The sequence below is a fragment of the Hordeum vulgare genome, chromosome 5H (genome assembly GCF_904849725.1).
Source record: "Hordeum vulgare subsp. vulgare chromosome 5H, MorexV3_pseudomolecules_assembly, whole genome shotgun sequence".
Lineage (NCBI taxonomy): Eukaryota > Viridiplantae > Streptophyta > Magnoliopsida > Poales > Poaceae > Hordeum > Hordeum vulgare.
The window spans coordinates 455,194,597-455,266,685 of NC_058522.1; the positions used below are offsets into that span (position 1 = coordinate 455,194,597).

Genomic DNA, 72,089 nt, shown 5'->3' on the forward strand with positions numbered 1-72,089 from the left:
AGGAACTTCGGCAGAACCAATCTAGAGCGTTGGCGGAGCTATTCTGCGAGGGAAACTTCCCTCCTGGAGGGGGAAATTGAAGCCATCGCCATCACCAACGATACTCTCATCAAGAGGGCGTCAATCTCCATCAACATCTTCATCGGCACCATCTCCTCTCCAAACCCTAGTTCATCTCTTGTATCCGATCTTTGTCTCAAAACCTCAGATTGGTACCTATGGGTTGCTAGTAGTGTTGATTACTCCTTATAGTTGATGCTAGTTGGTTTACTGGGTGGAATATCATCTGTTTAGATCCTTAATGATTATTAATACTCCAATGATTATGAACATGAATATTCTTTGTGAGTAATTACGTTTGTTCCTGGGGACGTGGGATAAGACTTGCTACAAGTAATCATGTGAATTTGGTATTCGTTCGATATTTTGATGAGATGTATGTGTCTCTCCTCTAGTGGTGTCATGTGAAAGTCGACTACATGACACTTCACCATTATTTTGGACTAGGGGAAGGCATTGGGAAGTAATAAGTAGCTGATGGGTTGCTAGAGTGACACAAGCTTAAACCCTAGTTTATGTTGCTTCGTAAGGGGCTGACTTTGATCCATATATTTCATGCTATGGTTAGATTTATCTTAATTCTTCTTTCATAGTTGCGGATGCTTGCGGGAGAGGTTAATCATAAGTGGGAGGTTTTTTGTAGCGACCCGACTCAAAACGAGTCAAGCCTCTGTGTTTCTGTGCCATCCCTGGATCAGTATGCTGGCACACACAGTACATCAATGTATATATCAAAGTGCAATCACATGTAAATAGCGTAAAACCGATATATACCTTAAATATTTCAACGGAAGCAGTCAAGGGAGTGGAGTCCCAATAAACACCAACGGCAAGTTGAGTGTAGACCGTAACCCTGAATCGTACTCTTACTCGTCGAAGAAAAAGATCTGCAACATAAGACGTTGCAGCCATGTAGGTCAGCATATTGAATATGCCGGCAAGTCACATATGAGAGGGGGTAAAATATCATCTATACTATATGCATATATGGCAGGTGGTGTTGTAAGTTTTAGCGTAAAGCAAATTTTCTCCTACAACAAGAGAGGGGCTAAAAGCAAAATATTACTACGATGTTGGTTGTTAATGAGATGGTTCCGCCAACCAGTTCTCATACCCAAGTTATCAGTATTACCCTCATCAAATATATGTAATGGTGTTGAGAATTCCAGATAACTTCAGTTCCTTTGGCTCAAGTTGTCCATGACCGTGGACACGGCTAATCGATTAGGTTTGAGTACTCTGCAGAGTTTTGCACACGTTCCCCACAAGATTTGATCGCCTCCGTGGATGTCCTCGCACTTCAGGGGGTTTGAAGACCGGATGATCAAAACATGGTCTTTCAACGGGTCCCTCTGAATCCCTGTCGGTGCCCATCCAATCCTACCGTTCTTCTACATCTGCTAGCACCGCCTGTCCAGAGTCGCCGCGTTGTCCAACCAAGCCAGAGCCCATAATGACTTGTGGCTGTGCAGGTAAGCCTTGGGTCTTGAAAATATCCGTCCGTCTCTTTGAGCCTGGGTGAATCTTTCCGCAAGATGTCATGGCCTCTCCAGCATCCCGGGTCATCCACTCGGTTCTCCACGGAGCCGATCAACCGTCCTTCACCCAGAGTTGCATTGCGTCCGAGGTCTTGAAAATCTTGTCTTAACCGGTCTTGATGATTTAATCAACCTCGCATCACTCGTGTTATGCACTCAACCGAATCCCGTCTACTCAAGCATAGCAATATGAAATTTGTCGTCCCGGGCCTAGTAACGGGGTTGTTGGGTGCCTACCACTTGATACTACAATATGTAACCATAATTTCCAAGTACCTAGTCAGCATGCAATTGGGCATAGGATGGTAGAACTACGATGCATAAAACATAGGTGATACATGATCAAATGACTTGCCTGGTGATGTTGACGAAGAAGAATTTTCGTTCTCGGGAAATACGTGATAGAATTATTCGTCACTCTCCCGTGAAATCTACATAATCAAACATAGTATTCACATAAGCACTCACACTAGCAATCATTATAGAAATCAATTAACAAACAGCAATAAAAGTTGATGCAATCAAAAATCAATAAGAGAGAGCGGATAAAAATCCAAAGGAAACTTCAAAGAAGCTAGGAAGCCTTCTACTACATCAAACACTATATAGTTTTTGTTCTAACTGAAAATAAAGCACTAAAATAGAAAAAATAACAGAAAACAAAATATAAAATAACTAAGATAACAGAAGTAAAATTTACAAAACAATATTATTTTATAAGTATTTTCAAAATAGGAAATCAAACTAGCAATGCAATCAATTCGCAAGTTAGTATAGAACTAGAATTGATTCCATGCAAACAAATAAGAATAAATAAAATAAAATTTTGTTTTTTTTGAAAAGTTATTGGTAAATATCAAAAACATAATATAACTTGTCACAATTACAAAAAAAAACAAATTAAGAACAATTAATACAAAAGAAATAGCAAGAAAACGAAAAAGGCTAAAACAGAATCTGTTTTGCTTAAAACCCTAAGTAAAAATATTTAAAAAAAATGAAACTTAAACTACTGAAAAATATGATGAATAGGAAGCAGCAGCAAAAGAATCAAATTAAAAGCTATTTTTAAACTCCCGGAATAAGCAAAACAAGCTTTAATTCAAATCTGATCTAACTCAATTTTTATAAATCCAAACATAGAAAACTTATATATCTGCAGAAACTGCATAGAATTTGTGATCCAACGCAAAAAGAATCACCTAATTCGGAGTTACACACTAATAGATATGAATTTTCTAAGATTGCAATTTTCTGAAAAAAACTGCAATAAGGGATTTCGGGAATCTCACCATGGGTGACACAGAGGAAGAACTCCGGCGAGGTAGCTGCTCCGGCGAGGTGGGGAGGTCGCTGGCGGGGAGGGGGAACGGCGGAGGGGGTCCTAGAGGCGAGGAAGGGGGCGTCAGGGGCTCCTGGGCGTTCTTCTATTCGGCTCCTTGCAGGAACAACAATGGTGGGGGCGTCGTGGCTACGGGCAGGGAGAGGGCGAGCTGATGGGGAAAATGGAATGAGGAGAGGAGGGGAGTATTTATAGGGGCTTGGGGTGCTCGGAGAAGGAAGGAGCAAGGAGATCGGGAAGGTGGAGATTCCTCTCACCATGGCTATGGAAGTTTCGTGTGGACGTGAGGAAGGAGATAGAGGAAGAAGAAGATCCTGTTGGGCCAGTTTTTGGAAAGGTCTTAATGGGCCACCGTTTATTTCCATTTAAACACGATTTATTTCCTTTTTCAAAACTAGGAAACTAAAACGATATAAGGGAAATCAAATCAATTCGGAATATAGAGTTTCTATATACTAAAATTATCAGAAAAATAAAATCTAAATGATGGGCATTTTTCCACGGCAAAAATAAAAACTTCAGAAAAAATTATTTTCACAAAATTGCCTAAAAGATTTATTTTCTTTTGCAAATAATTTTCGAATGACCCTCTAAGTTTTAGGGTTCAAATAATTTTCAAAATGCCCGTGTGTTTGAGGGTCATGTTCCTCCTCTCTTTTTCTCTTGTTTGACAAAGTATTGTTCCTGGCATTCCGTGAGTGAAGAAGAAAACAAAATGCAAATGAAAAATCGAAAGGAAATTCAAGTGCCACCTTGGTTCAAATTCTTTGTAGTTGAAGAAGTCATGCTATCTCCTCTCGCTGGTTTTGAAAAGATGAATTTGAACTCACAGGAAACGGGGAACTCATTTTATTCCCTCTCATTCAAAAGTTTTTGAAAAGTTTCAAATTTCACTCAAGTTTCAATCACTCAAACAAACAAACAATCAATCTAATAATTTTATTAACATTCCAAAATTTGGGATGTTACAAACCTACCACACTTAAAATGAATCTCGTCCTCGAGATTCGAAGAGGCTAGAAAGAAAGGTTAGGGTTTGGGGGTCTTCTAACAAATCCAATCTCCTGCAAAGTGGGATGCTACCACACTTAAATTGAGAGCTACTGGTCCCTCAGAATTTTAGAAATCCTCTCGGGTTTTGGCATCTGACTCCTCACAGTCTTCATACTAACACCTCAGGTGATGCTCTTCCATTATACTCATAACGTTCTCATCAAAATCGAGGGTTCTTCTGTTGATACAAGCTTCTTCCGTTACTGGGTCTTCTTAACTGACAGACTCGTGATTAATACTAAATAACCTATCGATGATCCTCATGGTGGTCTACCATTTGTGGTTACCCTGCAGAGAGAGGGGTCTTGTCTTCATCCTCACCATAAAATTTCCTACGCGTGACAACAAATTCCATGTACATGGGGCTTTCCTCATACCATTCTAAGGCTTAAACAAAAGCTTCAAAGAACGTCGTCTCTCACTATGGGTAAGTCTCTTAGATTTACCATTCCGAATAGCAAGAGAATGACAATAGTAAGTCGTCATGGTGGCCAAGCCATGTCGCACTGAAATCATTACCTTGTATAAGGCTTAGTGAATCTCGTATTCTAACACTTGGACATCCTCACAAGTGTTGCAGAGTTTCTCTTGTCCAGGAATGAAGTTCGGATAAACCATTGGTTCTGCAAGCTGAACAAAACATCTATCGTTTCTTCACCACTCTCAAGTTGTCGTATGCTCCTAAGAAAACGTTTGCTGATACAAGTTTCCTTCTCCAAAAAGATAGTACTTGATCCTTGTTAGTCCCGGGGTCTGTGGGTTTCAGGCATACTTGGGGTAAATGTGACACGCCGCTGGGTAGTGGGTGGTTCCTTCACACAAGAAACAAGTCACCTGACTAGTTGGGCATTCCTCTACTGGGTGATTTTCTTCACAATGAGTGCATCCATCCTTGTGTTCTTCTTGGGTGTGTCCTATTTCTCCATAGATCTTGCATGCACAAGTCCTCTCCTTCGGATTATCATAGCACTTCTGAATAAGTCGGGTTCTTAACAGAGTGTTCTTGAATTCGTCCCAACTTTCTGCCCCACTAAATCCTTGTATGGCATGGTGCATTTTCCACCAGATTGCAGCACTTTATGTAAAGTACTGAAGCGCGTGTTCCACATCATACTTCCTTGAGATCAAGTTGCTCCCGAAGTGGTTCTCCATGTTTTGAATCCATATATCAGCCTCCAACTGGGTCATTGGTCCAGAGACTACAAGTCCAGCTTCATACTCTATCTGGTAGGGTTGAGGTTTTGGGGATGAGACGGGTAAGAGAGAGGGATATACACACAATACAAACAATATTTTTGGAGAATAGCTTTTAGTTGTGGCCGTCGGAAAACACACACCAATGATGGCTCACAAATCATCGTGACTAACGTGGGTATATAATTGGGGTTTGGACTTCTAATAAACATTGGAACATTTCGGGGTCTTCGAGTTCTTCGGGTCTTGAGAGTCTTCACTTGGTGTAGCTTCAACTGCATGATGAAATCCTCTTTACTTTCAAGTGGGAGTCGGTTGATCCTTCACGTGGTCAAAGGGGAAAGGGCGATGTCTAACTATTTGAGGTGAGAGAGAACGTTTGATGAAATCAGAAGAGATGAGAAGTAAAAGGTGTTCTTGAAAAATAGAAATTTTGAGAGATCCTTTCCTAAGAAATTTCCAGTTTCTAGGGTCGCGTCCTACAGTCAACATGTGCTCTGATACCATTTCTGTAGCGACCCGACTCAAAACGAGTCAAGCCTCTGTGTTTCTGTGCCACCCTTGGATCAGTATGCTGGCGCACACAGTACATCAATGTATATATCAAAGTGCAATCACATGTAAATAGCGTAAAACTGATATATACCTTAAATATTTCAGCGGAAGCAGTCAAGGGAGTGGAGTCCCAATAAACACCAACGGCAAGTTGAGTGTAGACCGTAACCCTGAATCGTACTTTTACTCGTCGAAGAAAAAGATCTGCAACATAAGACGTTGCAGCCGTGTAGGTCAGCATATTGAATATGCCGGCAAGTCACATATGAGAGGGGGTAAAATATCATCTATACTATATGCATATATGGCAGGTGGTGTTGTAAGTTTTAGCGTAAAGCAAATTTTCTCCTACAACAAGAGAGGGGCTAAAAGCAAAATATTACTACGATGTTGGTTGTTAATGAGATGGTTCCGCCAACCAGTTCTCATACCCAAGTTATCAATATTACCCTCATCAAATATATGTAATGGTGTTGAGAATTCCAGATAACTTCAGTTCCTTTGGCTCAAGTTGTCCATGACCGTGGACACGGCTAATCGATTAGGTTTGAGTACTCTGCAGAGTTTTGCACACGTTCCCCACAAGATTTGATCGCCTCCGTGTATGTCCTCGCACTTCAGGGGGTTTGAAGACCGGATGATCAAAACATGGTCTTTCAACGGGTCCCTCTGAATCCCTGTCGGTGCCCATCCAATCCTATCGTTCTTCTACATCTGCCAGCACCGCCTGTCCAGAGTCGCCGCGTTATCCAACCAAGCCAGAGCCCATAATGACTTGTGGCTGTGCAGGTAAGCCTTGGGTCTTGAAAATATCCGTCCGTCTCTTTGAGCCTGGGTGAAGCTTTCCGCAAGATGTCATGGCCTCTCCAGCATCCCGGGTCATCCACTGGGTTCTCCAGGGAGCCGATCAACCGTCCTTCACCCAGAGTTGCATTGCGTCCGAGGTATTGAAAATCTTGTCTTAACCGGTCTTGATTATTTAATCAACCTCGCATCACTCGTGTTATGCACTCAACCGAATCCCGTCTACTCAAGCATAGCAATATGAAATTTGTCGTCTCGGGCCTAGTAACGGGGTTGTTGGGTGCCTACCACGTGATACTACAATATATAACCATAATTTCCAAGTACCTAGTCAGCATGCAATTGGGCATAGGATGGTACAACTACGATGCATAAAACATAGGTGATACATGATCAAATGACTTGCCTGGTGATGTTGACGAAGAAGAATTTTCGTTCTCGGCAAATACGTGATAGAATTATTCGTCACTCTCCGGTGAAATCTACATAATCAAACATAGTATTCACATAAGCACTCTCACTAGCAATCATTCTAGCAATCAATTAACAAACAGCAATAAAAGTTGATGCAATCAAAAATCAATAAGAGAGAGCGGATAAAAATCCAAAGGAAACTTCAAAGAAGCTAGGAAGCCTTCTACTACATCAAACACTATATAGTTTTTGTTCTAACTGAAAATAAAACCTAAAATAGAAAAAATAACATAAAACTAAATATAAAATAACTAAGATAACAGAGGTAAAATTTACAAAACAATATTATTTTATAAGTATTTTCAAAATAGAAATCAAACTAGCAATGCAATCAATTCGCAAGTTAGTATAGAACTAGAATTGATTCCATGCAAACAAATAAGAATAAATAAAATAAAATTTTGTTTTTTTTGAAAAGTTTCTGGTAAATATCAAAAACATAATATAACTTGTCACAATTACAAAAAAAACAAATTAAGAACAATTAATACAAAAGAAATAGCAAGAAAACGAAAAAGGCTAAAACAGAATCTGTTTTGCTTAAAACCCTAAGTAAAAATATTTTAAAAAAAATGAAACTTAAACTACTGAAAAATATGATCAATAGAAAGCAGCAGCAAAAGAATCAAATTAAAAGCTATTTTTAAACTCCCGGAATAAGCAAAACAAGCTTTAATTCAAATCTGATCTAACTCAATTTTTATAAATCCAAACATAGAAAACTTCCTGTTGGGCCATGGGGAGGGCGTCGTGGCTACGGGCAGGGAGAGGGCGAGCTGATGGGGAAAATGGAACGAGGAGAGGAGGGGAGTATTTATAGGGGCTCGGGGTGCTCGGAGAAGGAAGGAGCAAGGAGATCGGGAAGATGGAGATTCCTCTCACCATGGCTATGGAAGTTTCCTGTGCACGTGAGGAAGGAGATAGAGGAAGAAGAAGATCCTGTTGGGCCAGTTTTTGGAAAGGTCTTAATGGGCCACCGTTTATTTCCATTTAAACACGATTTCTTTCCTTTTTCAAAACTAGGAAACTAAAACGATATAAGGGAAATCAAATCAATTCGGAATATAGAGTTTCTATATACTAAAATTATCAGAAAATTAAAATCTAAATGATGGGCATTTTTCCACGGCAAAAATAAAAACTTCAGAAAAAATTATTTTCACAAAATTGCCTAAAAGATTTATTTTCTTTTGCAAATAATTTTCAAATGACCCTCTAAGTTTTAGGGTTCAAATAACTTTCAAAATGCCCGTGTGTTTGAGGGTCATGTTCCTCCTCTCTTTTTCTCTTGTTTGACAAAGTATTGTTCCCGCTATTCCGTGAGTGAAGAAGAAAACAAAATGCAAATGAAAAATCGAAAGGAAATTCAAGTGCCACCTTGGTTCAAATTATTTGTAGTTGAAGAAGTCATGCTATCTCCTCTCGCTGGTTTTGAAAAGATGAATTTGAACTCACAGGAAACGGGGAACTCATTTTATTCCCTCTCATTCAAAAGTTTTTGAAAAGTTTCAAATTTCACTCAAGTTTCAATCACTCAAACAAACAAACAATCAATCTAATAATTTTATTAACATTCCAAAATTTGGGATGTTACATTTTTCCAATTAAGGGCAGCACCCAAGCAACAGTCCACCCACATATCAAATTATCAAATTAACGAACGTGAATCATATGAGCATGATGAAAACTAGCTTCACAAAAATTCCTATGTGTCTTCGGGAGCGCTTTTGTTTATATAAGAGTTTTTCCAGGATTGTCCTTTGCTACAAAAAGGATTGGGACACCTTGCTGCACCTTGGTTACAATTGTTACCTGCTACCCGTTACAAATTACCTTATCACAAAACTATATGTTACCGATAATTTCAGTGCTTGCACAGAATACCTTACGGAAAACCGCTTGTCATTTCCTTCTGCTCCTCATTGGGTTCAACACCCTTACTTATCAAAAGGACTACGATAGATCCCCTATACTTATGGGTCATCAAGACTCTTTTCTGGCGCCGTTTCGGGGGAGTGAAGCGCCTTTAGTGAGTGGAACTTGGTAAGGAAAAACTTATATATTGTGCTGAAATTTACTGTCACTTGTCACTATGGAAAATAATCCTTTGAGGGCCTTGTTTGGGGTATCTTCACGCCGACCGGGAGAACAAATAGATGCTCCTCAACCTGCTGCACCTACTGAAAATATTTATTATGAAATTCCTTCAGGTATGATAGAAAAACAGCTAGCGAATCCTTATGGAGGAGATGGAACACTACATCCTGATTTGCATCTAATCTATGTGGATGTAGTTTGTGGATTATTTAAGCTTGCAGGTCTGCTCGAGGATGATGTCAAGAAGAAGGTATTTCCTTTATCTTTGAAGAATAATGCATTGACGTGGTATAGGCTATGTGATGATATTGGATCAAGGAACTACAACCGATTGAAATTGGAATTTCATCAGAAGTTTTATCCTATGCATCTGGTTCATCGTGATTGGAATTATATTTATAATTTTTGGCCTCGTTAAGGAGAAATAATCGCTCAAGATTAGGGGAGGCTTAAGTCAACGTTATATTCATGCCCCAATCATGAGCTCCCGAGAGAAATTATTATTCAAAAAATTTATGCTCGGCTCTCTCGTAATGATCAATCCATTCTCGATACTTCTTGTGCGGATTCCTTTATGAAGAAAGATATTGAATTCAAGTGGGACTTATTGGAAAGAATTAAACGCAACTCTGAATATTGAGAACTCGACGAAGGTAATGAGTCAGGTATAAACCATAAGTTTGATTGTATTAAAACCTTTATAGACACCGATGCTTTTCGTGATTTTAGCACTAAATATGGACTTGACTCTGAGGTAGTAGCTTCATTTTGTGAATCTTTTTCTACTCATGTTGATCTCCCCAAGGAGAAGTGGTTTAAATATCATCCTCCCATTGAAGTTAAAGTGGTTTACCCGATTAAAGTTGAAGAAGAAACTATTATTTATAATGATGATCCTGTTATTCCTACTGCTTATATTGAGAAACCATTGTTTCCTATTAGAATAAAGAAACATGCTAAAGCTTCAACTATGGTTCGTAAGAGTTGTACTAGAACACCTATACCTCCTGAACAAATTAAAGTTGAACCTAATATTGCCATGGTTAAAGATCTATTGGTTGATAATATTGATGGGCATGTCATATATTTATGTGATGAAGCCGCTAGAATATCGTGAAAATCTATCAACTTGCAATTCTTCTCCTTGTGTTGATGTTACGGTAAATGGAAATGGAGATGAGTGAACAAGAAGGAATGGATCTCCAATGGTTCTTCTTCGTTGGATCTCTTCTACCTCTATTCTAGATGTTGTGGTGGTAGTTGTGTCTCTCTAATTTCCTCTCCCTCTTCACAAAAGTTGTTCAGGTAGATGAGGTGAAATTGACGACATCTGTTAAGAAAGGTCATGTTGTGTTCTGAACACTCGTAAAATTTCGCTCAAAAATGAAATTGCTTCATTTCACTTTTCTGATGAGACATTGATTGGTTTCCTTTAATAAATATATATTTCCGCACATCAACATGAAAAACAAGTTCTCTTCTTTCTCGAAGGATCAACATTAGAAAGACGCGAGAAATATCCGAAACACAGTGAAAACCACATCAGAACCCTCTTTAAAAGTGACAAAATACTAAGCCATCAATGCGTGGTTCGCCATGTCATGAATGTGACAAACAACAACATTATTGCAAAGGTTAAACTTGTATAGTTAGGTTGGTTGTGAGAAACTAAACAATATGAGGCTACAATAAATGCTAAGAATGGGCTAATAGGATGGTTTCAAGAATTGTCAACGCTATCCATCTTGCAAATCAAACGGAAATTGCTGAAAGGAAACATCATTGATATATTGCACGAGAGAATCCATGGGAGGCAATTCTTATTGCTATCTACACATAGAAACAAATAGAAGGGTCATGCTCAGCCAATCTAACTAACTAAAATTCATACATGGGAGCATCATGCAATGCAAATTTCATAAGTAACAGAATAAAATATTATTAATAGATGCATGTTCTCGGCTTTTCCATTCTAAATAAAAAAATCAGGAGATGCCACTTTGTGTCCGAGGTACCAAGTCCCGACTTCTAAGAAGCAACGAAGCAATATTGACCCTTGCTTGACAAACCTCGAGCACTTATCCAATTGGAGTGCAAACTGACAAATTCAAAGCCATAAGCTCAGAATAAGAAAACAAGGGGTAGCTAAAAATCGATAGCGGCTAGATATACCAAGTGCACGGTGGCGGAGATGACTTCACCAGCACGCAAACACATTGGATGAGTATATCTGTACTTGTTTCTAAGTGCAAATTGGCGGTGAGAGGCGAGAATCGAGGTACGTGTGTTCCCAACCTTGATGGATTCTCCATATCTTGACTCGATATAAGGATATGGATGAGCGAGAAGTTCAAATGAGGAAGTTGTAGAGCAATAAAGGGGATCATAAGGATTGAAAAATGGTGATGAATGGTTTTAGATCTTGGTGAAAGGGAGAAGAAGGGAAAAGTTCTCTCACTTGTTCATATATCGAGTTGAAATTTCTTTGGATCCTTGTATGCACTTGTGTCTTTGTTAAAAAACTATAAGGCTACTTGGAATTCTAAAAAACGGTTATGCGGGGCCATGAGGAAGTCATGCAGGATGTGGGGACATGAGGAATTATAGTAGAAATCTTTTGAGATAAAAAGAGTAGTTTACAGCGTGAAACAAAATGCGGATGAGGGCTAGTCTTCTACTGATTGTGTAGGACGGGAAATGTAACGCATGATGCAAGTCATGGCGCATTTGCATGGTCATACTTCATGATGTGGCAAAAATGCTAAATTGAGAGGCTTAATGTTGAGAGAATTGGAGTAATGGGGATGAAATATGTAGGTATATAGGATGATGTCTTAATTTTTTAGCTCAAAATTATGGTTTAAGCAAGGGCTTTTTGGAGTGATTTTGTCACCCCCCCCCTCTAAAAAAAATCAGTGGCCCTCTTTATGGTTTGTGTTGTATCTTGTACGAAAGGTTCACTTGGAATAACTATACAACGTGTCAGCTTTCGGGTGTTTAAATTGCGTTCTTCCGAGGTGTCTAGTGGTGGTTGTGTGTTTTTACAAATAAAATTACTTTAACTGTGGAAATCCAATTCGACTCCTAGGTGCATGTGCTCCTACATGCAGAAAATGATTTTTGAGATGTCTGAAAAATACCAAGAAAAAATTGATGTATTCATAGAGACATCCAAATGATATTGCAATTTTTAAGTAAAAATGTTAAGCATCTTAGCTTGCACAAAAAAAACAAATTGAACATTAAATTTCACTTTCAAATGTTACACCCAAGTTTGTTTTTTCACCGACGAAACATTGCTAATCCATTTGGCATGAAAATTATCAAGTATGTTTGCGACACTAATAAACACATCTACAAAAAATAGTATTTAAAAACACTATTTTTTACAGTTCACACGGGAGCAAATGCATCCGGAAGCCAAAACATCCTCCCCAGTTAGTTCTTTCTTTGGTGATGCCGCGGAGCTAGGGATATTTGTGTCCTCGCATACTTGATTGTTCGTGTTAGACCATATTTGTTCGTTTATGGTTTTGGTAATTGATGACAATCCCTATGGACTAATGGTTTCCTTTATGGTTGCTTTAAGTTATATTCGAAGGATTTGTCCATAGGCACTTCTTGAAGTCCATCTGTTGATTTCAAGGATTTTAAATGATGACCAAGGTGGTATTCAAGGTATTATCCAAAGAATGGTCATAAAGGAACAAGGTTGATCAAGACTAAGACAAATAGTAAATCAAGATTATCAACACACAAAGCATGCAAGATGTACCGAGAAGGATCAAGTGATCCCATTGTATGGTAAGCATTGTCCATAACGCTTTTGTGTAATAACCCATGGTCTTTGTGAGCGTTCTATGTGGGGTTAGTTGTGTTTCCATGGGTTTGCGTGAAGAGGAAGATCTCATTCAACCTATGAAGGATGATATCAAGTGATGATCGTCATCAAGATTGCGGTGTGCAAGTTCAAGTGGAGCATCACGAAGATATCATGCTTGAAGCTTGTCGTCCATTGTGGTGCCAATGGATTTGTGAAGATGTGCTGAAGAGTGGCTCACCCATAGTGAGTATGGGGGAGCAATCAAGAAAGGTCGTCCATCTTGAGGAAGCCAAGATCATCATCATCTAGCTCAAGGTATAGGTTTGCCCTTGATAGGTTTTTCTATTTTAGGATATATTGTCGTACTATCAAGGGGGGCTCTCAAGTGAGTAGCTTGATGGTATCGTTCCTTGAGAGCTCAAACCATGTGTATCCTTGCATCATATTTCTTGGTTCTTTTTTGGTGTTTCTCTTTGAGAGAGGGCTTATGGTCATCTTCATGACAAGCTCGGGTTCATCGAAAACGGAGTCCATATGCATCTTCTATGATGTTTCCGATGTTGAAAGTTTTTGCCGGTTCTTCATTCATAGAGGTCCCACATATCTATATCATTAGCATTTTCATAACTGCATGTTCTTAAGATTTTTTGTGTGGGCCGGAGTTTGGATATATCTTGTCATTCTGAATCCAACAAGCTTGAGTTTGCTCAATTCGGAGCTCGTATGTGAAAGTTATGGCAGTCCTGGAAGGTTTTCTTTTTCGAGCGGACGTACCGCTCCGGGGGTACTGCCGCCCTCCTCTACCGCTCACACTTCCGCTTAAATATTTTATCTGGCTTCTTCGGTCACTTTGTCCATGTTGAGCGGAAGTACCACTCTGTGATGGGCGGTAGTACCACTGCAAGCGGAAGTACCGCTCTCTACAAGACGATAGTACCGCCCAAGCGGTAGTACCGCCCAGGTGCACGATACTACCACTTAGCTATGTCGTTAGGAAGAATAATGGCCAGATTTCCTCCCACTATAAAATGGGGGCTTCTTCCCCAATGGTTTTTTTATCCATTGAGCTCATGTTCTTCCCCCATTGTTGACCTTCTTCAAGCTTGCTAACTCTCAATGCATCGAAGATTCTTGCTAGTTCTTGAGGGAAAAGAAAGAGGACATCTAGATCCACATTTCCACCAATCACTTTCTCCTCTATGTGAGGGGAAGCCTTGGATCTTGATCTTGGAGTTCTTTGTGAGCTCCTTGTTCTTCCTCTCATATTCCTCCATAGCTTTTGTTGTTGTGGAGGGATTTGAGTGTGAGGGACTTGACCACTTTGTGTGTTCTTGCCATTGCATTAGTTTCATCGGTTTGAGTTCTCCACGGTGATACGTGAAAGTGAAGCTTGAGAAGCTTATTACCCTTGGGTACTTGGTACCCCTAGAAATTGTTCTTCGTGGATGCTTTGGTGTCCTGGAAGCTTAGTGGTGCCTCGGAGCTCAATCATTATGGTGTAAAGCTCCAGGAAAGCGTCGGGGTCTCCAATTAAGTTGTGGAGATTGCCCCAAGCATTTGAGGTCACCTCGCAGGCATATGCCATTGTAGTGAAGCTTCGTGGTTTCGTTGGGTGCCTCCAATAAAGTTGTGGAGATTTCCCCAACCTTGTTTGTACAGGTTCGGTGACCGCCCTCAAGGGTCCCTTCGTGGAATCACGTCATCTTGCATTGTGCGAGGGCGTGAGGACATTATGGTGGCCTTAGTGGCATCTTGGGGAGCATTGTGCCTACACACCTCTCCAAACAGAGAATAGCATCCGCAAGGGTGTGAACTTCGGGATACATCGTCGTCTCCGCATGTCTTGGTTATCTCTTACCCGATCCCTTTACTTATGCACTTTACTTTGTGATAGCCATATTGTTTCTTGTTATATATCTTGCTATCACATAGTTGTTTATTCTTTCTTAGCATATGTTGTTGTCGCACATAGATGAGCCTAGTTGTTTTAGGTTTTGTGCTTGACAAATTAAACGTTAGTTTTATTCCGCGTTTGTCCAAGCCTAAACCGTAATTATTTTAAAGCGCATATTCACCCCCCCCTCTAGGCGAAATCCATGTCCTTTCAGTTTGGATGTGATGAGTTTATGTTATCATGCCATGTTGTTTTTGTTGATTTGATTCAACACAAAGTTAGAAACACCATGATGAAGTTCTTGCGGTTCGACGACATGCACTTCCACAAAATAATCTCCCGCTTATGACCCACAAATATAGGGGATCACCGTAGTCCTTTCGATAAGTAAGAGTGTCGAACCCAACGAGGAGCAGAAGGATCTAACAAGTGGTTTTTAGCAAGGAAATATCTGCAAGCACTGAAATTATCGGTAACAAGTTATTGTGTGGTGAGATGATTCGTAGCAAGCAACAAGTAACAAAACTAGCAACGGTGCAGCAAAGTGGCCCAATCCCTTTTGTAGCAAGGGACAAGCCTGGACAAAGTCTTATAGGAGGAAAACGCTACCGAGGACACACGGTAATTTCTGTCATGCTAGTTTCATCATGTTCATATGATTCGCGTTCGTTACTTTGATAGTTTGATATGTGGGTGGACCAGCGCTTGGGTACTTCCCTTACTTGGACAAGCATCCCACTTATGATTAACCCCTCTCGCAAGCATCCGCAACTACGAAAGAAGAATTAAGACAAAGTCCAACCATAGCATTAAACTAGTGGATCCAAATCAGCCCCTTACGAAGCAACGCATAAACTAGGGTTTAAGCTTCTGTCACTCTAGCAACCCATCATCTACTTACTACTTCCCAATGCCTTCCTCTAGGCCCAAATAATGGTGAAGTGTTATGTAGTCGACGTTCACATAACACCACTAGAGCAAAAACAACATACAACACATCAAAATATCAAACGAATACCAAATTCACATGATTACTATTAGCATGACTTATCCCATGTCCTCAGGAACAAAAGTAACTACTCACAAAGCATAATCATATTCATGACCAGAGAGGTAATGATTAGCATCAAGGATCTGAACATAAACTCTTCCACCAAGTAATCCAACTAGCATCAACTACAAAGAGTAATCAACACTACTAGCAACCTTACAAGTACCAATCGGAGTCGCGAGACGGAGATTGGTTACAAGTGATGAACTAGGGTTTGGAGATGAGATGGTGCTGATGAAGATGTTAATGGTGATGAGTCCCCTCCGATGAGAGGAGTGTTGGTGATGACGATGGCGACGATTTCCCCCTCCGGGAGGGAAGTTTCCCCGGCAGGATCGTCCTGCCGGAGCTCTAGATTGGTTCTGCTCCAATTCCGCCTCGTGGCGGCGGCGAAACCACGAAAAAGCTCCTCCCTGATTTTTTTTCTGGACGAAACCCTTCAAATAGCAGAAGAGGGGGGCAAGTGGGCCAGCAGGTTGCCCACAAGCCCTCATGGCGCGGCCTGGGTGGGTGGTCGCGCCGTGCAGGCTTGTGGCCAACCCCTGGCACCCCTCTGGCACTTCTTCGGCCCAGTATTTTTTATAAATCCGAAAAAAAAACCTTGTTGATTTTTATGGCGTTTGGAGTTGCGCAGAATAGGTATCTCAACTTTGCTCCACTTTCAGGCCAGAATTCCAGTTGCCGGCATTCTCCCTCTTCATGTAAACCTTGCAAAATAAGAGAGAAAAGGCATAAGAATTGTATCATGAAGTGAAATAACATCCCAAGAAGCGATAAGTATCAACATGAAAACATGATGCAAAATGGAGGTATCAACTCCCCCAAGCTTAGACCTCTCTTGTCCTCAAGCGAAAGCCTAGCTCAATAAATATGTCCACATGTTTAGAGAGAGAGGTGTCGACAAAACAAGATACGAATATGCATGCATCATGATCAAGATCAGAACAGCAATACCAACATATAATCTCTCATGCTAAAGTGATAATTACTTCACAAAGTAAGACATGGATCAAGAACCTTACCGAGAAGTAACAACCGATAGCCTTTAGTCATTGAAGCAATTGCAATTTATCACAACATCAGAAAGAGTCAAATAAGATCTTGTAAAGCAAATCCACATTCTCAATCATTCTTCCGTTCTCTACAATTGCTACAACTCACTTGGTACTCATGGGATCAAAGTTTCAGCTGGACACAGAGAAAGATAGGGGCTTATAGTTTTGCCTCCCAACTGCTTACCTCAAGGGTAATGTCAACAATAATAATTCATGAATAATTACCTCCAAGTTAACATATGAATATAGATCTTTCCCTAGGATGTGACGTTAGCCAAGACAAAGGCGGAATAGGGAATTGGTGAAGATCACCATGACTCTTTCAAGGGCAAAAAGTAAAGGTACAAGATAGGCCCTTCGCAGAGGGAAGCAGAGGTTGTCATGCGCTTTTGAGGTTTGGATGCGTGTCCCCTTAGTGCGGAGGAACGTCACTTTATATTGCCTCATGTGATAAAGAACTTTATTATGCAGTCTGTCGCTTTTATGTCTTCCTCATCACAGGTTCGTATAAAGCTTATTTTTCACACACTAATAGATCATACATATTAGAGAGCAATTTTTATTGCTTGCACCGATGAAAACTTACTTGAGGGATCTTATTCAATCCATAGGTAGGTATGGTGGACACTCATGGCAAAACTGGGTTGAAGGTTTATGGATGCACAAGTAGTATCTCTACTTAGTGCGGGAGTTTTGGCTAATGTGGGGTGGAATCAATCGTCACATGCTAAGGGATCTCTAATCATATAACATTGTTCGGAGCCAAGCAAACACAATTCATTATGTTGTCTTCCTTGTCCAACATCTACTTCTAGGCATGTAATAGTTTAGTGAGTGTTCACAATCATAGATGGTGTCAGAGATGATATATTTATATGTGAACCTCTCCTTCTTTATCACTTCCTATTAATTGCAACCATGACCAAGGTCTACATTTGCCTACCCTCAACAAGTTTCAATCCTCATTCTTTTTATATGTGAAGCCATCACTTCCCATAAGATCATTACATGATCTTTCATGCTTTTGTTCTATTCTCACTCTATTGATCAAGGCAAGAGGCAAAGCCCTTCAACTAAGACACTCTTTATTATATGGCTCACGAGCTCGAATACATCGGGGTTGACACAAAGCAAAACTCAAGACTAAAACACTAAGACTTTTAATCTACTAGAGAAAGAGAAAATTGAAAAGGAAAACTAAAACAAAGGTAAAGGCAAAAGATGTGATGGTGATACGATACCGGGGAACTCCCCCATGCTTGGCACAAGCCAAGGGGATTGCCCATACCAATGCTCAGTTGTCGTCCTTTGGTGGTGATGGTGGTGGAGATGTTGAAGAGGTCTTGATCTTGTTTAATTTCCACTTGAGCATAAAATTATGTTCCCTCAAATCATCATTTTCCTCTTCAAGCTACAACACCCTTTTGCATAATTCCTGCTTACTCTCCTGCAAGAAAAGAGAAGGGATAAACAAAGCCCTAGGCTTGTTCCTTGAGTCAGGGAGGCTCGACTTCTTGAACTCCACATGCGTGTGTCCAGGTTGAGGTAGAGGAGCCTCCTTTTCATCGGAACTTGTTTGTTCCTTCCCCTTGGGATCATAGTCTTCTTCCTCATCAGTGGTCCATCCATATGGATCAAAGTCCCCATAGACCTTGGGGTTAGCAAGGTAATCAGACACATAGCTCTCCCCCTCCGAATCCTGAGAAGACATCTTGACCTAGATCTGCGGCAGAAAACAGGCTCGAAACGAAAAACAGAGGAAATCTGCATGATGCAGGGGTCAGACCAAACGGGAGTATATATAATGATTTTTTCAGACTAGAAGGAGTACGCCGAATGAAAACGGAGTCCGGGAGGCGCACAAGGTGGACACAAGCCCTCACGGCGCGGCCAACAGGTGGGCCCGCGCCGTGCAGGCTTGTCGCCTCCTCGCGCACTTTCCGGACTACTTCCAATTTTTGTATTTTTTCAGATATTCCAAAACGGAGAAAAATTTCTACTAGAAAAGTTTTGGACTCTATTTTCTTACCGAATCACATACCTTTTCGTTTTCGGAGTCTGAAACAGGCTGATAAATATCCCTTAGGTATTCTTCCGAAGTTATGGTATTGATAATATTGCTTTCAACATTTATGGGAGTACCTGAGATATAATGCTTGATTCTCTGCCCATTTACCACTCTTGGACAATTACCTTCCGTGTTGTTGATCTTGATAGCACCGAAACGATATACTTCCTCAACAACATAGGGACCTTCCCATTTAGAGAGAAGTTTGCCTGCAAATAATCTTAAACGAGAGTTATATAGCAAGACATAATCACCTACATTGAACTCACGCTTTTGTATCCTCTTATCATGCCACCTCTTAACCTTCTCTTTGAACAGCTTGGCATTCTCATATGCCTGAGTTCTCCACTCATCAAGCGAGCTAATATCAAATAACCTCTTCTCACCGGCAAGTTTGAAATCAAAGTTGAGCTCTTTAATTGCCCAATAAGCTTTATGCTCTAGCTCAAGATGTAAATGACATGCTTTACCGTACACCGTTTTGTACGGAGACATGCCCATGGGATTCTTATAGGCAGTTCTATAAGCCCACAGTGCATCATCGAGCTTCTTAGACCAATTCTTTCTAGACCTGTTGACAGTATTTTGCAGAATCAGTTTAATCTCTCTATTACTTAGCTCTACTTGACCACTAGACTGAGGGTGATAGGGAGACACAATTCTATGGTTGACATCATACTTAGCAAGCGTTTTACGGAAAGCACCATGAATGAAGTGTGAACCACCGTCGGTCATTAGATATCTAGGGACTCCAAATCTAGGGAAGATAACTTCTTTCAGCATCCTGATAGAGGTGTTGTGATCAGCACTACTAGTGGGGATAGCTTCTACCCACTTAGTGACGTAATCAACAGCAACTAGGATATGAGTATACCCGTTGGATTTTGGAAAAGGTCCCACCTAATCAAAGCCCCAGACATCAAATGGTTCAATGACAAGTGAATAGTTCATAGGCATTTCCTGACGTTTACCGATATTACCTACTCTTTGACATTCGTCACAAGACAAGACAAACTTACGGGCATCCTTGAAGAGAGTGGGCCAATAGAAACCTGATTGCAATACCTTGTGTGCAGTTCTATCTCCCGCATGGTGTCCTCCGTAGGACTCGGAGTGACACTTTTGTAGGATATGTCCCTGTTCATGTTCAGGTACACAACGTCTAATAACACAATCTACTCCTTCCTTATAAAGGTGAGGATCATCCCAAAAGTAATGTCTCAAGTCAAAGAAGAACTTCTTCTTTTGCTGGTATGTGAAACTAGGTGGTATATATTTGGCACCGATATAGTTTGCATAATCGGCATACCACGGTGCACTACGTGAAGCATTGATGACATTCAATTTCTCATCGGGAAAGCTATCAGCAATAGGTTGTGGGTCATCAAGAACGTTCTTCAACCTAGACAAGTTATCTGCTACGGGGTTATCAGCACCCTTTCTATCGACAACGTGCAAATCAAATTCTTGTAGCAAGAGAACCCATCTGATAAGTCTAGGTTTAGTGTCCTTCTTCTCCATGAGGTACTTCACGGCAGCGTGATCAGTGTGAATAGTGACTTTGGAATCAACTATGTAAGACCTGAACTTTTCACATGCAAACACGACTGCTAAAAATTCCTTCTCCGTAGTGGCATAGTTTCTTTGGGCACTGTCTAGAGTTTTACTAGCGTAGTGAATAACATTCAACTTCGTATCGACTCTTTGCCCTAGAACAGCACCAACAGCATAATGACTAGCATCACACATGATTTCAAATGGCAAGTTCCAATCAGGTGGTTGAACAAGGTGCAGTTATCAAAGCCCTCTTAAGTATTTCGAAGGCTTCCTCACAATCATCGTCAAAGACAAAAGGAATATCCTTTTGCAAGAGATTGGTAAGAGGCCTAGAAATCTTAGAGAAGTCTTTGATGAACCTTCTATAGAAACCAGCATGACCAAGGAAACTTCTTATACCTTTGATATCTGTGGGGTATGGCATTTTCTCGATTGCATCAACCTTAGCCTTATCGACTTCAATACCTATTTCAGAAATTTTATGTCCTAAGACAATGCCTTCATTAACCATAAAGTGGCACTTCTCCCAATTCAAGACAAGATTGGTGTCTTTACATCTCTCCAAGACTCGATCAAGGTTGCTGAGGCAATCATCAAAGGAAGACCCGTAAACGGAGAAGTCATCCATGAAAACCTCGACAATCTTTTCACAAAAGTCAGAGAATATAGCCATCATACATCTTTGAAAGGTGGCAGGTGCATTACATAAGCCAAAAGGCATACGTCTATAAGCAAAGGTACCGAAAGGGCAGGTGAAAGTGGTTTTCTCCTGATCAGATTGTGCAACTGGTATTTGGGAGAAACCAGAATATCCGTCTAGAAAGAAGAAGTGTGTGTGTTTGGACAGCCTTTCTAGCATTTGGTCGATAAAAGGCAAAGGGTAATGATCTTTCCTAGTGGCTTTATTCAATTTCCTAAAATCGATCACCATCCTATAGCTAGTAATAATCCTCTGTGGGATCAATTCATCCTTATCATTAGGGACAACGGTAATGCCTCCCTTCTTAGGGACACAATGCGCCGGACTCACCCAATCGCTATGAGCAACATGATAGATAATACCCGCTTCGAGGAGCTTTAGTATTTCTTTTCTTACTACCTCTTTCACCTTAGGATTCAATCTCCTCTGATGATCAGCAACTGGTTTAGAATCGGGATCAGTTTTAATCTTGTGCTGGCATAGGGTAGGACTAATGCCCTTAAGATCATCAAGAGTATATCCAATAGCAGCACGGTGCTTCCTCAGAGTTTTTAGTAACTTCTTTTCTTCATGCTCTGAGAGGCTATCACTAATTATAACAGGATATATCTCTTTTTCATCAAGATAGGCATACTTAAGAGTATCAGGCAACTGTTTAAGCTCGAACACAGGATCACACTTTGGTGGGGGTGGATCCCCAAGCAGTTCAACAGGCAAATTATTCTTAAGGATAGGATATTGTTCTAAGACAACTCTATCTATCTCATCCCTTTCATCCATATGCATATCATTTTCATGCTCAAGCAAGTATTTCTCTAAGGGATCAATAGGAGGCACGACAATAGAGGCTAAGGCAATAGTTTCATCCCTACTAGGCAACTACTTTTCATGAGGTTGTCTACCAAACTTAGAGAAACTGAAATCATGTGACACACCTTCAAAGCCAACAGTCACAGTTTGCTTCTCACAATCAATATGAGCATTGACAGTATTGAGAAAAGGTCTACCAAATATGATGGGACAAAAGCTATCTTGTGCGGTAGCAAGAACGAGGAAATCAGCAGGATACTTCATTTTACCACACAAGACTTCAACATCCCTAACAATTCCCACACGGCAGATAGTATCTCTATTGGCAAGCTGAATAGTGAAATGAATGGGCTCTATCTCAACAGGTGCAATCTCATCTTTGATTTCATCGTATAAGGATTGAGGTATTGCACTAACACTAACACCCACGTCACATAAACCATGATAACAATGATATCCTATCTTAACAGAAACCACAGGCATGCCAACAACAGGCCTATGTTTGTCTCTAACGTGAGGTTTAGCAATTCTAGCAGCATCTTCACATAAGTGAATATTATGTCCCTCAACATCGTCAGACAGAAGATCTTTGATAATAGCAATGCTAGGTTCAACTCTAATTTGCTCCGGGGGTGTAGGTGTTCTAATATAGCCTCTACGTATCACAGTTGAAGCTTCAGAATGATCCTTTATCCTAACAGGGAAAGGTGGTTTCTCAATGTAAGCACTGGGAACAACAGGATCATTATAGGCAATGACTTTCTCTTCAACTGGAGTGGGTTTAACTACATTGACTTCTAAAGGAGGATGATATTTAAACCACTTCTCTTTGGGGAGATCAATATGAGCAGCAAATGATTCACACAATGAAGCTACTATCTCAGAGTCAAGTCCATACTTAGCGCTAAAATCACTAAAGGTATTTGTCTCAACAAAGGATTTAACGCAATCAAACGTGAAATTCATACCTGACTCCTTACCTTCTTCAAGCTCCCAATCTTCAGAGTTGCGTTTAATTCTCTCCAATAAATTCCATTTGAACTCAATATCTCTCTTCATAAAAGAACCGGTACAAGAAGTGTCAAGTATGGTGCGATCATCATGAGAAAGCCGAGCATAGAAGTTCTGAATGATAATTTCCCTCGAGAGCTCATGATTGGGGCCTGAATATAGCATTCATTTAAGCCTCCCCCAAGCTAGAGCAATGCTTTCTGTGTCACGAGGCCAAAAATTATAAATATAATTCCAATCATGATGTACTAAATGCATAGGATGAAACTTTTGATGAAATTCCAATTTCAACCGATTGTAGTCCCATGATCCAGTATCATCACATAGCCTATACCATGTCAATGCCTTATCCTCCAAAGATAAAGGAAAGACCCTCTTCTTGACCTCATCCTCGGGCAAACCTGCAAGCTTAAATAAACCACAAACTTCATCTACATAGATTAGATGCAAGTCTGGATGTGATGTTCCATCACCTGTAAAAGGATTAGCCAACAGTTTCTCAAGCGTACCCGAAGGAAATTCAATGCAAATATTTTCAGTATGTGCAGTAGGTTGAAGAGCAACTATTTGTGCTTCCGTTCATGGTGAAGATACCCCGAACAAGCCCTTCAAAGGATTAGTATCCATAGTGACAAGTGACAATAAATTTCAGCACACTATATGAATGTTTCCTTACCAAGTTCCACTTACCAAAGGCGCTCCACTTCCCAGCAACGGCACCAGAAAAGAGTCTTGATGACCCACAAGTATAGGGTATCAATCGTAGTCCTTTCGATAATTAAGAGTGTCGAACCCAACTAGGAGCAGAAGGATCTGACAAGTGGTTTTCAGCAAGGAAATATGTGCAAGCACTGAAATTATCGGTAACAAGTGATTGTGTGGTGAGATGATTCGTACCAATCAACAAGTAACAAATGTAGCAACGGTGCATCAAAGTGGCCCAATCCCTTTTGTAGCAAGGGACAAGCCTGGACAAAGTCTTATAGGACGAAAAACGCTCCCGAGGACACACGGGAATTTCTGTCATGCTAGTTTCATCATGTTCATATGATTCGCGTTCGTTACTTGGATAGTTTGATATGTGGGTGGACCAGCGCTTGGCTACTGCCCTTACTTGGACAAGCATCACACTTATGATTAACCCCTCTTGCAAGCATCCGCAACTACGAAAGAAGAATTAAGACAAAGTCTAACCATAGCATTAAACTAGTGGATCCAAATCAGCCCCTTACGAAGCAACGCATAAACTAGGGTTTAAGCTTCTGTCCCTCTAGCAACCCATCATCTACTTACTACTTCCCAATGCCTTCCTCTAGGCCCAAATAATGGTGAAGTGTTATATAGTCGACGTTCACATAACACCACTAGAGGAAAAACAACATACAACACATCAAAATATCGAACGAATACCAAATTCACATGACTACTATTAGCATGACTTATCCCATGTCCTCAGGAACAAAAGTAACTACTCACAAAGCATAATCATATTCATGACCAGAGAGGTAATGAGTAGCATCAAGGATCTGAACATAAACTCTTCCACCAAGTAATCCAACTAGCATCAACTACAAAGAGTAATCAACACTACTAGCAACCTTACAAGTACCAATCGGAGTCGCGAGACGGAGATTGGTTACAAGTGATGAACTAGGGTTTGGAGATGAGATGGTGCTGATGAAGATGTTGATGGTGATGAGTCCCCTCCGATGAGAGGAGTGTTGGTGATGACGATGGTGACGATTTCCCCCTCCGGGAGGGAAGTTTCCCCGGCAGGTTCGTCGTGCCGGAGCTCTAGATTGGTTCTGGTCAAGTTCCGCCTCGTGGCGGTGGCGAAACCACGGAAAAGCTCCTCCCTGATTTTTTCTGGACGAAACCCTTCATATAGCAGAAGAGGGGGCAAGTGGGCCAGCAGGTTGCCCACAAGCCCTCATGGCGCGGCCTGGGGGTGGCCGCGTCGTGCAGGCTTGTGGCCAACCCCTGGCGCCCCTCTGGCACTTCTTCGGCCCAGTATTTTTTATAAATCCGAAAAAAAATCCTCGTTGATTTTTGCGGTGTTTGGAGTTGTGCGGAATATGTATCTCAACTTTGCTCCACTTTCAGGCCAGAATTCCAGTTGCCGGCATTCTCCCTCTTCATGTAAACCTTGCAAAATAAGAGAGAAAAGGCATAAGAATTGTACCGTGAAGTGAAATAACAGCCCGAGAAGCGATAAATATCAACATGAAAACATGATGCAAAATGGACGTATCACCCGCCCAAGTCTATTCATCGCCCACATCTTTTCCGTATTTTTGGATGGACTACTTAATATACTTTATATCCTTATTGGTAATTAAGTTTATGGAGGTCAACGAATGCCAAAATTTAGCTTAAGAGTATCTGTCTTGTAAATGTTGATATCATAAGTAAAACGTCTTTAAGAGATACATTGTGATTATCAGGCATAATTTATATATATGTTTTTTGGAACCTTGAATCCAAAGGAGCGTATCAATATTTTTATTTTCCTTCCGCACTTACAAACGGAACCGAGTAGTTATAAAGACATATGGTATTCAAGTAATCTTATTTCTTCGCTATAAGTGGATCCCATGTCATATCGGTACCATGTCAACAACTGAGCCACATATGGTGTCACGTCAATGATGGGATTGTCCTTATACTTGCACATTCATGTCAAGTTTTAGAGCATCTCTAGCAAACCCCGTATAATGCCCCGACCCGCAAAATAACTTCCAAAATACTGGTCGGGGCAAAAAATGTTGTGAGAATACGCGTAAGGTCCGTAAAAAAAATTGCGGGGTGCGGCAAAAGTTCGCCCTCAACCTTCATATTCACAGGGTGGAAGGCCGACCCGAGCTCGCCCCTTATCAGGAACGAGATTTGGCGTGAGGGAAATTTCCACGTCGTTCCCCGTGCTCCCCCCTCCCCAGCAGTCGTTGCCCCACCCACTGCATGCTCCAAACCTTCTTCCCCTCCATTCTTCGCCGCCATGGAAGCCTTCCAGCCGTCGGATCTCATAACCATGGAGGTCGCCCCTGCTCTGAAGGATCTCGTCGCCGGCCATGTTGCCCCCGCTCCCGTTGTCGCCAACGCGCGAGCCCGCATGCGGCAAGGCAACATTGTCAAGCAGGACAGCATTTTGGCTGGCCCAGCCAGAAGGGAAGTCCCGTCGGGCGCCGCCGCCGCTGCATGATCTTCCCGACCGTCGACGGGGAAGATGAACAAGGTTTCGGGCGTGAAGCAGAAGAAGGTTCCTACGAAGAAACCTCCGACCACTCCATACGCCCCGACGAGACGTTCCCCGATGATGCCTTCCTACGACGTTGCTTCCACCATAGGCGAGGTGTTCAATGAGAGGGCCCGAAGGTATGCACCTTCTCTCACTTATTTTTGCTTCGATTATTCGCCCATCATGATGTGCTTTCACTCGATGTAGCCGTCTTTCCAACAATGTCGCTGCCGAGTTCGTGCACTTGTTGGCCACCAACGCAGTCGACATCGATCAAGCCCCGATCGGTGGTTTCGATTACAATGAATTAGAGGGTGGTGTCGATGACCACGATGGTAAAGAATAGATGGAGGAGATAGATAAGGGGACGTATCAGCAATCGCAAGGAAAAAAGCATGAGATCAAAGAACTACACGGTCTTGGAAGATCAAATGTTGATCAAGGCTTGGAGTTCGGTGTCTATGGATCCTTGCACGGGTGTGTCTCAAACTGCCACGACGTATTGGCAAAGAATTGAAGATCAATACTTCCATTTGATGGCCAAGTATCCCAACAGGACAGCACAGACCTTTTGGTCACTCCAAGGTCGTTGGGACGTCATCAAGCCGACTTGTAGCCGTTGGGAAGCTTGCTTGGAACAAGTTTACAATGCTCCTCCAAGTGGTTCCATTAGTTTGCATAATGTAAATTGGTTCCATCAGTTTGACTTTTTTTTTATTATGTAGGAAAAAATTTCCCGACAATGGTACAAAGACATGGATGCTTCTGAAGGCACATTTTTAAACTAGAGCATTGTTGGGAATTGCTCAAAAACTGCGACAAGTGGGCGTTGATTGACAGAGAATCCCCACCAAAGAGAGGTTCACTTACGGACATGGATGAAGATGAAGATGAAGATGGCCCAAGAAACTTTAACAAGCCCGATGGTGACAAAAAGACAAAGGAGAAGATTTAAAGGGAACGTGAAGCATCGACCTTGCGGAACAAGATAGATTCCATGCTGCAATCAAATGAGGTATTGCTAGCGAAGTCTTTGGATGCAAAGATAGAGATGGCCGAGAAAAGGCACGAGAGAAGCAAGAGAGATGGAAATTGTTGAAGGAAGTTGAGGAGAGAAAAGCACGTGCCGCTGAGAACAAAACCATGGCCAACCTTCTTGCCGAAGAGAATAGGATCATGACTTTGAACCGCAATGACATGGACGACATCAGCAAAGAATGGCATGATATGACAAGGAGAGAAATCATGAAGAGGAGGATGCTTGCGTGTTATGGTGGCGATGGTTTATCCTCTGGAATCGGAACTGATGATTTCGCTGCCGGAGTAGGGACAGGTGCCGAAGTAGGAACAAGTGCAGGCGATGGATTTGGGGGAGTCGATGGATTGGAGGGCGACGATGAACTCGATGGTGCAGACTGAAGAACGACCAGGATGCATGAAGTCCTTTTGCGTTTATCTTTCAAACTATGCTCTCATTTCGCGCGCGAACTATGCTTTATTATTTGAATTCAAACTCATTTGCCGGAATCGTTGTCAAATTCCAACTATGTTTTATTGTGTGGTTTTCCTGTTTGCGGGTCGCCGCGGTGGCGCCCGAACATACCCCGCATTAAAGACCCGTATAACAACGTCTTCTGTGAATATGCTTTTATACGAGTCCGTTTTGTGGAGTGTGTCTCTCTCCGCACCCGCGCCGGTCCGCAAAACCCGTTTTTCACAACGGTAAACGGTTTTTGCGGTTCGACATTATAAGGGGTTGTGCTAGAGATGCTCTTAGAATCAGTTTGGCGTAGATTTCAAGTTCGCGCGCATGTGTAACAAGTTCAAACATCATCGGTGTATTTACCGCTTCCCTAATTTCTCAAAGGAAGAAAAGCTAAAAATAGCAAAATCATAGTAGTAATTATAAAGAGCTCCTGCCACGAAAGAAAATTACAATGCAGTACTCAAACTACAAAAATGTAGACTTATAATAAGGACGGAAATGCAATACACTACTCACACTACAAAAATGTGGACTTATCTCTACTATTAAAGGGGGATCTACCGTCGTGATGGTTCGACCACAACAGATCCCCCTCGCTAACACTGCCATCGCTAGCAGTTCCACCGATTTTTTTTCATCCCTCCATAAACCAAGCGATTAACCAGGCGATTAAATACAGAAAACATCCGGTTCACTAAAATTCCCACCACAAGTTCCATCGCAGCCTTCCCTCGCACGATTAAGAAAACACACGACCCACTCCTGGCCCACGTCCCGCGTCCCTCTCCTAGTCTCCCCACCTCTCGCCCCGATCCATCCACCCTCCCGATCTCGCGAGAAAGATCTCCGTCGCCGCCACCACACGCGGATGAACTGCCCACACCCAAGGTGCCCGCCGTCGAGGCGTGGGAACGAGGCGGCCAGCGGGTAGGTGGCCGCCAGGGCCAGAACCATCGGGAAGGAGAGCGATCGCAAGCACCGGTACCGGCCATCCTCCTCGGCGATCTCGCCTCATCCGCCGATCGGTACACCAACTCTGATGACGATTTGATGTGTTTTGATTTGATCCACCTCCGAGCGACGGATCTGATTTCTTGTTTCTGTCGTGCAACCTTCGGTAGAGGTGGTGGTGTCCCTGCCATGGGCAAGCAGAAGGCGGCTATGGCCGGCGACCCCAAGAACACCCGCCGCGCCCTGGGCAACATCGGCAACGTTGAGGCCAACAACCCCCCCCCCCTCGCCGACATCGCCAACGTCGTCAACATCCGCGCGGCCGAAGGGTAAGGAGGAGAAACACACTACCCGAGAGGGTGTTCGACGGAATGCCGGCCAGGGACATCGTCACCTCGAACTCCATGGTCGACGGCTACGTGTCCAACGGCCTCGGGGCGCTCGCGCTTGTCTGCTTCAGGGAGATGCACGAGGCATTGGAGATGCAGCATCACGGTGTCGGGATCATCGCCGCGCTTGCAACTTGCTGCTTGGAGTCGGCTCTAATGCAAGGGCGGGAGATCCACGCCTACGTGATCACGCACGGGATGGAGCATGACATCAAGGTTGGCACTTCTATCCTTGACATGTACTGCAAGTGTGGCGACATTGCTTCTGCCGAGGGCGTGTTTGCGACGATGTCGTCGAGGACCATGGTGGCATGGAATTGCATGATAGGTGGGTATGCGCTCAATGAACGTCCTGAGGAGGCATTTGACTGCTTCGTGCAAATGAAGGCAGAGGGCCACCAGGTGGAAGTGGTCACTGCTATCAATTTGCTCGCTGCCTGTGCTCAAACTGAGAGCTCACTGTATGGAAGGAGTGCTCATGGTTCCATAACTAGAAGACAGTTTCTTCCTCACGTGGTGCTTGTGACTGCTCTTCTCGAGATGTACAACAAAGTTGGCAAAGTGAAATCATCGGAGAAGGTATTTGGACAGATGACGACCAAAACTCTGGTATCATGGAACAATAGACAGATGACGACCAAAACTCTGGTATCATGGAACAATATGATCGCTGCCTACATTTACAAGGAGATGTATATGGAAGCGATCACATTGTTCCTCGACTTACTGAATCAGCCGCTTTACCCTGATTATTTCACCATGTCGGCAGTAGTACCAGCGTTTGTTTTCCTGGGGTTGCTGAGACAATGCAGGCAAATGCACAACTATATTATCAGGCTAGGTTACGGGGAGAGCACTCTCATCATGAACGCAGTTATGCATATGTATGCTAGGTGTGGTCATGTTCTGTCCTCAAGGGAGATATTTGACAAAATGGCAGCTAAGGATGTGATCTCTTGGAACACAATGATAATGGGTTATGCGATTCATGGTCAGGGGAGAAGTGCACTAGAGATGTTCTCCGAGATGAAACGTAATGGTCTGCAACCAAATGGGAGTACCTTTGTCTCCGTGTTGACTGCTTGAAGTGTCTCAAGCTTGACAGATGAAGGCTGGACACAGTTCAATTCAATGCAATGTGACTATGGTATGATCCCACAGATTGAGCACTACAGATGCATGACAGATCTTCTCGATCGGGCAGGTGATCTTAAATAGGTTATGCAATTTATTGAAAAAATGCCAATAGATCCAACATTCAGGGTTTGGGGCTCCCTACTGACCGCAAGCAGGAACAACAATGATATAGACATAGCGGAATATGCAGCAGAGAGGATATTCCAACTAGAACACGACCAATTGGAACATGACAACACAGGTTGCTATGTTCTTATTTCTTCCATGTACGCCGATGCTGAGAGATGGAAGGATGTCGAGAGAATAAAATCACTGATGGAAGAGAAGGGGCTCCGAAGGACAGATCCAAGAAGCATAATTGAGCTTCATGGTATCTCCTGCCGATTTGCAACGGGGGCATGACACGCCCTCACAACAAGATGATACAAGGAGTGTCCGACTTTCTATCAGGAAAGATTGGAGAAATGAGGGTCCCGACGAATCGATCCGATCCAACCTCTCTGGAGTCGAGGAGAACAACAGATCCTAACAAGCATAGTGTGAGGATGGCTGTCGTTTTTGGTCTGATATCAACCGAGGCCACAACCCCAATACTTGTCAAGAAGAACGTCCGCATGCACTAAAGTTGATATCGAAATATTTAGGACGGAGGATTGTTGTCGGGGACACAAATATCTATCACCAATTCTCGGATGGCTCTTGCTGCAACGGTGACTACTCGTGAACAGAATGGTTCTGGTTGATGCCAAGCTCGAAAGCATTTCGGCAAGAGCAAGCGAGCATCACGACGCATATATGGTTTCATGACAATCTGCAGCTGTATGTCACAGATTCAGACCTCACACAGCTTCTGAATTCTGATGCTCCATTTTTGGTCTAAAAAAAGCTTCCCGATGCTAGTACCAGTAGTCTGGTACAAACTTCAGGGAACAAACATGAGGGATCAACTCTCGTGTAGTGGTCGCATCGACTCGAAGAAAAGGGCTTGACTTGCTGCTGGTAATGGATATCACACATGTACTGGAAGAAGCATCATCTTTCGACTTTTGTAACTGACAATGACACAGTGTACAACGCCAGTTCTTTTCAACTGAAGCCCAGTACCCGTTCCAGTATGATCCCCCTTCTTCCCGTGGATCTTCCGCTAATGGTTCCTTCTTAGAAACAGGAAGCCGCAGCCCCATGAGCCCGTGAACCGCCCCGTCATGAGGAACTTCGGAGCCCAACTCCTCAAGAACGCCCAGGAGAAGGTCAAGAACCCGGCGGCGAGACGTGCGCTGCGGAGGGCTCATGTCAAGCCCGTCACTCCTCCACCACAGCACGTGATCGAGATCAGCTCCGATACCGACGTGACCAAGTCGGAGGCCGGCAGCATCAGCTCCGTCCGCAAGTACTCGAGGAAGAAGGTGGTCACCACCCTCAGGCACGTGCTCTCGGCACGCTCCAAGGCACGCGCATCACCCGTCGACAGCCAACCATTTGCTTCCTAGACCTGTGCATGCAAAGAGTCTGGTTTGATTCTGAGATTCTGATCCACCATTACGATGCCAGTTTGCACCTGGAATCACAGAAGGACCACTGAACCAGTGATCCAGGAGTCCAGGACATCAACAAGTTGACGGCGATGGAGCTATTAGTTTAGACAATTTATTTTTTGCACACAGCTAAGATTTCCGGTAGTACTTAAAGAATCTAAATCCATGTTCATATTAGATTGGAGGCAGCAAAATTGGTTTCAACGCTTGTGTTGTTGTACAGTGAAAAAAGAAAGGGATGATCACTACCAGAATAAGGCTCGTTGCCGACGGCCTGGTTGGGTACGCCGACGTTCGTGACCCTGAAGGTGCTATGCAACGGTGGCCGTCGATATACCCCTAAGACGATGCCATATGGCCCTACGCCATTGCAGACGGCCTGGTCGGGTACACCAACGTTCGCGACCCCGAAGGTGCTATGCGACGGTGGTCGTCGATATACCCCTACGCCGATGCCATATGGCCCTACGCCGAAGCCCTCAATGCCAATAATCTTCTACGGTTATCGGTTGGTAAGCTTGTGATTCCCCGCAGTTGGTTCTCTGCTATCTTTTAAACCTTAATGGTCTGAACTTCATTCCGATGCCTTTTTCTGCTTCTTCTAATTTTGTATGGCTAGCTATGGTTTCCAAGTATGCGCAAACGTAAATTATTCCAGACATTGTTGCAGCGTCTTGCATGAGCTTTTGATGCAACTTACCATTTTCTGTATCACGTACACATTTTTTGTTAACTAATATCACATGATTAGAAATTCTTATTATGATCTCTTTGTGAACTTATTTGAAAATGATAAATCAATAAAGCATTTTTATGTTTACCTTGCTAGAGTTACTTGGCTGCATTTATTTTTTGCTTCGCTCGTGCCATTTTTCATTTTTATTGTTCATGTTATCAATGAATTTCATACCACGTGTATTCCTCTTAGCTCTATGGTTGAAAGATTAACTTGGTTTTCCTACAAGTTGCATGAGCAACTATCGAACCATGAATAGAAATATTTACATAAGCTATTTTAGAATAGGATAAGAAGAGCCTTAAGGGTCTAAAAAGTAAAATACTAACCTGCACGCAATCATAAAATGTACGGAACTTTGAATATTTCTTTTCTGAACTTTGAATGGAAGTTCAACCCTAGAAATAGCACACGGCAATATTTTTTTGCATTGAAGCTTACCTTCTTAACATGTCTATATCAAAAACAGACGTGGGTGTGTGGGTGCATCATTTTTCTAGGAAACTACCATGCGACTTGGGTTAGCCTGAACGATATTTCGCGGGCGATTATTATGCTAGACTTTGACAGGAAGAAACAAGTGATCAGTGTGTGGGTGCATGCTTTTCTTTATATGAATGGTTTTGTGTTTCTGATATGAATATGTTGGTTTGCCATGTCAACATGCTTAAACTATATATTTATTTTCATTCCCAGCCTAAACAGATAATGTTTCCCTGTGGTGTAGTTGTGTAGGGAATCATCAGGCTTCCATCACGACGGTTTTGTGGGATGGCAATCACGCTTGTTTTTGGACTGTTATTAGATTCATGAATACTATGAACACTTTGGCTTGACCTCTTTGCCACCATCAGAAGCGCACTTAGTCCAGGACACCTTGTTGCAAAAATGTTATTATAGGATATAACAAATATCCACTAATGTGAGTTGTTGCTGAGGGGAGATGATACTCTGATATGCATGTGTATGAATTAACGAAGCTCCTCCTTTGACACGATGGAGAGCTTTCCATGTGTAGAACAATTGTGGAAGCATATTGGGGACCTTTAAAACACAAATGTCTGGCTGGTCTTCAGATGCAAGTGTAGATGTGATCTTTAGATGAATCAAGAGTGAATATGGTAGTAGAAGATAATATTCTATGAACCAGTCGGTCGAGTGGGCCTAATTTACATGGTTAAGAATGAATGCAAACATTCATTTTTTGTTAACTAATATCACATGATTAGAAATTCTTATTATGATGTCTTTGTGAACTTATTTGAAAATGATAAATCAATAAAGCATTTTTATGTTTACCTTGCTAGAGTTATCTGGATGCATTTCTTTTTTTCTTCACTCGTGCCATTTTTCATTTTTATTGTTCATGTTATTAATAAATTTCATACCAGGTGTATTCCTCTTAGCTCTATGGTTGAAAGATTAACTTGATTTTCCTACAAGTTGGATGAGCAACTATCGAACCATGAATAGAAATATTTACATAAGCTATTTTAGAATGGGATAAGAAGAGTCTCAAGGATCTAAAAAGTAAAATACTAACCTGCACGCAATCATAAAATGTACGGAACTTTGAATATTTCTTTTCTGAACTTTGAATGGAAGTTCAACGCTAGAAATAGCACACATCAATATTTTTTTGCATTGAAGCTTACCTTCTTAACATGTCTATATCAAAAACAGACGTGCGTGTGTGGGTGCATCATTTTTCTAGGAAACTACCATGCGACTTGGGTTAGCCTGAACGATATTTCGCGGGCGATTATTATGCTAGACTTTGACAGGAAGAAACAAGTGATCAGTGTGTGGGTGCATGATTTTCTTTATATGAATGGTTTTGTGTTTCTGATATGAATATGTTGGTTTGCCATGTCAACATGCTTAAACTATATATTTATTTTCATTCCCAGCCTAAACATATAATGTTTTCCTGTGGTGTAGTTGTGTAGGGAGTCACGAGGCTTCCGTCACGACGGTCTTGTGGGATGGCAATCACGCTTGTTTTTGGACTGTTATTAGATTCATGAATACTATGAACACTTTGGCTTGACCTCTTTGCCACCATCAGAAGCGCACTTAGTCCAGGACACCTTGTTGCAAAAATGTTATTATAGGATATAACAAACATCCACTAATGCGAGTTTTTGCTAAGGGGAGATTATACTCTGATTTGCATGTGTATGAATTAACGAAGTTCCTCCTTTGACACGATGGAGAGCTTCCCATATGCAGAACAATTGTGGAAGCATATTGGGGACCTTTAAAACACAAATGTGTGGCTGGTCTTCAGATGCAAGTGTAGATGTGATCTTTAGATGAATCAAGAGTGAATACAGTAGTAGAAGATAATATTCGATGAACCAGTGGATCGAGTGGGCCTAATGTACATGGTCAAAAATGAAGGCAAACATTTGGCTTTTGTTTTGACATTTGGCTTTTGTTTTGACATTTTACTAGCTTCTGACATATTTATCTTTATCTTTTGGATCCTACAAGTGACATGTATACCATATTCTTTTAGTTTCTGTTAGTAGAAAAATATATGTTTCAAACATAATACCTATTCGATTAATGAGTAAATGATTCGTTGATGTTTGATTTGCTAGCACCAAGAAGATTCAGTACCCGATATAAAGATTTTGAATGCTCATGACTAAAGCAAATACTTATAGGAATGCACAAGATAGTCCAATTTACTATTAATTTGGATACTAGAAGTATGCGTTAAAGGAACATTTTCTTTGGAGCAAACACGATACATAACACTAGGTGAAATAACTTTGGTCATCATAATGACACAAGCAACATCTCGATGAAATAGCAGCATAAACATTTATTCTGGTGACAACGCACGCACTTGCATTTAACTAGTAATAAGTACACGGGCAATGAGTTCGTCACGAACTCAATCTTGCGCGCCTTTCGTCCAAACCGGCACCGCCCGCAGAGGAACGGCGAGCTCTAGCGCGGCGCCAAACCGGTCGCTGAGATCAACATCACCGGGCACCATCCCATCCGGCAGCCTCCATTCGAACTCGTGGAGCAGCGATGCCAACACCATCGGCACGACCGTCACGGCCAGCGGCATGCCGGGGCACGCCCTCCGCCCCGACCCGAACGGTATGAACTCCAACGCCCTCCCCCTGAAGTCCACCTCCCTGTCCAAGAACCTCTCCGGCATGAACACCCCCGGCTCGGCCCACACCTCGGGGTCCCTCCCGATGGCCCACACGTTGATCAGGACACGGGCGCCCTTGGGCACCGAGAAGCCGCCCAGCGTCACGCCGGGCTCCGACACCTCGTGCGGCAGCAGCAGCGGCGCTGGGGGGTGCAGCCGCATCGTTTCCTTCATCACGGCCTGGAGGTACGGGAGGTTGGCGTGGTCACCTTCCTCTGCGTTGCCGGATCCGAACGCTTCCCTGAGCTCGGCGCGCGCCTTCGCCATTTTGGTCGGGTTGCGGAGCAGCTCGGCCATCGCCCACTCCACCGTGGTCGTCGTCGTGTGGCTCCCAGCGATGAACAGATCCTGGTTCATGACAGCAAGATTAATTACTACGGTTACAGATTTAATTTCATCAGTCATGGAAGATGTTATGTACCGTTAGGAGAGCTCGGATCACCGGCCGCTCGAGCTGGGATTTGGCGGGGAGCTCGAGCAGCGACTCCAGCAGGTCGCCGGGCTTCTCGGCGCTGTTCAACCGACGATCTATGACAGCGTCGAAGAACTGGTAGAATCTACTGAGATTCGCGGCGACCGCGCGGCGGCGGCGGCTGAGATCTAGCGAGCTGAGGAATGGGAAGAAGTCGGAAATGTTGGGCTTGGCCGTCTCCGCGACAGAGTTTGCGATGAGCTCCATGAACTCCTGCCCGGTCACCGACCCCAGCTCCACGACGTCCTCCGAGAACAGAACGCTGGACATCATGTTGAGCACGGCGCTGAACACGGAGAGCGCAACGCGCACCGGGCGCCCGGAGCTCGCGTGTAAGTGGTCAACGAGCTCCCGTGCCTTGCGCTCCTGGATGGCGCGACTGGCGCCGAGCCGCCGGGACGTGAAGAGCAGGGTGCTCGCCACGGTGCGCAGGTGCTTCCACAGCGGGCTGGAGCTCGGGAGCCACACCATGGAGATGCCGCTGTGGCCCATGACGCTGGCGCTGTCGGGGACCCACCGGGAGGAGACGGCGCCCTCCTTCTTGTGGAGCGCCTCGTGCGCCGTAGCCGGGGACGACAGCACGACGAGGCTCGCCATGCCGAGCCTCATGGACATGACGGGGCCGTAGGACGCCGACAGGCGAGCGAGCGCGCGGTGTAGCTCGCCGCCACGGAGCAGGTCGGGGATGTTGCCGATGACGGGGAACGGCGTTGGGCCAGGCGGCGGTGGCGGTGCAGGCGCACCGGCGGGGGGCTTCGTTGACTTGCTCCATACGAGGCACAGTAGTGCGACACAGAGCACCGAGATGCACACTGAAAATAGCGTCGGCTCCATGACTGATAATGGCACACAAGATCTGAAGATGTATTTGGACTTGTAGGTTTCGTTGCCAAGATTCCCAATCCCAGTTGTGTATGTTTGCAAAATTGGACAATTTTGTGACATTGAAAAGTTGAACATAACTTGTTTCACAAGGGTCAAACATCCAGGTACCAACTTAGACATTTTTAATGGTTGCAAGTTGCAAAGGCGTGCGCTGTTTTGATCAACTTGGGAAAGAGGATATGATCATGGCAATGCGGTTTTCTATTGCTTTGAGAAGTTGTGGAAGACAAGTTGAGTGAGTATGCGAGTTTTCTATATTCCAACTTGGACTGCAAATTGTGTTTTATTAAAACGGGATGCAAGTTTCTTAGATAAACCATGTATCTACATCTATCTACGTTAGAGCCTCTGCACCCGGATTTAACAAATATGATTCCTTAAACGTCTGCGGACGCGTCCAAATAGATCGGACGCGTCCGTTTGAAGCCTATTTTTTTATCCGTGCAGCTGTACTTTTTAATTTTATTTATATGTCCGGTCACTTACACGTGATTAATGGAAAGAGAAAAGATTATCTTGGATGGGGGTCTCGTCTTACATGGCAGACTGATCGGGTGTACCCGGTCGCGTCCGCGAGCTCTTATATCGTTTTTAGATTTGAAATAGATATGATGGATATCGGTTAGTCATTGAATAAACTTTTTTTGACCGAACAATGACCGGAAAGGCATTTCGGGCGTTTGAGGGTTTGTGGCACGCCGTTTGCCTGTTTTGGCGCGGCGGCCAACGCAGGCTCCAGCGGCCGCTGTAAAATGCAGCGCAGATGCGCTAAAATGCAGCGCGCGCTCTCACACAATACATAGATATACATAGATATTTCATAGATAGATAAATAAAACGATATCCACAATACATAGATAAAACGATACATCGCATAGATGGATAAAAACTACGGTGCAATTACTAGAACCTACTCCCTGTCGTCCTCATCATCATCATCATCCTCGGTGTCCGAGATATCGAGCCAAATATCATCTCAACGTTCATCGTCACTCCCGAAGAATGACGTCCCACCGTTGTTGACGACCTGGCAGTGTGATATGGTCAGTGCCTTGCGCCGACGCCTGTCATCCCGCTCCTCGCGGCACCTTGTCGTCCTCTCCGCCCAGAAGGCGTTTTCGAAGGCGACGTCCTCCGGGTGGCGTCGGCGCCACTCCGCCATGGCTCGCTCGTCCTCCTCGGCAACGAGGAGGCAGCGCTGCCGCCGACGGTGGTCCTCACGGTCCTAGCCTGTTATCAGACGAGGCGGAGGGGCGAGGTCATGGGCCTTCTCGCGCGTGTAAACGTTCTAAAAATGCATGTGCGCGCGAGGCCTTCCTAGGCGCCATGCCGCCGCGTCATACGCGCGGGCAGCCTCGTGGGAGGTCTCGAACGTGCCGAGGCCAAGGCGGACGTCGCCGGACCGGATCTCGGCGTAGTAGGCGCCGAAGAGGCGCTCGCGAACGCCGCGGTAGCCCGAAGATCTACGGCGGCGTGGCGGCATGGTGGCTCGGTGGGGGCGCGTCGGTGGCGGGGCGGCAGAGGCAGCGGCGAGGAAGCGGCGAGCGCACGTGGTAGTGTTGAGGGCGCGATGGGAAGCCGCGTGACAAGCGCCACATTTTATAGGCGTGCCGGAAGCAGTGCGCCAAATCTAGTGTGCGGCCCCCCGCTTTCTCCCGCGCGCGTAATCATTTGTAGCTTGCGCTAATTTGCCGCCTCCGCTGGAGCGCGTTTTTTCATCCCGTGCGCGCTAAAACGTAGTTTATCCCGTGCGCACGTTTTGTGGCGCCGCTGTTGGAGATGCTCTTAGAACGTTGGCACTTGTCTATTCTCAAAATTGGTACATGTCATGTTGGCAACTTTCAGGGTTCTAGTGTATAAGCATGTAACTTTTGCAGGATTTTTGAGCATTTCTAACAGCGGACCTAAATTAGGCCTGGTTCCCAAAAAACATTTTATATAACATGAAAGGGCAAAAAACAGCCTCCAACAGCTGCCCTATCACGTGCCCTATTATAGGGCTGCCCCAAATTTTCATACTCTGTGTCCCAAATATGCCCTAAATATGGGGCACAGGGGGTCACTCGTGCCCCGTGCCCTTTCCTTTCATTTTTTTCACCACGAGCAAACCAACCGTCACGTACCCCGGAGGGATGACACGTATCGTGGAGGGAGGACAGTTGGTCGTTGGGCTGGAGTTGTGGTAGCCTGGTGGGATCTTGTCAGGCGCACGTCTTGTCGGGGCCTCGCTAGCTCCCTCGGCAAGGATCTTGCCGGGATCCCAAGCTTCAGTCTTCAGTCGTCTGGTCGTCGTCTTGACGTCTACTGGATGTCTTCGTCTTTGCCTTCAACAATCCCCGACAACCCTTGCTGCAGGCGTGGCTACAACTGTCCGCGCAGAAGTACGGGAGAATAAAGGCCCATACTTTAGTACACCGATAATGTTTTACGTGGCTTCTATGTGTATCTAGCAAGAACGATTCTTCGCTACTGTCACGCCCAAGATGCGACCCTATCCTCAATTTGGCACGAAGGCCTCGTTAGGGATAGAAGCGCATCTCGTCGTGTCGCAAGAATGGATATCGTTACAAGTACATGTACTAAAAAGAAGAGATATATAATAGAATTGGCTTATACTCACCACAAGCTACATCAGATTCACATCAGTACATTACATATTCATCAAGAGTAAGAGCAGGGTCCGACTACGGACGAAGACAAACGACAAAAGAAGAACGACGTCCATCCTTGCTATTCCAGGCTGCCGGCCTAGAACCCATCCTAGATCGATGATGAAGAAGAAGAAGAAGCAACTCCAAATGAACAATCAACGCGCACGCGTCAAGTACTCTTTACATGTACCTGCAACTGGTGTTGTAGTAATCTGTGAGCCACAGGGGACTGAGCAATCTCATTTCCAAAGGTATCAAGACTAGCAAAGCTTAATGGGTGAGGCATGGTTAAGTGGTGAGGTTGCAGCAACGTCTAAGCATATATTTGGTGGGTAACTTATGAGTATAAGAAAATAAGAGGGGGAAGATCTACGCATAACGAACGTGAACTACTGATGATCAACTGAATGATCCTGAACACCTACCTACGTCAGACATAACCCCACCGTGTCCTCGATCGGAGAAGGAACTCACGAAAGAGACAGTCACGGTTACTCACACAGTTGGCAAGTTTTAATTAAGTTAACTTCAAGTTATCTAGAACCAGTGTTAGACAAAGTTTCCACGTTGCCACATAACCGCGGGCACGACTTTCCGAAAAGATTTAACCCTGCAGGGGTGCTCCAACTAGTCCATCACAAATTACCACAAGCCGCATAGAAATCCTCAATCACGAAGCTCGCGATCTCGTCGGATTCCCTAGTGGAAAACCTCAACTCTGAGATTACCCAAAGCATCACCGGAATCCCGATCCACAAGATATCTCGTCAAAGGTAAAACTAATCCAGCAAGGCCACCCGGTGTGTCGACGAACCCGATAGGAGCCGTGTATATCGTTCTCAGGACACACCGTCTATGCATAGTGGACGGTAGCCAAACCTCGAGTTGCCCCGAGGTGGCACCGCCGACTGCTAGGTGGGTGGATCAACACTCATGCGGAGCACTGGCCCCGAGTTGATTAAATTATCCTCGTGGTCCGGAAAGTCCCTATGCAATTTTATTAGGTTATTAGGCAAATGTAGTACCAATGTTGGGCCTTGCGAGACCAGCTTTAAACTAAAACAAATTATCAAGGGGGTCCCCATAACAACCCCGATCATGTTAGGAGCGCTCAATTATGGAACATAACACCAGTAGCCGAAAACTAAGGGGGCAAAGGTGGAACAAAATACCAGGCTAGAAAGGCCGAGCCTTCCACCTTTTACCAAGTATATAGGTGCATTAAATTAAATAGCATTTAATATGGTGATATAACAAGGAACCCATGTTAACACATGGAAGCAACTGCACGTGCAACTAGCAACGCTAACACAGGGTTAAGCAAGCAGTAACATAGCCAATGAGTGGTTTGCTAGATTGAATAGGTTGAAGGTTTTCATGGCATTGTTGAGAGGCTGATATTTAACAGGTGGTAGGCAACGAGACATAATCGATAGAAACGGTAAAACTAGCATGGTAATGATAGTAATGGTATCTGGGGAAATGGTCATCTTGCCTCAGATCCCGCTTGGAAGAAGAATGCCTCCGTGAAGCAGACGAACAGACGTAGTCGAACGGGTCCTCACAATCCGGCACGCTGCGGAACTCTATCGAGACGAAGCAAACCGGAAACACAAATCAACACATGGAATTCACCACACGATGCACAACACAAATGATGCATGAGCAGCTGAATACATGCAAGACACGGCATGACAACTCACACAATCAAACACTACACATTAAGTGAAGTTCAATATGCAACGAGTTGCATATTAACGAAACTCCACGTTTATTTATTTAGTACTATCCCGATTAGATACACGGCAATATTAAATTTGGTTAAACATGGCATGGGTGAAGCGTAATTAATCTACCTATCTAGGCATTTTAAATGAGGTCGGAAATGACATATAGCACCTCCGAGACGACCTCACATGTTAATTTACAATTCTGTCCAGATCTGAACTAACACATTTAATTAGTTGTTAAACAGCAAAACAAATAGGTTCACGTGATTCTACGCGTCATTTCAAGCAATTTTCACATAGAGAACTTCTCCAACGGAGCTACGGTTCAAAAGATACAAGCACCGCAAGATATGATGGCATGAATGCAATATGTGTGCAACGACAGTCACGAGCACTTCGAAACATACAAACAGAGAGAGAAAATGAAACTACACGAGATTCTAAGCAAGTTTCATGTAGGACACGATCAAAACAGAGCTATGGTTCAAAAACTACGAGCAAAACAAGATATCACTACAATCTGTCAAAATCAGCCACATAGCATTTTCTACGCCCCACAATTACGGGCTACACAACTCGGATAAACTCAAGCAAGGCATGACACGAAAGAGGGCAAGATGCACTACTACAAACAACTAACAACAACTAGCATGGCATCATGGATCACTAGGAAAAGGGGACACAACATAGCTTCCCACACACTATTTCAGACTTAGTGAAAATAACACCTCATGAAAGTGCAGTTTTCGATCTGAAGCAATATTGACAGCAGCAAAACCATAAGCTACAGGACTCCAGATGGCATGAAAATTTACAGAATGCTAGAGAAACACAAGGGCTACAACTAACTCCATTGCACCAACCTCAAAAGAGCTACACATCACAAGATACAAGCAAGACAAGACAGCAACAAAATATAATAGATCCCAGACTTAGAAATATTTCAGCTCCTCCAAATCAGCACTATTTATAGCAACTTGATAGCAAGCAAACCACACCTAAACATGCATTTCTATTGCAACTAAAAATACCAGGGGCTAGACTAAACACCCAAGAACAACTCCCTAGTTGACAACTCCTTCAAACAAAGCACGGAATAAATCCTACGATTTAAACAAAAGGGCATCATGGCAAAATATCGCGCGAACTAACTTACTCAAAAGCTAAAACTAATTGCACAGAAAAATCCAATGGATTTTCTACCCCGAAAACATATAAAATATGTGGGGTTGCACAACAAAAATAATACCACACGCTAAATGCGAGAAAATAACCTATACACGGGAAAATAAACTAGCGGCAATCCCTACACGCAAAAATACCAATGACCGCTCTAAAATACATGGAAAATAGGTTCCTAAAACATGGGCATTTTATCTATGGCATACGAGCAACCCGGACACGCACGGAAAATAATCTACGGGCAAAACATATTAGGACAGCACGCTAAATTAGGCGTTAGGCACGTTAAACGATGTCAAACGAATATGCAAGTTTGATAAACAGATTCTACGCGCAAATCTACATGAAAACCATATGCAACACGTCGCGATCCGACTTACGGAATAGAAGTTACGGACGTTTTAATATCGTCTATAACCTGGAATTAACTAAACCGAAACCTAAAAAAAATAAGACTATCGGGCCTAAACTACTAATAGGCCGAATCGGGCATGCGCAATATAATGTTAAAATGCGCCACGGCCATGGGATAGGGGCAGAGGCTCACCTTAGCTCGCCTGGGGGCAAGGAGGCAGTGGGCCGAGGCGGGGGGAGGCCAGTGGCCCAGCTCGGGTAGGCCTGGAGGGAGGCGCAGGCCCACGCGAGGCGAGGCCCAAGCGAGGCGTGGCGGCGACAGCTCGTCGTGTGCCTGCGCTCCTTGCTGCCGACTGCGGGCGCTGGGACGAGGAGCTTCTCCGCTCGAGCCGGAGGCGACCGGGGGGCAGGCTCCTGGGGCGCGGGCGACGCGACTGAGGAGCCCCGGGTAGCGGAGGCGGCAGATCCGGCCGGATCTCGCCGGATCCGGGCCGGACGGCGGCGGGGCAAGCAGGGAACACCGGCGGCGCTCGGCACACGGCAGGCAACTCCGGCAGGGGACGAAGCACGGACGAGGGCGGCGACCTACGCGGGGCTCCGGCTGCTGGTGGCGAAGGGCAGGGGCGCACCGGCCGGCGTCGGGGAAGGTGCGAGAGACGTCTGTGGCGCTGCCATGGAGGGCTCGGGCTGCTCTCTTGGCCCTGTGGACGCCGGACGTGTCCGGTTGGAGGCGAGACATGTCCGGTAGGTGAGAAACTGGGCGAATATGATCCATTAGATGTGAATCCAATGGTCAGATTCGTCCAGAGGGTTATGGCTGCGGGATATTGAAGTGCGAGGGCTAACAGGTGGAGTTTTTGAGGGGGGTGGCTGCAAAAATTACTAGGGGAAACCCTAGTGAAGTGAGAGGGGTCTCTCTAGGGGGTGTTACTTATATAGGGTTGGTCTCTGGTGGGGTGGACCTCGTCCGTCCGATCGTGATCCGATGACCACGAACGGAGGAAGTGACTAGGTGGAACTAGTGGGTTGTGTGGAGCAGTAATCCGGAGACGAGAGGGAAAACGGGTGGCGCGGCAACGTGTTTTAAAACATCCCGACGGTAGACCGAATACGGTGCCGCTACGGTCGACCGTTCGGGTACCAGACGGACTCCGATCGCGACGAAATTAGTCAGGCGGCCTAGCTATATTAAAATGAGACCGCACGTCAAATTTCACCCCAATCAGAGAAATTTTTACGCACACTTTTAAAACAGGGTTTTGAACGATGCCGCGGGCGCGTGCGTGTGCGGTCAGGCTCACAACGGACAACGACGAGAACCGGCAACTACTAACGGATGCAAGTTTTGAAAACGGGCGACAACGGAGATGCTGATGCCATGCAGATGATGCGCATGATGCGATGATGATGCGACAAATAAAAATAGACACACGACGAAAACGGAAAGAGAGGGGAATCTTCTGGAATGTCGGTCTCGGGCTGTCACAACTCTCCTACACTACAAGAGGATCTCGCCCCGAGATCCAGGAATGAAAGGGGGAGAGGGTGAGAAAGAACAAGAGGTAAGAATTTAGTCGCTTCTTTGACAAACGAGTGAAACCAACAATCCTTGAAGGTTGCCAAGCGATGAGGAATGATATGAGAAACAATCAAGAATTCACGGAAAATTTCGGCAGCACTTCGGTAGGAAAATGGGACAAAAAATTCGATAAGATGGAAGAAATAGACAATATTCATAACAAACAATTAAATAGAACAAGGGAACACCATGATCTTGATAGAGCAACATATAGACCCAAAAGAGCAACATCACAATGCCTCGGGACAAGAGAATAGGAACTAGCTCATACGGAAGAAGAGAAGGAAGAAAAGAATGAAAACTACTAACTCCAATGAACTTAGCAAGCAACCTTGCACAAAGAATTGAACGGAGTTGTTGGAAAAACAACAACGAAAAGAACAAGATAGTAGTGGCCTTATGGAAACCTTTTCAAACTAATGAAGTGACAACCAGCCACTAACAGAAACAAGGATTGATTGGGAGAAACAAGATATGAACACTTCTTACACCAAGAGGATACATTGAAAACTTGGATTAATGACAAGCACCATGATAGCAACAATCCATAGGAAAAGCTTTAGGTGAAATCCAAACCAAAATAGCTCAATGATGGAATCATGGGTTGCAAATATCTCATGATCATAGAATTGGTGGGTTTAATTATCTCATTCTTGAAAGGAAATCTCTTCGAGGCTCCTACACTAACAAGAATGCTATAATACCACCTCAAAGGATAAAGGAAGAACAATTGCACATATAAATGCAAGAGAAAGAATACTTGAGGTACTCCAACAGGAATCTTGAAGAACAATTCAGAATGAATGAAATCTTGACGAACCACCAAGAAGGACCTCCGTATACAAATGAATGATGCAACGACATCAAGGTAGAAAAGACTAAGATTATGACCTTGCCAAGATTTAGATGAAGCCTCACAAAGAGATACTACAAGAACTTGGAACTCCGGAAAAGAAAGATAAGCACTTGCGAAAAGAATTGATATCATGAGCCACTCCGGAAGAAGAATTCAAAATACTACGAACAAGAATAAGAATTATGTTATGCTTGTCCTTCATCAAGTTTAATTGACGACAAGCAGCGGATTTAGCATACCACTTATTCCTCTAGAAATGATTGAGCAGAGATATGAGCACAAACTAGAAGAATTGTTGCAAAAAAAACACCGGTGAGAATTGAAATGAATGAGGCAACCATGAATGACTGGAGATACATGAGAATGATGAGATCATGATCCACCTAACAGAAAACTTGAATAAGGCACCGGAATAATCGAGAGACAAACGAAGAGACAACAATTGAGAAGAATTGAGGATGAAAGCTGAAAGCTGAGAACAAAGAATCTTCTAAAATGATGGCCTTCGGAGGATCGAGAATGAAAACAATTGAAAAATGCACCGGATAGCAAGAAATTAATCACTCATGATTGGAAACAATTCCAGATGATAACACAAGGCTGAAATGATGAATCTCCAAGAGAATGAACCAAGGTTTGAGAGAAAACACTCCTTCGAATAGCAAGCTGAGAATGATGACGAGAAACAACACCACGAATAACTGAGACACTCCAGAATAAAGAAGAATGCAAGGTTGAGCCAAAGACGAGAAATAATTCAAATAGATCTTGAAGAAGTAATATGACTGATGGAAATCATACTTACGTCATAGTTGAAAAGAATTAAAGATCTCCGGATGATTACAAGAGCCAGACAAGATCCTGGGAAAACCTGTGGGTTATGGGTCCACTCAAAGAAATCGCCGTTGAAACAATTGCTAGAACGAGAGATATTGTACCGGTATAAGAAAACTAGATGAGGTTAGCACCTCGAAATAATTAAAAGAATTGAAAACGAGAAACTACTGAAATATCTTTAACACTCCGGATAGAAAGAGAGAGGAATTAATAAACAAGATAGGCTGAAAGAATTTCGAACGTCGGAAAGAATTTAATGGTTGAAAAGGACATGATGACCATGGATAACTGAAATGAATTCACCGGTAAGGATGACAAGAATGAATAAATATGAACATGAAGCTCCTGAGAATCTTCACAACGAATCACCGGGTAAGAGAGAAAATAACACACAGCGGAAGCACAATGAAAAGAAAACTCTTGGATGAAAATTGAATCACTGAGAAAAAGGGTGGGAGGGCGGGGAAAAACAAAGACAACTTGGAACATATGAGATGAACTCCGGAAAGAAATGAGAGAATGATCTTGCAAAATTGGAGAGGATAGAATTACTTGAAGAGAAACACACCGGTTGAATGGAATTGATACGATGACTCCGGTTGAAAGGAATTGATAAGACAATTGATAGAGCAAAAGAATTAATACTCTCATAAAAATATGAGAACACCTCTTAGAAAAGATCTGAAATCACCACTTGACATCGAAGCAACTTGAATTACGAAATTCAACAACACAAAGGATGAGGCTTATGAAACAAGCCAGAACAAACTCATGAGAAAGATTTCGTCCGATATTTTCGTGGACAGGAATCCACTAGATGTCGAACCCCAACCTAACATCATGCATTTGTTGGAACAATGTCCTATAAGTAACTACTTGAATTCCCATCTATGAATTCCCGAAATATCTGGTCATGCAATGTGGTACACGGATACAAGGAGTAATATCACACAACTCATATACTAACCCGTCACTTGTATCACATCCGTCAACACACAACCAGAATCTCGGACCTTCATCTACAACAGACCCTCATGATCACAACGATACAAAGTATGGCAGTACTCCAGAACAATCTGAACCAGTACTGGCGACATCGGGGTTATCTCGCCACTACTAGTATTGAAGCAATTACGAACATCTTTCGTTCTGAGATACTAAGAAATCTGAATGATAACGATGTGCTCAAGAATCCCCTGGAGCTCAACTCCCCTGAAACTCAAAGCAGATAGGAGGCACCAAGACAGAACTCCGTCACATCGGCATCATATAGGTTCCAAAAATATCCGCGTGATCCTAAAAAAATTTGAGTGAGAAGAGGAGTAGAATTAAATTATTACGTCCAGATTCCTCACGAGAGCATAGAAGAGGAGAAAAAAGAATCCTACTCTCCGATATATAACTAGACTCAAAACAGTTTTTCACTAGACAAGACTCGGCCAAGTTCGATCAATCAAGGGGGCTCCTAGGTCGGTACTGCTCTGATACCAACTTGTCACGCCCAAGATGCGACCCTATCCTCAATTTGGCACGAAGGCCACGTCAGGGATAGAAGCGCATCTCGTCGTGTCGCAAGAATAGATATCGTTACAAGTATATGTACTGAAAAGAAGAGATATATAATAGAATTGGCTTACACTCGCCACAAGCTACATCAGAGTCACATTAGTACATTACATATTCATCAAGAGTAAGAGCAGGGTCCGATTACGGACGAAGACAAACGACAAAAGAAGAACGACGTCCATCCTTGCTATTCCAGGCTGCCGGCCTAGAACCCATCCTAGATCGATGATGAAGAAGAAGAAGAAGCAACTCCAAATGAACAATCAACGCGCACGCGTCAAGTACTCTTTACATGTACCTGCAACTGGTGTTGTAGTAATCTGTGAGCCACAGGGGACTGAGCAATCTCATTTCCAAAGGTATCAAGACTAGCAAAGCTTAATGGGTGAGGCATGGTTAAGTGGTGAGGTTGCAGCAACGTCTAAGCATATATTTGGTGGGTAACTTATGAGTATAAGAAAATAAGAGGGGGAAGATCTACGCATAACGAACGTGAACTACTGATGATCAACTGAATGATCCTGAACACCTACCTACGTCATACATAACCCCACCGTGTCCTCGATTGGAGAAGGAACTCACGAAAGAGACAATCACGGTTACTCACACAGTTGCTAAGTTTTAATTAAGTTAACTTCAAGTTATATAGAACGAGTGTTAGACAAAGTTTCCACGTTGCCACATAACTGCGGGCACGGCTTTCCGAAAAGATTTAACCCTGCAGGGGTGCTCCAACTAGTCCATCACAAATTACCACAAGCCGCATAGAAATCCTCAATCACGAAGCTCGCGATCTCGTCGGATTCCCTAGTGGAAAACCTGAACTCTGAGATTACCCAAAGCATCACCGGAATCCCGATGCACAAGATATCTCGTCAAAGGTAAAACTAATCCAGCAAGGCCACCCGGTGTGTCAACGAACCCGATAGGAGCCGCGTATCTCGTTCTCAAGACACACCGTCAATGCATAGTGGACGGTAGCCAAACCTCGAGTTGCCCCTGAGGTGGCACCGCCGACTGCTAGGTGGGTGGACCAACACTCATGCGGAGCACTGGCCCGGGGGGTTGATTAAATTATCCTCGGGGTCCAGAAAGTCCCTATGCAATTTTATTAGGTTATTAGGCAAATGTAGTACCAATGTTGGGCCTTGCCAGACCAGCTTTAAACTAAAACGAATTATCAAGGGGGTCCCCATAACAACCCCGATCGTGTTAGGAGCGCTCAATTATGGAACATAATACCGGTAGCCGAAAAACTAAGGGGGCAAAGGTGGAACAAAACACCAGGCTAGAAAGGCTGAGCCTTCCACCTTTTACCAAGTATATAGGTGCATTAAATTAAATAGCATTTAATATGGTGATATAACAAGGAACCCATGTTAACACATGGAAGCAACTGCACCTGCAACTAGCAACGCTAACACAGGGTTAAGCAAGCAGCAACATAGCCAATCAGTGGTTTGCTAGATTGAACAGGTTGAAGGTTTTCATGGCATTGTTGAGAGGCTGATATTTAACAGGTAGTAGGCAACGAGACATAATCGATAGAAACGGTACAACTAGCATGGCAATGATAGTAATGGTATCTGGGTAAATGGTCATCTTGCCTGAGATCCCGCTTGGAAGAAGAATGCTTCCGTGAAGCAGACGAACCGATGTAGTCGAACAGGTCCTCACAATCCGGCACGCTGCGAAACTCTATCGAGACGAACCAAACCGGAAACACAAATCAACACACGGAATTCACCACACGATGCACAACACAAATGTTGCATGAGCAGCTGAATACATGCAAGACACGGCATGACAATTCACACAATCAAACACTACACATTAAGTGAAGTTCAATATGCAACGAGTTGCATATTGACGAAACTCCGTTTTTATTTATTTAGTTCTATCCCGATTAGATACACGGCAATATTAAATGTGGTTAAACATGGCAAGGGTGAAGCGTAATTAATCTACGCTATCTAGGCATTTTAAATGAGGTCGAAAATGACATATAGCACCTCCGAGACGACCTCACATGTTAATTTACAATTCTGTTCAGATCTGAACTAACACATTTAATTAGTTTTTAAACAGCAAAACAAATTGGTTCACGTGATTCAACGCGTCATTTCAAGCAATTTTCACATAGAGAACTTCTCCAATGGAGCTACGGTTCAAAAGATACAAGCACCGCAAGATATGCTGGCATGAATGCAATATGTGTGGAATGACGGTCACGAGCACTTCAAACCATACAAACAGCGAGAGAAAATGAAATTACACAAGATTCTAAGCAAGTTTCATGTAGGACACGATCAAAACAGAGCTATGGTTCAAAAACTACGAGCAAAACAAGATATCACTACAATCTGGCAAAATCGGACATATAGCATTTTCTACGCCCCACAATTACGGGCTACACAACTCCGATAAACTCAAGCAAGGCATGACACGAAAGAGGGTAAGAAGCACTACTAGAAACAACTAACAACAACTAGCATGGCATCATGGATCACTAGGAAAAGGGGACACAACATAGCTTCCCACACACTATTTTAGACTTAGTGAAAATAACACCTCATGAAAGTGCAGTTTTCGATCTGAAGCAATATTAACAGTAGCAAAACCATAAGCTACAGGACTCCAAATGGCATGAAAATTTACAGAATGCTAGAGAAACACAAGGGATACAACTAACTACATTGCACCAACCTCAAAAGAGCTACAGATCACAAGATACAAGCAAGACAAGACAGCAACAAAACATAACAGATCTCAGACTTAGAAATATTTCAGCTCCTCCAAATCAGCACTATTTCTTGGGGAACGTCGCATGGGAAACAAAAAATTTCCTACGCGCACGAAGACCTATCATGGTGATGTCCATCTACGAGAGGGGATGAGTGATCTACGTACCCTTGTAGATCGTACAGCAGAAGCGTTAGTGAACGCGGTTGATGTAGTGGAACGTCCTCACGTCCCTCGATACGCCCCGCGAACAATCCTGCGATCAGTCCCACGATCTAGTACCAAACGGACGGCACCTCCGCGTTCAGCACACGTATAGCTCGACGATGATCTCGGCCTTCTTGATCCAGCAAGAGAGACGGAGAGGTAGAAGAGTTCTCCAGTAGCGTGACGGCGCTCCGGAGGTTGGTGATGACCTTCTCTCAGCAGGGCTCCGCCCGAGCTCCGCAGAAACGCGATCTAGAGGAAAAACCGTGGAGGTATGTGGTCGGGCTGCCGTGGAAAATTCGTCTCAAATCAGCCATAAAACCCCACTATATATAGGAGGAGGAGGGGGGAGACTTGCCTTGGGGTCCAAGGACTCCCAAGGGAGTCGGCCGAGCCAAGGGGGAAGGTCTCCCCCTCCCAAACCGAAATCCACTTGGTTTGGAAGGTGGAGTCCTTCTTCCCTTTCCCACCTCCTTCTTTTTTTCCTTTCCTCTTTGATTTTCTTTCCTATGCGCATAGGCCTCTCTTGGGCTGTCTCACCAGCCCACTAAGGGCTGGTGTGGCACCCCAAACACCCATGGGCTTCCCCGGGGTGGGTGGGCCCCCCCGGTGAACTCCCGGAACCCATTCGTCATTCCCGGTACATTCCCGGTAACTCCGAAAACCTTCCGGTAATCAAATGAGGTCATCCTATATATCAATCTTCATTTCCGGACCATTCCAGAAACCTTCGTGACGTCCGTGATCTCATCCGGGACTCCGAACAACATTCGGTAACCAACCATATAACTCAAATAAGCATAAAACAATGTCGAACCTTAAGTGTGCAGACCCTGCGGGTACGAGAACTATGTAGACATGACCCGAGAGACTCCTCGGTCAATATCCAATAGCGGGACCTGGATGCCCATATTGGATCCTACATATTCTACGAAGATCTTATCGTTTGAACCTCAGTGCCAAGGATTCATATAATCCCGTATGTCATTCCCTTTGTCCTTCGGTATGTTACTTGCCCGAGATTCGATCGTCAGTATCCGCATACCTATTTCAATCTCGTTTACCGGCAAGTCTCTTTACTCGTTCCGTAATACAAGATCCCGCAACTTACACTAAGTCACATTGCTTGCAAGGCTTGTGTGTGATGTTGTATTACCGAGTGGGCCCCGAGATACCTCTCCGTCACACGGAGTGACAAATCCCAGTCTCGATCCATACTAACTCAACGAACACCTTCGGAGATACCTGTAGAGCATCTTTATAGTCACCCAGTTATGTTGCGACGTTTGATACACACAAAGCATTCCTCCGGTGTCCGTGAGTTATATGATCTCATGGTCATAGGAACAAATACTTGACACGCAGAAAACAGTAGCAACAAAATGACACAATCAACATGCTACGTCTATTAGTTTGGGTCTAGTCCATCACATGATTCTCCTAATGATGTGATCCCGTTATCAAGTGACAACACTTGCCTATGGCCAGGAAACCTTGACCATCTTTGATCAACGAGCTAGTCAACTAGAGGCTTACTAGGGACAGTGTTTTGTCTATGTATCCACACAAGTATTGTGTTTCCAATCAATACAATTATAGCATGGATAATAAACGATTATCATGAACTAAGAAATATAATAATAACTAATTTATTATTGCCTCTAGGTCATATTTCCAACAGTCTTCCACTTGCACTAGAGTCAATAATCTAGTTCACATCACGATGTGATTCCAACGAATCCAACACCCATATAGTTATGGGGTCTGATCACGTCTTGCTCGTGAGAGAGGTTTTAGTCAATTGTTCTGAAACTTTCAGATCCGTGCGTTCTTTACAAATCTTTATGTCATCTTATAGATGCTGCTACTACGTGCTATTCGGAAATGCTCCAAATATCTACTCTACTATATGAATCCGTTTCACCACTCATAGTTATTCGGATTAGTGTCAAAGCTTGCATCGACGTAACCCTTTACGTCGAACTCTTTAACCACCTCCATAATCAAGAAAAATTCCTTAGTCCATTTGTTACTAAGGATAAATTTTGACCGCTGCTAGTGATTCAATCATGGATCACTCTCTGTACCTCTCAACAGACTTTGAGTCAAGGCACACATCAGGTGCGGTACACAACATGGCATACTTTAGATTCTACGGCTAAGGCATAGAAGACGACCTTCGTCTATTCTCTTTATTCTGCTGTGGTCGGGTTTTGAGTCTTACTCAAATTCACACCTTACAACGCAACCAAGAACTCCTTCTTTACTCATCTATTTTGAACTCCTTCAAAAACTTGTCAAGGCATGCATCTTGTTGAAACTTCTATTAAGCGCTTTCGATCTATCTCCATAGATCTTTGATGCTCAACGTTCAAGTAGCGCAATCTAGGTATTCCTTTGAAAAACTCCTTTCAAACAACCTTGTATGCTTTACAGAAATTCTACATTACTTCTGATCCACAATATGTCAACCACATATACTTATCAGAAATTCTATAGTGCTCCCACTCACTTCTTTGGAAATACAAGTTTCTCATAAACCTTGTACAAACCCAAAATCTTTGATCATCTCATCAAAGTATATATATTCCAATTCCGAGATGCTTGCACCAGTCCATTGAAGGATCGCTGGAGCTTGCATACTTGCTAGTATCTTTAGGATCGACAAAACCTCCTGGTTGTATCACATACAATGTTTGCTCAAGGAAACCGTCGAGGAAACAATGTTTTGACATCCTACGTGCAATATTTCATAAATAGTGCATCAACAACTAACATAATTCTAACAGACCTTTAGCATCGCTACGAGTGAGAAAGTCTCATCATAGTCAACTGTTTGATCTTGTCGAAAACATCTTTGCGACAAGTCGAGCTTTTCTTAATAGTGACTTATCACCATCATCGTCTGTTTTCCTTTAAAGATCCATCTTTACTCAATAGTCCTATGACCATCAAGTAATTCTTCCGAAATCTACACTTTGTTTTCATCCATGGATCCTCTCTCGGATTTCATGGCTTCCAGCCATTTGTCGGAATCTGGGCCCACCTCGCTTTCTCCATAACTCGTAGGTTCACTGTTGCTCAACAACATGACCTCCAAGATAGGGTTACCATACTAATCTGCAGCAGTACGCGACCTTGTCGACCTACGAGGTTTGTAGTAACTTGATTCGAAGCTCAATGATCACCATCATCAGCTTCCACTTCAATTGGTGTAGGCGCCACAGGAACAACTTCTTGCGCCCTGCTACACACTGGTTGAAGTGATGGTTCAATAACCTCATCAAGTTCTACTACCCTCCCACTCAATTCTTTCGAGAGAAACCTTTCCTCGAGAAAGGATCCGTTTCTAGAAACAAACACTTTGCTTTCGGATCTGAGATAGGAGATGTACCCAACTGTTTTGGATACCCTATGAAGAAGCATTTATCCGCTTTGGGTTCGAGCTTATCAGACTGAAACTTTTTCACATAAGTGTCGAAACGCCAAACTTTCAAGAAACGACAGTTTAGATTTCTCTAAACCTCAGTCTATACTGTGTCATCTCAACGGAAATACGCGGTGCCCTATTTAAAGTGAGTGCGGTTGTCTCTAATGCATAACCCATAAACGATAGTGGTAATTCGATAAGAGACATCATAGTATGCACCATACCAAATAGTGTGTGGCTATGACGTTCAGACACATCATCACACTATGATGTTCCAGGTGGCATGAACTGCGAAACAATTTCCACATTGTCTTAACTGCGTACCAAAACTCGTAACTCAGATATTCATTTCTATGATCATACCGTAGACAGTTTATCCTCTTGTTACGACGAACTTCACTCTGAAACGGATTTGAACTTTTCAACATTTCAGACTTGTGATTCATTAAGTAAATACTCCTGTATCTACTCAAATCGTCAGTGAAGTAAGAACATAATGATATCCACTGCGTGCCTCAGTACCCATTGGACTGCATACATCAAAATGTATCACTTCCAACAAGTTACTATCTTATTTCATCTCAATGAAAACAAGACCTTGCTCATGTGGTATGGTTTGCATGTCACTAGTGATTCGAAATCAGGTGAGTACAAAGATCCATCAGCATGGAGCCTCTTCATGCAATTTATACTAACATGACTCAAGCAGCAGTGCCACAAGTAAGTGGTACTATCATCATTAACTCGTATCTTTTTGGCACCAATATTATGAACATGTGTAACACTACGATCGAGATTCATTAAACCATTGAAGGTGATTATTCAAGAAAATAGAGTAACCATTATTCTCTTTAAATGAATAATCGTATTGCAATAAACACGATCCAATCATGTTCATGCTTAACGCAAGCACCAAATAACAATTATTTAGGTTTAACACCAATCCCGATGGTAGAGGGAGCGTGCGACGTTTGATCATATCAACCTTGGAAACACTTCCAACACGTATCGTCACCTCGCCTTTAGCTAGTCTCCGTTTATGCCGTAGCTTTCATTTCGTGTTACTAATCACTTAGCAACCGAACCGGTATCCAATACCCTCATGCTACTAGGAGTACTAGTAAAGTACACATCAACATCATGGATATCTAATATACTTCTCTTGACTTTTGCCGGCCTTCTTATCTACCAAGTATCTAGAGTTGCTCCGCCTCAGTGACTGTTCCCCTCATTACAGAAGCACTTAGTCTCGGGTTTGGGTTTAATCTTGGGTCTCTTCATTAGTGCAGCAACTGTTTTGCCGTTTCACGAAGTATCCCTTCTAGCCCTTGCCTTTCTTGAAACTTAGTGGTTTTACAAACCATCAACTATTGATGCTCCTTCTTGATTTCTACTTTCGTAGTGTCAAACATTGCGAATCGCTCAAGGATCATTGTATGTATCCTTGATATGTTATAGTTCATCACGAAGCTCACACAGCTTGGTGGCAGTGACTTTGGAGAACTATCACTATCTCATCTGGAAGATTAACTCCCACTTGATTCAAGCGATTGTCGTACTCAGACAATCTGAGCACACGCTCAACGATTGAGCCTTTCTCCTTTACTTTGTGGACAAAGAATCTTGTCGGAGGTCTCGTACCTCTTAACAAGGGCACAAGCATGAAATGACAATTTCATCTCTTTAGAACATCACTTATGTTCCGTGACGTTTTACAACGTTTTCGGCGCCTTGCTTCTAAGCCATTAAGTATTTTGCACTGAACTATCGTGTAGTCATCAGAAACGTGTATGTCGGATGTTCATAGCATCCATAGACGACGCTCGAGGTGCAGCACACCGAGTGGTGCATTAAGGACATAATCCTTCTGCGCAGCAACGAGGACAATCCTCGGTTTTACAGACCCAGTCTGCAAAGTTTTGCTACTATCAATTTTCAACTAAATTTTCTCTAGGAACATATAAAAACAGTAGAGCTATAGCGCAAGCTACATCGTAATTCGCAAAGACCATTAGACTATGTTCATGACAATTAGTTCAATTAATCATATTACTTAAGAACTCCCACTCAAAAAGTACATCTCTCTAGTCATTTGAGTGGTACATGATCCAAATCCACTATCTCAAGTCCGATCATCACGTGAGTCGAGAATAGTTTCAGTGGTAAGCATCTCTATGCTAATCATATCAACTATACGATTCATGCTCGACCTTTCGGTCTCATGTGTTCCGAGGCCATGTCTGCACATGCTAGGCTCGTCAAGCTTAACCCGAGTGTTCCGCGTGCGCAACTGTTTTGCACCCGTTGTATGTGAACGTTGAGTCTATCACACCCGATCATCACGTGGTGTCTCGAAACGACGAACTGTAGCAATAGTGCACAGTCGGGGAGAACACAATTTCGTCTTGAAATTTTAGTGAGAGATCACCTCATAATGCTACCGTCGTTCTAAGCAAAATAAGGTGCATAAAAGGATTAACATCACATGCAATTCATAAGTGACATGATATGGCCATCATCACGTGCTTCTTGATCTCCATCACCAAAGCACCGGCACGATCTTCTTGTCACCGGCGTCACACCATGATCTCCATCATCATGATCTCCATCAACGTGTCGCCATCGGGGTTGTCGTGCTACTCATGCTATTACTACTAAAGCTACGTCCTAGCAAAATAGTAAACGCATCTGCAAGCACAAACGTTAGTTATAAAGACAACCCTATGGCTCCTGTCGGTTGCCGTACCATCGACGTGCAAGTCGATATTAACTATTACAACATAATCATCTCATACATCCAATATATCACATCACATCGTTGGCCATATCACATCACAAGCATACCCTGCAAAAACAAGTTAGACGTCCTCTAATTTTGTTGTTTGCATGTTTTACGTGGTGACCATGGGTATCTAGTAGGATCGCATCTTACTTACGCAAACACCACAACGGAGATATATGAATTGCTATTTAACCTCATCCAAGGACCTCCTCGGTCAATTCCGTTTCAACTAAAGTTGGAGAAACTGACACCCGCCAGTCATCTTTGAGCAACGGAGTTACTCGTAGCGATGAAACCAGTCTCTCGTAAGCGTACGAGTAATGTCGGTCCGAGCCGCTTCGATCCAACAATACCGCGGAATCAAGAAAAGACTAAGGAGGGCAGCAAAACGCACATCACCGCCCACAAAAACTTTTGTGTTCTACTCGAGAAGACATCTACGCATGAACCTAGCTCATGATGCCACTGTTGGGGAACGTCGCATGGGAAACAAAAATTTTCCTACGCGCACGAAGACCTATCATGGTGATGTCCATGTACGAGAGGGGATGAGTGATCTACGTACCCTTGTAGATCGTACAGCAGAAGCGTTAGTGAACGCGGTTGATGTAGTGGAACGTCCTCACGTCCCTCGATCCGCCCCGCGAACAATCCTGCGATCAGTCCCACGATCTAGTACCAAACGGACGGCACCTCCGCGTTCAGCACACGTACAGCTCGACGATGATCTCGGCCTTCTTGATCCAGCAAGAGAGACGGAGAGGTAGAAGAGTTCTCCGGCAGCGTGACGGCGCTCCGGAGGTTGGTGATGACCTTGTCTCAGTAGGGCTCCGCCCGAGCTCCGCAGAAACGCGATCTAGAGGAAAAACCGTGCAGGTATGTGGTCGGGCTGCCGTGGAAAAGTCGTCTCAAATCAGCCCTAAAACCCCACTATATATAGGAGGAGGAGGGGGGAGACTTGCCTTGGGGTCCAAGGACTCCCAAGGGAGTCGGCCGAGCCAAGGGGGAAGGTCTCCCCCTCCCAAACCGAGATCCACTTGGTTTGGAAGGTGGAGTCCTTCTTCCCTTTCCCACCTCCTTCTTTTTTTTTCCTTTCCTCTTTGATTTTCTTTCCTATGCGCATAGGCCTCTCTTGGGCTGTCTCACCAGCCCACTAAGGGCTGGTGTGGCACCCCAAACACCCATGGGCTTCCCCGGGGTGGGTGCCCCCCCCGGTGAACTCTCGGAACCCATTCGTCATTCCCGGTAACTCCGAAAACCTTCCGGTAATCAAATGAGGTCATCCTATATATCAATCTTCGTTTCCGGACCATTCCGGAAACCCTCGTGACGTCCGTGATCTCATCCGGGACTCCGAACAACATTCGGTAACCAACCATATAACTCAAATACGCATAAAACAACGTCGAACCTTAAGTGTGCAGACCCTGCGGGTTCGAGAACCATGTAAACATGACCCGAGAGACTCCTCGGTCAATATACAATAGCGGGACCTGGATGCCCATATTGGATCCTACATATTCTACGAAGATCTTATCGTTTGAACGTCAGTGCCAAGGATTCATATAATCCCGTATGTCATTCCCTTTGTCCTTCGGTATGTTACTTGCCCGAGATTCGATCGTCAGTATCCGCATACCTATTTCAATCTCGTTTACCGGCAAGTCTCTTTACTCGTTCCGTAATACAAGATCCCGCAACTTACACTAAGTCACATTGCTTGCAAGGCTTGTGTGTGATGTTGTATTACCGAGTGGGCCCCGAGATACCTCTCCGTCACACGGAGTGACAAATCCCAGTCTCGATCCATACTAACTCAACGAACACCTTCGGAGATACCTGTAGAGCATCTTTATAGTCACCCAGTTATGTTGCGACGTTTGATACACACAAAGCATTCCTCCGGTGTCCGTGAGTTATATGATCTCATGGTCATAGGAACAAATACTTGACACGCAGAAAACAGTAGCAACAAAATGACACAATCAACATGCTACGTCTATTAGTTTGGGTCTAGTCCATCACATGATTCTCCTAATGATGTGATCCCGTTATCAAGTGACAACACTTGCCTATGGCCAGGAAACCTTGACCATCTTTGATCAACGAGCTAGTCAACTAGAGGCTTACTAGGGACAGTGTTTTGTCTATGTATCCACACAAGTATTGTGTTTCCAATCAATACAATTATAGCATGGATAATAAATGATTATCATGAACTAAGAAATATAATAATAACTAATTTATTATTGCCTCTAGGGCATATTTCCAACACTATTTCTAGCAACTTGAGAGCAAGCAAACCACACCTAAATATGCATTTCTATTGCAACTAAAAATACCAGGGGCTAGACTAAACACCCAAGAACAACTTCCTAGTTGACAACTCCTTCAAACAAAGCACGGAATAAATCCTACGATTTAAACAAAAGGGCATCATGGCAAAATATCGCGCGAACTAACTTACTCAAAATCTAAAACTAATTGCACAGAAAAGTCTACCCCGAAAACATATAAAATATGTGGGATTGCACAACAAAAATAATACCACACGTAAATGCGAGAAAATAACCTATACACAGGAAAATAAACTAGCGGCAATCCCTACACGCAAAAATACCAATGACCGCTCTAAAATACATGGAAAATAGGTTCCTAAAACATGGGCATTTTATCTATGGCATACGAGCAACCCGGACACGCACGGAAAATAAACTACGGGCAAAACATATTAGGACAGCACACTAAATTAGGCGTTAGGCACGCTAAACGATGTCAAACAAATGTGCAAGTTTTATAAATGGATTCTACGCGCAAAACTACATGAAAACCATATGCTACACGTCGCGATCCGACTTACGGAATAGAAGTTACGGACGTTTTAATATCGTCTATAACCTGGAATTAACTAAACCGAAACCTAAAAAAAATAAGACTATCGGGCATAAACTACTAATAGGCCGAATCAGGCATGCACAATATAATGTTAAAACGCGCCATGGGCGCGGGATAGGGACAGAGGCTCACCTTAGCTGGCCTGGGGGCAAGGAGACAGTGGGCCGAGGCGGGGGGAGGCCACTGCCCAGCTGGGCCGGCTCGGGCAGGCCTGGAGGGAGGCGCAGGCCGACGCGAGGCGAGGCCCAGGCAAGGCGTGGCGGCGACAGCCCATCGTCTGCATGCGCTTCTTTTTGCCGACTGCGGGCGCTGGGATGAGGAGCTTCTCCGCTCGAGCCGGAGGCGACCGGGGGCAGGCTGCTGGGGCGCGGGTGACGCGGCTGAGGAGCCCCGGGTAGCGGAGGCGGCAGATCCGGCCGGATCTCGCCGGATCCGGGCCGGACGGCGGCGGGGCAAGCAGGGAACGCCGGCGGCGCTCGGGACACGACAGGCAACTCCGGCAGGGGATGAAGCACGGACGAGGGTGGCGACCTGCGCGGGGCTCCGGCGGGTTGGGGCTACGGCTGCTAGTGGCGAAGGGCAGGGGCGCACCGGCCGGCGTCGGGGAAGGTGCGAGAGACGTCTGTGGCGCTGCCATGGAGGGCTCGGGCTGCTCTCTTGGCCCTGTGGACGCCGGACGTGTCCGGTTGGAGGCGCGGACATGTCCGGTAGGTGAGAAACTGCGCGAAGCTGATCCATTAGATGTGAATCTAATGGTCAGATTCGTCTAGAGGGTTATGGCTGCGGGATATTGAAGGTCGAGGGCTAGCAGGTGGAGTTTTTGAGGGGGGTGGCTGCAAAAATTACTATGGGAAACCCTAGTGAAGTGAGAGGGGTCTCTCTAGGGGGTGTTACTTATATAGGGTTGGTCTCTGGTGGGGTGGACCTTGTCCGTCCGATCGCGATCCGATGACCACGAACGGAGGAAGTGACTAGGTGGAACTAGTGGGCTGTGTGGAGCGGTAATACGGAGACGAGAGGGAAAACGGGTGGCGCGGCAACGAGTTTTAAAACACCGACAAACGTGCGACGGTAGACCGAATACGGTGCCACTACGGTCGACCGTTCGGGTACCAGACGGACTCCGATCGCGACGAAATTCGTCAGGCGGCCTAGCTATATTAAAATGAGACCGCACGTCAAATTTCACCCCAATCAGAGAAAGTTTTACGCACACTTTTCAAACAGGGTTTTGAACGATGCCGCGGGCGCGTGTGTGTGCGGTCAGGCTCAGAACGGACAACGACGAGAACCGGCAACTACTAACGGATGCAAGTTTTGAAAACGGGCGGCAACGGAGATGCCGATGCAATGCAGATGATGCGCATGATGCGATGATGATGCGACAAATAAAAATAGACACACGATGAAAACGGAAAGAGAGGGGAATCTTCTAGAATGTCGGTCTCGGGCTAACACACCTACGCAAAACCACAATGGTGATATGCATGTTGCTATTTAACCTTCTACAAGGACCGCCTTTGTCGAATCCAATTCAACTAAGGTGGGAGAAACAGACACCCGCCAGCCATCTTATGCAACAAAGTTACATGTCAGTCGATGGAACTAGTCTTTCTTACGTGGACGAGTAAAGTTGGTCTTGGCCGCTTCATCCCACAATATCACTGAATCAAGAAAATACTAAGGAAGGAAGGAATCTGAATATCAACGCCCCGAAACTCCTTTGTGTTCTACCCGTGATGTCATCTACGCATAGACCTAGCTCATGATGCCACTGCTGGGGAATGTTGCATGGAAAACAAAAATCTTCCTACGCTCACCAAAATCAATCTAGGAGATGCACATCCACGAGAGGAGAGATTGTATCTACATATCCTTGTAGATCGCTTAGCGGAAGCGTTAAAGAACGCGGTTGATGTAGTGGAACGTCTTCGTGATCCAATCACATTCCGTCCGGCGGACTCCCGATCAAGCGCCAAATGGATGGCACCTCCGTGTTCAGCACACGTGCAGCTCGATGACGTCTCCCTGGCGTCTAGAGGGGGTGAATAGACTACTTTGACAAGATTAAAATCATGGCCTTTTACAAATTTCATGGTTGGGATAGTTTAGCAATTCTAAAAAGTCTATTGCACCCTACACATGCTATTCAACATATATGGCAGCGGAAAAGTAAGGACTTTGCACATGTAGGACGAGAAGAGTTTAGGAGATCAAACGCAAAGAGGTTGACACGATGATTTTTGGCATGATTCCAATAGGTGGCGCTATCCTACGTCCATGTTAGTGGAGACTTCAACCCACGGAGGATAACGGCTTAGAGAGTCCTTGGAGGGATCCACCCACAAGAGGTCCATGAAGAAGCGCCCTTGTCTATTTCACCACGGCTTCCGCCCACGAAGGACTAGCCTCACTCGCGGTAGATCTTCACGAAGTAGGCAATCTCCTTGCCCTTACAAACATCTTGGTTCAACTCCACAACACTAAGTAGGAGGCTTCCAAGCGACACCTAACCAATCTATGAGGCACCACCCTCCAAAAGGTAATAGATGTGTTAGAACGATGAACTCCATGCTCTTGTGCTTCTAAAGATAGTATCTTCAACACACAATCACTCTCTCACAGAATAGACATGGGTAGGAGAGATTGATTTGGTGGAAAGCAGCTTGGGGAGGCTAGAGATGAAGTTTCAAATGGTTGGATTGGAATATCTTGATCTCAACACAAGAGTAGGTGGCTCTCTCTAAGAAAAATGGATCTCGCAATGAAGTGTGTGTTCTGAGTGCTTCTCCCACGAATGAGAGATGGGTGGAGGGTTATATATAGGCAGCACCAAAATCCAACCATTACACCTAAAGTGGCCAACTCGGTGACACCTAAGTCATCAACTCGGTGGTACCGACTTGCACTAAATGCAGCAACTTTTGAATCTCGGTGGAACCGATATACACAACTCGATGACACCAGAAAGGTGGGTAACGGTCAGATGACACAACTCGGAGAAACCGGTACCCAAACTTGGAAATTCCGATTTTGTGTACCGAGGCAACAAAAAGTTGGTCACCTAAACTCGGTAGCACCGACACGGTTTCGGTTGCACCGATTTGGTGCATATGGCTAGGGTTCTGTGTGAGATGAAAATTGGTAGGGCCGAATTGAGAAACTTTGTGGCACCGATTTTGTGTATGAGGCTTTGGACAGAATGGTTATGTGGGAAAATGACTGAGTATTTTTCGGTGGCTATCTCTGAGCACTTGAGAAACCAGTTCATTTTAATACATCACCCCCTTTTAGTAGTATTGGCTTTTCTATGGACTCAAAAGTGATTTCTCATAAATATAAAATGAAGAGTCTTCTAGCTTGAAGTTTGGGTCAATCTTATTCCTTTCTTGCATCAAGGGACATCTCCATATAAACCTTTAGCCAATGCTCTCTATGGACTATTCCTAAAATATAGTAGGTAAAAGTGTTAGTCCAAGAGACAATGTATGTTGTCATGAATTATCAAAACCACCAAGGAAGCATATGTGCTTTCAATCTCCCCCTTTTTGGTAATTGATGACAACATACAATCAAAGCTTCAAATAAAGACACTCGAATATGATAACTTTGAAAGAAACATGACTAGTACAAGCTCCCCCTAAGTGTGTGCAATTTCCTTTTAAAGGATAGATGCTTGGGAATGCGGCACATACATAGTAGAAAGGACAAGATAAGTGTAGCATCCCAATTTTCTTAAATTAGAATGTTAATAAATCATTCATATGCATCTCATATTTTTTCTATGCATTGTTTGCTCTTCTAAAAAATTTATTCATTATGCAACTGCAGGTAATTTATTGGAGTGGAGATAATATAACTTCTCCCCTGTCAAATAAAAAGTTCATAAGGTCTAGAATATTATTTGAAGTTATCTGATTTGATTTTGCAAATTTTATAATCTCCGGAATTATTTTTAATGGAATTTTTCAATGTTATTTGTGTGGCCATTGCATTAAAACTATTTTTAAAAATTTACATTAGGTGAAACTAGGGTTCCTTTATTATTTATTAGGTGGATATTTTATATATATATATATATATATATGTATATTTTGATATTTTAGCATATATATTTATATATATATATAATATTTTTGTTTTCTGGTATTTTATTTTAGTATATATTTTATTTTTAGTTTATTTCGAAATTGTTTTGTTAAAAAAAAACTGGCCAGGCCGAGCCAGGCTGGCTCCGCCCAGCCAGCCACCAGGACCCAGGTTCTAGCGAGAGTCCCATCCACGAGCACCAGGGACCGAGCGCCAGCTCGCTACAGCTCCCAGCGCCAGCTCCAGATTCCTAGCGCTACCAGGCTCCATCGAGCCCCAGGTCAGCGATAGGACCACCGAGCCCCAGGCTTTGACCGATCCCACCTCGCCTCGTTCTTCTCTAACCCAAACGTTGGACGGCGCGTAGGCACGATAGAGGGCTCGCGAGCGGCCGCACGCCAACCGTTCGTTGCACCTAGATGAACGAATCGTGCTAGGTGGACCCGGCCAGAGAGACGGTGAGGTTTGTCTTCTTTCGCACCCGTCTCCACTTCTTCCTCCCTTCTATCCGCACTTGTCTTCACTTGTCCCTCTCTTCTATCTGCACTGCTACAGGGAGAGAAGGGATCGCCGGTGAGAAGATTTGACGACAACGACTAGTGGGGCTAAGGCTCGGACCGGCATATCAACCACCACGCCGGAGGGGGACATCAGCCGCTGATCCGAGCGGTTCGCGCGTGACGAGAAAAGAGGCAGGAAGGGGCCGGTGCCGCCAGTGACGCGAGGCGACGAACGACGGCGGAGCGCACTGCCACATCCGCGAGAGAAGGTTAGTTCATGCAGTCTGCCTTCTCTGATTAGTCATGCGGAATGGGGCCAGGGGATTTTTCTTCAACCTTCGTCGCCCATCCATGGCGAGGAGGTGGGGTCACTGAGAATCTCATGAACGACACACGTGGGGTGTAAGGTATGGTTCTCCCTTCAATGGCTTGATGTAGGCGTGGGGTGTAAGGTATGGTCCTCCCTTCAATGGCTTGATGTACAACTACAATGGGCAACACTGAATATCTTTTTAGGCAATTTAGATAGGTTCAGTATGACTACAATGGGCAATACAACACTGGACTAGCGGCATTGGATGTTATACTAGTAGTTAGAAGTTAGCTATGGATTACAAAGTCCTGAAGATGAACTTGAGAGAGTGTAGAAATAAAAGGACAAGGAGAGTGCCTATGAGCTGAATAATTACATCCAAAGACAGGTTGCACCGAGGAATTGAGAACCTGATGAGCCACATTGTCTGTAATACCATTTAGCTTTCTGAATATATGATAAACAGATGGCTGCAACTGAATGGAGATGGAGAAATTTTTTGCTAGCGAGTGCCTGATTGTCTAATGTACATCGAGTCGAGTCTTCCACTTGCAACAGCTTTGGCTAGAGGCAAACAATCAGTGAGAAAAGTGGCTTGCTTGAGCTGAAATATGTGTGCTATCTTAGCTGCAAGAACTAGAGCAAGAGCTTCAGCCTGAAGAGAGGAATGGAGCCGATGCCTGAATCTGAATCTGTTGTCCAAATTTTCCATCTAGAATATTTATATAAAGACCAACTCTTTTAGCTTTAGCAGAAGACCCCATTCCAGGGATCTTGGAACAGTTAAATGCCGCATCCGAGAAGACTTTAGCACCTGACTTTAGTGGGTTTTCACATCACATGTTAACATCCAGGGGGTGGTGGTGTGCAGGTTTTTAGACGTACTCCCTCTGTTCCTAAATATAAGACCTTTTAGAGATTTCACTACAGAGTGCATACGGATGTATATAGACATATTTTAGAGTATAGATTCATTCATTTTTTTTCGTATGTAGTTCGTAGTGGAATCTCTAAAAAGTCTTATATTTAGGAACGGAGGGAGTAATTTGTTAGTGCACACGGGATGTAGGCAATTTTGTTCAACGTTTTAGGCACATATGCAGTATTACTTTCTCCAGTAGAAGGCAAATTTTTACAATACTCGCCGATCAGGAAGACATGCATTTCTCACAGCATTAGAGGGCAAGTTTTTGGTTTACACCATTGGAATGTAGGCATTTTTTGTTCAGCGGGTTAGGCCCTTTTATGCACAATAGTTTCCCCAGTAAGTACGCAAGTTTTACAAACACTGTCCAGCATGAGTAGGCAAGTTCCCTCATAGTGCTGCTAATCTGCTTCAGTTAGAGCTGTAGTTTTTCATTTTGTGTCTGTTTTGGACTTATCTTCCTGTGTAGTATGAAGCTTAGTTGGTTTTTACATATTTTCCATTTTGGGCAACTTGAAAACCAAAATCGATTCAGTCATTTAAGCGTCACATGAAAGATAGAAGATACTAGTTCGTATAAGATTTTAGACATTTTTCAGGTTGTATCCCACAAACACTAGACGAAAATTAATCAGTTTTCCGAATGCACATCACATTGCTTTTTCAGCGTACATTAACTGATTTTTTCTGGGCCTTGTTACTTGACTTGTAGTAGTAGTTTCTCCAGCAGCACTAACTGAAGCAGATTACATTAACTGAATCCTTTTTAAGGTATACTAGCGCTGGAGGGCAAGCTTTTACCATACTTCTGTAGCAGTTCCTTTTTTGTAGGCAAGTTTAAAGTGGGTTAAGACAGAGGACTTTCCAAATCAAAACAATGGCGAGGTAAGACCACACATTTTTTTGCTCTCTTGTTTTTTCGGCAGCATTTTTACATGTCTTGGGCAGAGAATCAGTCAAAACCCCTGCAAACTGTTTATTATGTAGCAAATTTATTCAGTTTCTTTTTTCAGAATCAGGCAATCTCGTACATTTTTTAGAATTATTTTTTTCAGAATTTGTAGCAGCCCACCAACTCGCCTATCCTCGTGTGCTAGGTTGCCACACCCGCCAACCAAGCCACCTAAAAACACTACAACCGCCAAAATCGCCAGAGCAGCCCAACTAACTCGCATATCCCGCTCTGCTAGGTTGCCTCACCCGTGGATCAAGTCGCCTAAAAACATCACTCATTTCCAAAATCGTCGGAGCAGCCCAACCAACTCGCCTATCCGGTGTGCTAGGTTGCCTCACCCGTTGAACAAGTCGCCTAAAAACACTACAAACCCCACAATCATCGGAGCAGCCCAACCTACTCGCCTATCCTGGTGTGCTAGGTCGCCTCACCCGCCGATCAAGTCGCCTAAAAACACTACAAGCCCCCAAAATCATCGGAGCAGCCCAACTAACTCGCCTATCCATGTTTGCTAGGTCGCCTCACCCGTCAATCAAGTCGCCTAAAAACATGATCACTTTCAAAATTGTCGGAGCGGCCCAACCAACTCGCCTATCCCGTTGTGCTAAGTCGCCTAACCCGTCGATCAAGTCGCCTAAGACACCACTCACATCAAAAATCGCCGGAGTAGCCCAACCAACTCGCCTATCCCAGTGTGCTAGGTCGTCTAACCTGTCGATCAAGTCACCTAAGACACCACTGACATTCAAAATCGTCGGAGTAGCCCAACCAACTCGCCTATCCCGGTGTGCTAGGTTGCCTCACCCGTCGAGAAAGTCGCCTAAAAACACTACAAGCCCCCAAAATCGTCGGAGTAGCCCAACCAACTCGCCTATCCCGGGTGTGCTAGGTTGCCTAACCCATCGATCAAGTCGGTTAAGACACTGCTCACTTCCAAAATCGCCGGAGTAGCCGAACCAACTCGTCTATCCCAGTGTGCTAGGTCGCCTCACCCTCCGAGCAAGTCGCCTACAAACACTACAAGCCCCCAAAATAGACGGAGCAGCCCAACCAACTTGCCTATCTCAGTGTGCGAGGTTGCCTCACCCGTCGATCAAGTCGCCTAAAAACACTACTCACTTCCAAAATCTCCGGAGCAGCACAACCAACTCGCCTATCCCGGTGTGCTAGGTCGCCTCACCCTTGATCAGTCGCCTATAAACACTACTCACTTCCAAAATATCTAGAACAGCCCAACCAACATGACTATCCTAGTGTGCTAGGTCGCCTCACTCGTTGATGAATTCGCCTAAAAACACTACTCACTTTGAACATCATCGGAGCAGCCCAACCAACGCGCATATCCTGGTGTGCTAGATTGCCTATCCGAAATACTGCATTTTTCTGAACTTCAACATTTTGTGTTCAGCATTCTGTTGGCTTCTAATCCAGCATTTTTTATACATAGCATGCAAAAACACTATAAAAGTGTAATGTAACATGTAACCATAGTAGGTCATGTTTGAGAAATCCTCTTCTGAGCCCGAGCTCATCTGCTCCCTCTGACAAAAAAATCCTAAAGAAATGCTAAGTAGCCCAACCAACTCGCCTATCCCGGTGTGCTAGGTCGCCTCACCCGTCGAGAAAGTCGCCTAAAAACACTACAAGCCCCCAAAATCGTCGGAGTAGCCCAACCAACTCGCCTATCCCGGGTGTGCTAGGTTGCCTAACCCATCGATCAAGTCGGTTAAGACACTGCTCACTTCCAAAATCGCCGGAGTTTACCAACCAACTCGTCTATCCCAGTGTGCTAGGTCACCTCACCCTCCGAGCAAGTCGCCTACAAACACTACAAGCCCCCAAAATAGACGGAGCAGCCCAACCAACTTGCCTATCTCAGTGTGCGAGGTTGCCTCACCCGTCGATCAAGTCGCCTAAAAACACTACTCACTTTCAAAATCGCCGGAGCAGCACAACCAACTCGCCTATCCCGGTGTGCTAGGTCGCCTCACCCTTGATCAGTTGCCTATAAACACTACTCACTTCCAAAATAACTAGAACAGCCCAACCAACATGACTATCCTAGTGTGCTAGGTCGCCTCACTCGTTGATGAATTCGCCTAAAAACACTACTCACTTTGAACATCGTCGAAGCAGCCCAACCAACGCGCATATCCTGGTGTGCTAGATTGCCTATCCGAAATACTGCATTTTTCTGAACTTCAACATTTTGTGTTCAACATTCTGTTGGCTTCTAATCCAGCATTTTTCATACATAGCATGCAAAAACACTATAAAAGTGTAATGTAACATGTAACCATAGTAGGTCAGGTTTGAGAAATCCTCTTCTGAGCCCGAGCTCATCTGCTCCCTCTGATGAAAAAAATCTAAATAAATGCTAAATAAATCCAAAAAAATCCAAATTATTTTTGTGTGGTAGATATTTTGATGCGTGAGGTTCGTTCCAAATTTCAAAGTTATTTGGACATCCGGGTAGCTCTCGGAAAAAAAGAAAATTGGCTCAAAAAAAATGTGAACAGTCAAGCTTTTTCAGATACCCAAATTTTGTCTTTTTTGCCGAGAGATGCTCAGATGTCCAAATAACTTGAAATTTGGAGCGAACCTCACGCATCAAAATATCTACCACATAAAATAAATTGGAATTTTTTGAATTTGTTTAGTATTTGTTTGATATTTTTTTTGTTGGCACGGGTGCAGATGCACCCGAGAGCCGAAACGCGGCGTCCGTAATGTTTTTACAACACTAGATTTAGGCAAGTTATCTTTACAACTTGCAGTGTTTATATGCAAAATTGTGCTACAACAGTCAGACAAGTTTGTTCAGTTTATTATACCCAGATTATTCAGTTTTTAACTTTTTATATATCCAAATAACTATGCTTTCTCTTTTGTTTGTTGCATAAGTCAAGTGCAAGACAATAGACAAGATACAATTCAAGAGCGAGCATCTTCTCTAGCATCCAGGTTTTTTTTGTGTGGAAGCTCTAGCATCCAATTGTACAAGGGGAGGAGGGAAACAAAAACAGGAGGGGCAGATTTTGTGCAAGATTTAAGTCAAGTTTCGCAAGATATGGTATTGAGAGACATGTTTGCAACTAGTATATCAAACATGTAGGTACAGAGGGGGAATTCCACTAGCTATAGAACTAACCGAATCGTGCCAAATATATTAGGAAGGGCCTTTTACCTTCGTGTTTTCACAGGGAGAAATTTGCCTAGTTCTGGCAAATTATTTGCCGAAGTTTCTTCAAAGTAATGCCCGATCTGCAAGAAAGAGTTGCAAAAAAATTGTGTTATTCTAGAATTTTTGCCTGATTTTTTCACTTAATATTTTGTGTTGTTTTGTTGTCCGAACGTATGGTTTTTTAGTGGTGGGTGGTGAATTACGCATGTGAAAGAGAGGGATCACTCCCTTTTTCTGTTTTTGATTCTTTGCAGGACGTGGCAACACAAGGGGTGAATCATTTCTCCTTTTAGCACATAGGGGAGCCGCACATGGGCACTTACCTAAACTGGCCAGCCGTTAGATCCGCCTGCATCGCGCGTGCGCGTGCTGAAGCATCGTCCTATTTTTTTAACTGAGCATCCATTATAATTACTTGCTTTTGTTTGTTGTTATCTATACCTAATAATAAAGAGACTATTGCTTCCGTCAGAAAACCCACCACGATATTTTTATAAAAAAGCCCTGTAATTTTTATTATTCAACCCGCGCTCCATCATTTATCTGCAACGCAAAAAGGAAAAATGATTTGCTGCAAAAATTATACCCGTACGCATCGCCTCCTTCCATCGACCCTGGGCCATCCTGGCCTGTGCCCAGGCCGCCGCCACACCACTCGTCGTCGCGGCCGATCTCAACCGCCACCGCTGCCGATCTCAACCCACCCGCCTCCGTGGTTGTACCTCTCCCCGCTCACTGCCCTCGTTGCGGTGCTCGAGCGCATCGCATCGACCCTGGTCCACCCAGGCCGCTGTCACACCACTCGCCGCCGCGGCCGACCTCAACCACCACTGTTGTCGATCTCAACCCACCCGCCTCCGCGGTCGTACCTCTGCTCGCTTGCTGCCCCCGTTTTGGCGCTCGAGCACAACTTCTGGATCAAATCAACTCGACAGCTACAGCGACTTGGGATGATGCGTCTGCTCGATGTAGAACGACGGCGGCGCGCGGATAAGGCGCGGCGGAGCGAAGTACTTGCAGGTGGAGGCAGGCCTCCATGGTTCACACGGGGAACTCCGAGGTTATGACGCGGCAACGGCGACTCCTTATGGCCAGATATAGGGCCTAACCCTTGCTCCCCTCATCGTATCCCCTCCTCCGGCAGGAACCCATCATCTGGTGAGATCCCCTCCCCATGCCTCCAACCGTGTGCCAAGCACCGGCAAGAATTTTTGTTTTGTGGGAATTTGTTTGCTGATGAATGAATGTATTGAATGTAAGATTGCATTGTTGTAGAGAGAAAGAATGAAACACCACCTTCAGTTTGTCATCTAATCTCATATTCTCTACCCCATGAGTGAAATAAGATAACAGTCCATTGATCAATTCATGTAGCCTCTTTGTTTTGCTTTGCTTGTCCCGCTCAATTTCTCATCATGGTGAAATTAACAATGGACGGGTTGATTTCTCAACAAAATAGGATATGACTGACTACATTAGTTAGTTAGTTTATTATTTTAATAAATAAAAATGATTATAAAAATATTAAAAGCTTGTGGTATTTTTTTCTCCCGTTGCAACGCACGGGGCCCTTTGCTAGTTGTCATATAACATTATCAGATACTCCCTCCGTCCCAAAATAACTGTCTTAAGCTTAGTACAATTTTGTATTAGAGCTAGTACAAAGTCAAGACAGTTATTTTGGGACGGAGGGAGTACAATATTACACATAAATATTTTTTAAGGAAAAAAGATATTTGAAGCCCATCAAGACATCTTGACAATTTAAATATTACTCAACTATTATGTCACCGATGCCACTAGTGAGACAAGGAGGAGAGAGGGAGGGATGAAGAGTAGAGAGAATGTGACAACAGTGCATCTTGCCCGCGTCGTGTTTCTCCCCGCACGCCAATTGGGGATCACTCCCCTTTGTTTTACTATCTCTCCCGCAACTCTGCGTGCTCTAATCCTAATCCCCAATGTTGAGGCATAGTTTATGCCTAAGTAATTTTGGTGATTGATGACAGTACCGTACAAGACTAATCGTGTGTGTCAAGGTTTCAGGTAACACTCGTCAACGGCACAAGACGACACGTCTCCTCTCTTCTGGAACGGGAACACGGCGCTCTCTACGATTCTCTTTATTTGAGTCATAGGAAAGCCGTACTATTAAGAGGGGATCCGTAGTGGAAAGGTTTGGGTGGAATCTATCTTTACACACGCACACTTCACATTCTCCC

General features: G+C 44.0%; 1 protein-coding gene, 1 long non-coding RNA gene and 1 pseudogene across 2 annotated transcripts; 2 read left to right on the forward strand and 1 right to left on the reverse strand.

The window, feature by feature from the left end:
- Positions 1 to 28,947: 28,947 nt before the first annotated feature.
- On the forward strand, positions 28,948 to 31,008 carry LOC123396874 (annotated as a pseudogene).
- Positions 31,009 to 35,224: 4,216 nt separating this feature from the next.
- On the reverse strand, positions 35,225 to 37,249 carry LOC123395800 (cytochrome P450 76M5-like). The gene is made up of 2 exons (XM_045090832.1): positions 36,155 to 37,249; positions 35,225 to 36,081 (listed from the first exon to the last, which is right to left on the reverse strand). Exons 1-2 carry the CDS (start codon positions 37,208 to 37,210, stop codon positions 35,461 to 35,463), a joined length of 1,677 nt encoding a protein of 558 aa, XP_044946767.1. The 5' UTR covers positions 37,211 to 37,249; the 3' UTR covers positions 35,225 to 35,460.
- A 28,528-nt stretch (positions 37,250 to 65,777) lies between these two features.
- Positions 65,778 to 70,011, forward strand: LOC123399164. Its single transcript, XR_006610322.1, has 2 exons — positions 65,778 to 66,613; positions 69,588 to 70,011. It is a non-coding gene; the product is annotated as an uncharacterized LOC123399164 (long non-coding RNA).
- The last annotated feature ends 2,078 nt before the right edge of the window (positions 70,012 to 72,089 follow it).

Bases quoted from the DNA above. Each gene is read 5' to 3' on its own strand.
- LOC123395800 (XM_045090832.1), bottom strand. From the start codon at position 37,210: ATGTCTAAGTTGGTACCTGGATGTTTGACCCTTGTGAAACAAGTTATG. The intron at 36,082-36,154 runs GTACATAACATC...GTCATGAACCAG, and splicing joins TGATCCGAGCTCTCCTAACG to GATCTGTTCATCGCTGGGAG.